The following is a 72089-nucleotide window of genomic DNA, read 5'->3' as shown; positions in this document are numbered from 1 at the left end:
TTTAACCAGCAACACATTTTCAGCTCATGGGCTTTACTGGCAAGGCCAGTGTTTATTGCCCGTCTCCAACTGCCCTTGAACTATAAATGGCATGTTAGAGCCAATTCAGAGGCAGTTAGGAGTAACTCACGTCGCTGAGGGTTTGGAGTCGCATGTACCCCAGGGCAGATAAGGATAACAAATTTGCTTCTTTAAGGGACACTAGTGAACCAGACAGGTTCTTAATAATAATCAGTAAGAGCTATATGATCACCATTAGTAGGCTACCTTTTAAGTTCAGATTTTTGGTTTAATTTAAATTTCACCATCTCTTGTGAGGTTTGAATCCCTGTCCTGACAGTATTAGCTTGGGTTCTGGATTAGTAGTTTAATGATTTTGTTATTGTGCTGCTGCTTGAACGTTCCAGTCAATATTAAATTTCTAGTTCATTTACCACAGACTCCAACACCACTTTTACCCCATTTCCTATATATATATGTATCACACCCAGTCAACTGCTCACCCCATTATCCCTTATTTAATGTCTAATAATCGCTAATGCCTAAGTTCCATTTGATCTCAGGCATCCCTGCCAGACCTAGATTGAGACATCAAGGACCTTTCTTCAGAATACTGAAGGAAAGTCTTTGATCTGAAAGGTTATCTGTGTTCCTCTCTCCACTAGATGCTGCCAGACCCACTGTTTATTCCAAGAAACATGCTGCTGTGGGGAAATTATTTTAATCTATAATCAATGAAAAAGTGAATGAGTCCAGAGCAACATAGTCAACATCATTGAATTGAGGGTTTGAGTATGGAATTGTATTGGATAGGTGATGGCTAATGAAACTAATTTAATATTTCAAGGAAGTAATGAAGGGAGAATCAATGCGTGTAGTTGATATGGATTTTCCAAAAAAAAGCATTCAATTACAGTTTTCTGTTTAATTTAAACTTTATGGAATCGAAAGGAAATGATTCACCTTGTTAGGAAATAGGTGAGGTAGGAGAAGACAGGGATATAATTAAATGGTAGTGACTAGTGATGTCCCACAGTGATCTGTGTTAGAGGTTTGATTATTCACTATATTTGTCAATGACTTAAATCTATAATAAAGAGTAATGCATGCAATTTTACTGATGACACAACGATAGGTGCCATAACAAGTACTGGAAATGAGAGCATAAAAGTACAAAGTGGCATTAAGAGATGAAGTGAGACGGCACATTTGGTAATTAAAATCTAAGCTAATACTTCCATGCAGTACTATTGGAATGCTGCACTCTCAGTGGAGCTGTCTTTCCAATGAGTTATCATCCAAGGCCCTATTGCCTCCCTTAGAATATTGCAAAAGATCCAATTGCACGACATTGAAGATAAGCAGGAGATTATCCCTGGATGTGCTGACCAATTCTTATCCCTCAATCAACACTACCAGAAGAGGATATCTGGTCATTTTTATTTGCTTTGTGTAACAGTTTGTTGCATTTCTGAAACTGTTTAACACAAGGCTCCTTTTTAATTGTAATTGGCTCTGGAAGTAATTTAGAAATAACCTCGACTGGGCCAAACCTCCTCTGTTGCATTGTATTTACACTTTAAATGGAAGAGGCTGAACCTAATTCTAAATGTCATGCATACTCTTCCTGAAGGGAGGTTGTTAGCATTCTCTGCCCAGGTCTCCTGGATGCTGGCAGAGTAGGGCATCTGAGTGAGAGCTCGTCCACTCTGACCCCGTTTCTTTCTTCCGTACTGGGTTCTCTTTCTTGTTTTTTTAGCTCACTTTTAGTTTTTTGTTCTGTTAGCATCCGAAGGAAGGTCAGTCGCGGAGGCAGCGATGACAGTGGCTGGGAGATCAGAGCAGGGGCGTTAGTGATCAGCCACACAGCAGTTGGTGTGTCCGGGCAGAACACAGGCAGCATAGTGGAAGCTGGGAGCCCAGAGCGGCTGGGGGGAACAGAGTAGCTGGGGGTATTGAGTGGCTTGGGGAACGGAGTGAATGGGGGGAACGGAGTGACTGCGGTGGGAGTGGAGCGACTGGGGGTGGAATGGAGCGACTGGGAGGGAGTGGAGCGACTGGGGGGAATGGAGCGATTGGGGGGGAATGGAGTTACTGGGGAGAAATGGAGCGGCTAGGGGGTAGTGGAGTGACTGGGTGGTAGTGGAGCGACTGGGGGAGGAGTGAAGCGACTGATGGGGGAATGGAGTGACTGGGGGGAGTGAAGCAACTGGGGGGGTGGAGCAACTGGGGGTTAGTGGAGCGACTGGGGGGGAGTGGAGTGACAGGAGGGCGAGTGAGTGACTGGGGAGGAACGGAGTGACTGGGGGAGAAGTGAGTGACTGGGGGGGAACGGAGTGACTGGGGGAGAAGTGAGTGACTGGGGGGGAGTGGAGCGACTGGGTGGGAATGGAGTTACTTGAGGGGTGTGGAGCGACAGGGGGGAAGTGAGTGACTGGGTGGGGAATGAGTGACTGGGGGGGACTGGCGCGACTGGGGGGGGAAGGGAGTGACTGGGGGGGTGTGGAGCGACTGGGGGGGGAATGGAGTGACTAGGTGGAGAGTGAGTGACTGGGGGGGAATGGAACGACTTGGGGGGGAGTGAGTGACTAGGGTGGAGTGGAGTGACTGAGGGGGAGTGAGTGACTGGGGGGGAACGGAGCAACTGGGGGGAAATGGAGCGACTCGGGGGGAAGTGGAGCGACTGGGGGAATGGAACGATTTGGGAGGGAGTGAGTGACTAGGGCGGAGTGGAGTGACTGAGGGGGAATGGAGTGACTGGGGGGGAATGGAGCGACTGGGGGGGAGTGGAGCAACTGAGGGGGAATGGAGTGATTGGGGGAGAGTAGAGCGACTGGGAGGGAGTGAAGCGACTGGGGTGGGAGTGGAGTGACTGGGGGGGGAGTGGAGCGACTGGGGGTGAGTCTGTGGCTGGGGGGAGAGTGGAGTGACTGGGGGGGGAGTGGAGTGACTGGTGTGGGGGAGTGGAGGACCTGGGGGGGAATGAAGCGACTGGGGGGTGTATGGAGTGACTGGGGGTGAGTGGAGTGACTGGGGGGAATGGAGTGACTGGGGGGGAATGTAGGAACTGGGGGGGAATGTAGGAACTGGGAGGGGGTGGAACAACTGGGGGGGAATGTAGGAACTGGGGGGGAATGTAGGAACTGGGGGGGAATGAAATGACTGAGGGGGAGTGGAACCACTGGGGAGGATTGGAGCGACTGGAAGGGAATGGAGTGACTGGGGGGGGGGATGGAGCAACTGGGGGGGATGGAGCAACTGGGGGGAAGTGGAACGACTGGGGTGGAGTGGAGCGACTTCAGGGGAATGGAGCGACTGGGGTGGAGTGGAGCGACTTGGGGGTCTTGGAGCGACTGGGGGGGGAAATGGAGCGACTGGGGCGGGGAGTGAGTGACTATGGGGAGTGGAGTGGCTGGGGGGGGAATGGAACGACTGGGGGGGGGTGTGGAGCGACTGGGGGTGAGTCGGTGACTGGGGGGAAGTGGAATGACTAGGGGCAAATGGAGTGACTGGGGGGGGAGTGGAGCGACTTGGGGGTCTTGGAGTGACTGGGGAGGAATGGAGCGACTGGGGGGGAATGGAGTGACTGGGGGGGAGTGGAGTGACTCGGAGGGAATGGAGTGACTGGGGGTGAGTTGGTGACTGAGGGGGGAGTGGAGTGACTTGGGGGGAGTGGAGCGACTGGGGGGGAGTGGCGCGACTGGGGGGAATGGAGTGACTGGTGGGGGAGTGGAGCGACTGGGAGGGGAGTGGAGCGACTGGGTGGGAATCGAGCGACTGGGGGGGAGTAAAGCGACTGGGGGGGAATGGAACGACTTGGGGGGGAATGGAGTGACTGTGCGGGATTGGAGCGACTGGGGGGAGCAGAGCAGCATCAGAGCGGGACAGTGGCTGTCTGTGGCGAGGTGGTGGGTGAGTCCAGATGACAGTCGGTGACGAGGTAACAGTGTGGAAGTGCAGTGGTTGAGAGATCAAACACACAGTTTTGGGGGACGGTGGGTAGGGACAGAAGAACAATTGAGTCCTTGTGGGGAAAGCCCAGTGTGGAGCAACTGAGGGCCCATGACTTAAGAAGCACAGTGAGTTGGAACATATAACTTTGATTTGTTATTTACAACCTTATACTGACACAAACTGTAATGTTGAACTTTTAACTTTTTCCTTTATTTTTATCTTTTTACCTAAGATTTCATACCTAGGTACCTAAGGTGGTGCTGGGAATGATGACATTGTAAACATTTCACTTTACTCCTGTACTTGAGTACATGTGCCCATAAGATCTAATAAAAACCTAATTCTATTCTAAAATCCAGAACCCCATCCATTCTAAATTCTATTCAGTGCTTCACCATGAGGTATTTCCCATGTTAGATTTTATTCAGCAGAGTTGTGCTGTTGCCTTCTATACCCAGGGACAAGATATGCAGGCAGGTCCCAAGTCCACCTCAGTCAGAACAGCGATCAAATTCACACTGTTGGCTTCTTGTGACCCACACAATAGCCCCTCTAGCTAACTGGTCCCACTGGTTCATGGGTAATCTTGAAACTTAATATGTTGTTCAGAAGATGCTATTCATGGATAGAGGGTGAAAGCCCATTCATCCTCCTGGAGCTATCCACAACTTTGCAAGTACTCAAATGTACAGCATTTAAAATGCAACTATTTTCATTTCTTGATATTTGGGGTTTCTGTACTTGGACTTATTACAAGTGTACACTCCATTATAGATGTTGCTGCTAAAACCCTGAAGGATTGGGAACTTGCTATCAATCTGAACTAATGTTCCTTCCATCAACTAAGTCTATCTGCACCAGTTGAATATTTGATAAGTGAATATTTAAAACTAAACTGAATGCACTGCTTTCATTTAGAAAAAAAAGCACAGATCCTCAACATGCAGATTTATGCTGAAAACTCGGTCCTTTCAGTGGTGAGATTAATGGATTGATTGCAGTGTGACAACAATAGATTCTACTAACACCTTTGTTAACACAATACCCAAAGGGATTTGATAGGAGCGCATTAACACATCAGTTATTAATATTGCAAAACGACAAGTCTTATCATATTGGCTCATAGCATCCCAGTTTCTCAATACTAAAGTACTCTAACCCCAAGTAAAAGGTGAGGTCTGCAGATGCTGGAGATCACAGCTGAAAATGTGTTGCTGGTTAAAGCACAGCAGGTTAGGCAGCATCTCAGGAATAGGGAATTCGACGTTTCGAGCATTCGATGCTCGAAACGTCGAATTCCCTATTCCTGAGATGCTGCCTAACCTACTCTAACCCCAACTCAAGATTACCACAGTAGATATAGAACCCTGAAGGTGCCTCATTTGAAATAAGCTGTCACGGACCAAGTGATTGATCAGCCCATATTTTCGATATGTCTAGTGCAGTACCATCCTGGTCACTGGGCTGTCAAGGAAACAGCAAAATCTTTTTTAAATATTATCTATAAACTGCAACCACCAGAATCATCTGAATATCAGGAGAAATCCTGGCATATTTAGGTGGAATGTTCTCTGAGGGACAGCTGCAGGGTTTATTGTTGCAAAACTGCTGTGGGTCAGAACTTTTTTTCCCTTGTATTCTTTCATGGGATGTGACATCACTGGTAGGTCCTGCATTGGTTGCCCATCCCTAATTGCCCTCAAGCTGATAAGCTCTCTGGGCCATAATGGTTAGTCCAACCTTTAGTGCCCAGCAGACAGTTAAGAGTCAACCACATTGTTGTTACTTACAGGTCAGATCAGATAAGAATGGCAAACTTCCTCCTGTACACGACATTAATGGACACGATGAAGTTGTACAAGATTCAACAGTGGTAATATGCATTAAGAAAGCTTCTCAATCCAGATCTTTACTGAAGATATTGAATTCAGATTTCACCACCTGCCATGGTGGGATTTGGACATTTGTCCAGACAGCATAAGCCTGGTGTTCAGGATTATTAGAGTCATAGTGATGTGCAGCACAGAAACAGACCCTTCGATCCAACTCGTCCATGCTGACCAGATATCTTAAATCAATCTAGTCTCATTTGCCAGTACTTGGCCTATATCCCTCTAAATCCTTCCTATTCATATACCCATCCAGGTGCCTCTGAAATGCTGTATTTGTACCAGCCTCCACCATTTCCTCTGGCAGCTCATTCCATACATGCTCTATCCTCCCCTTAGCCCCCTTTTTGAATTTTGCCCTCTCACCTTAAACCTATGTCCTCTAGATCTGGGAAAAGACATTGCCTATTTACCCTATCCATGCTCCTCATGATTTTATAAACTTCTATATGGTCACCCCTCAGCCTCCGACGCTCCAGGGAAAACAGCCACAACCTAATTAAGCCTCTTCCTGTAGATCAAACCCACCAGCCCTGGCAACATCCTTGGAAATCTTCTCTGAACCCTTTTGAGCATCACAACATTAGTCTAGTGACAATTCCACCGGGCACTTGAAGTTGCTGAAAAGAAATGAGAAATAGGGCCAGGAAAAGGTTATTCAGCCCATCTAGGCCACTTTACTATTTTACAAGATTGTAACCAATCTTCTACAGTACAGGTTGTAAAGCAAGGTCACATTCAACTTAAAAGAAGCTCACATTTAAAAGCAGAAGCTGCTTGTGATGAGCAATGTTCAGAAACTGGCCAAAATTTACCTTCCTGCTTTCCTCAGGACATCAAAAATCTGGCATACAAGCATCATGACTTCAATGCACATACCACACAATAAGTATACATCTGTAATCTGTACAACTGTAAATATACCAACGGCTCTGGAGCCTATGGGCTGAACTTTACCTCCTTTTGGCCAACTGCCAGTTGTGTCATGTTTTTTGGAGGGTTCTCTGCCTTGAGATTTCTCAATGTGTCTTACCAAACCCATCTCATTAGCTGCCTACCTCACCTCTCTGGTCTTCCTCTCATCCATTTCTATCCCCATCTCACCATGCATACTTTCCCCACTCACATATCTCGTACAACACGCCACTCACTGGACAACCAACTGTCGCTCGTGCCATCTTTGGACTGTTGTGCACCCAGTCAAACATTGACAATTTGACATTGCCTCTCAGCAGCAGCACAATAGCACAACAGCCACTTGACCACAACACTCAGGTCTGGAATTGTCCAATTGCTGGACTGTCTGTGATGTTGTCCAGCTACTCAGTGAAAAGATGTAGATCTCCAGTGGGCACTGAGGTAATTTAACGAGCAGTGTTTAGACGGGATGTAGCTGAGGACAGGCAAATTTTGAGGTGTGGTGGTTACACACGACTAGAGTGAGAGAATAGAGTTGTATGTGCGAGGGAGTGTCAGCCATTCTCTCACTCTCGTCGCTGTGTAATCACCACACTTCACAGTTTACCTGTCCTCAGTTACATCCATTCCAAACACTCCTCTCTAAATTACCATCACTCTGTCCTCAATGCCCACATCACAGACAGTCCAGCAATTGAACAATTCCAGACATGAGCTATTATTTACAGTCACATACGTAACATCACCCTCAGGATGCAAACCAAATTCTAGTTTGATGACCAACAGCTGTCTGGGGAGGAGAGGTTTAATCAGGTCCTGCCTGGCTTCCAGCACCCGCTGCAGCTGAACTCCCTGACACGTAAGGAGAGCTTTTTCTTCCTCATTACCTTGATCCTCCTCCTCACATGATGCTCCCACGCCCTCAGGTCCTCAGCATCCATGCCACAGCTTCTTTGTCTGCTCTGAATGTCCACAGTACAACAGGATGTTGTGGAAAATGGGATCATTTCCCACTTGGGTCCAAGCAGTGGATCCACATCTTCAGCAGTCCCATCATCTGCTCCTCCACGATCCTTGTCAAGCGCTCTATCTGCACTGTACAAGGGTTTGAGTTTACCTGCATACGCTATCTCAGTTACAGTCCCAGCCTCGATCCCCAAATTCCTTCATATCCAACAATCCGTCGGTCTCTATCTTGAAAATACTCAATGGCTGAACATTGGCTGCTTCTGGGGTAAAGAATTCCAAAGCTTCATGACCACTCGGTGAAGAAATGTCACCTTTTTTCAGCCTTCAATGGCATTATCCTGAAACTGTGACACTTAGTTCTAGGTCACACAGTCAGAAGAAATAGCTTCCCATAATCTGGGAGGATGTTTCTGAAAAAAATCCTCTTAACAACATCTCAATTTCAATGAAAACATTTCACATTGCACTACATTCTAACAAATACAGACCAACTTTACATAGTCCTATAGCTTATGAGGCACTATTCTCATTATTGCTCCCACTATTCACTCATATCTCATTTGCACAGCCACCAATTTCGGGCACCAACATTTTAAACTGAAGACAAAATCGAACAGACAGGGCATACCGAGAGATGCCAAACAACTGCAGCAAATCTCTGATCCGACGTTTCTCTCCAAACCTTCTTGCCAGTTAACTACGGCGTCATTTAATTAGGTGACAGTAAACAGGAAGGAGCATTTTTTTAATGAACACTTTTGCGATATGCCAATTGTGCAGATTATTTTGATGCACCAGATTTGGAGTAGAATGTGCTTTCTCAAAATTAGTCTGAAAATGAAAACATACCTCCTACTTCAGTGTTACCATTAAATTATAGGCCTCCTTTTTTTATCTTTCACCGGGTTAAATGTTGGATTTATTTTCAGCTCCTGTCTCTTAATCTCCTGGCTTCGCAGCCAGAACTATGAGACAGAACAATGAAACGGTGCTGGGACTGAATTTAATATCGAGAGGGTTACAATGCCTCTAATTATCCAAAAATGAGTCTGACTGTTACACATCAGGCTGCCAACCCTCTAGGATTGCCCTGGCGTTTCCAGGAATTAAAGATTTATCTCCAGGACTCTGCAGTGAACAACACACAGAAATATGTTTTAAAAATTGGAATAGTGAAAGGAAACAATTTACTTTTAACAATTTCATTTCTTTTGTAAATGTCAGAGATTTGTGGAAAAGGGACAATTTGACCGAGAGGATTGGCTGTTGATGAAAGGCCAATGTGATGAAACTTTCAGGATTATGTCCAACTAGAGTTGGCAACCAAGAGATATAATATTGCCCACTCTTGAATTCTAAATTACCAAATTGCATTCACTATCCTAGAAGTACGTACTGAAGTGCAGTTATGCTGTCAGTCTTGGTTGCGCCCTAATGATAAACAAAGATGGAGAGACTCTCCTATTAAGCTCAATGTAAATACTACAGAAGACAAGTGGTCTAAGACCATGCCCTGCTACACAAGTTGACTTGTCTTTGCCCGATCTTGTTATGACAGCTATCTAGCCGCTACTATATCGTCAGCCAATCAGTGCAGAGATTTTATATACTTTGAGGGCAACATTTTAAAGTTAGGGGAGAATTCTCACCCCACCCCCACTTGACACACCCTCAAAAATCTCATGAACCAAGAGTCTGCTCATATCTGCTTGGCTCTGAGTTCTCTCTGTAGATGCTGCCAAACCTGCTGAGCTTTTCCAGAAATTTCTATTTTTGAACCTGCTCATAAACTACAATTTCAGTCAGCACTTGTTGGCAATTCCTTTTCACCTGGTCTGGACTCATCTTTTATTACTCATATTGCCCCATTACCAATTCCTCTTACTTTGCACCAACGCTCCTTCTGTCATCTCTCCTGCCATTTCAGACCTCCTCTGTCATTCTTTCCTCTTCCCACCTATTGCACCTCCATTTCCCTTGCTCTGTTTGTGTGTGGAAGCTGTTACTTCTCTAAGCTTTTCCAGTTTTGGTTGGAAGTCATTGACTTAAAGCATTAACTCTGCTTCCCTCTCCACAGACGTTCGCCTGGTTTGCTGAACATTGGTGACACTTTCAGTTTTCTTCTGGCTTTTATTTTGACCCATTCTCTCTCCTCGGCTGTGCTCTCTGACCTACACTGGCTTCTGCAGTAGTAGCATAAAATTATATCTTCAAACCAGATCATTTAAGGTTAAATGGACATGACAACAAGCAATTGAAATTAAGTGGAAAAGTACATGGAAAACAGGCTGTTTTGACTGAGAGGGGATCACGTGATTTTAAACTTTCTGTGAGAATTGTCCACTTGGAATGTCACATATAGCCATTTGGAGACGTTTTTCTGTGTAACAGAATGTCTAGAAAAGTACTGAAAGTACCATGACATTGTGATACAGCAAGTAATTTTAGTTGAGGTATTGTACCAATATCAGGGACTTCGCCTGTTTCAATGGACTTCACTCAGGTTGGGATTTGCGACTATACAAAGACAGTGAGACTTGTTGCTAACTTAATGCATGTATTACTTGCTGTCTGACTTCATCTTGGATCAGGAGCATGAACAGTGCCAGGAACTCCGAGTTATCCAGTCCGGCCATCATACAGCAGGGTCCTCAATGGGCAGAAGGGCCTGAGACTTGTCAATCAACACTTACTGCTGTATACATTTACTGCTTATATATTGACTGCTTTACATGCATTTTCTGCTTTCTATATATTTATCACAGATTATATTCATCACCACTAATATTTTTGATTTTAAAAGGACAGGAGTACAATGAGAAGTGTACAGTGTTGCATTCACAGCACTACCTTAAGGTATGCAAGTATCTCGGTACAAATCTTAAATGCAGGAAGTATAGAGAAACATTACCACTGCTAATAAACATGTTAATCTGGATCACTTAACCCGTAGAGCTTCCTGTCCACTATTGGATCGAAGTTTAAAATTCTCATCCTCATGTTCAAAGCTCTCCACTGTTTTACCTAGTCCTCTGTCTATCTGGCTTTACGCCCTCTGAATTCCTCCCATTTGGCTAATTCTTTCTACAACAGTGACTACTATTCAAGAGGATGTCACTGGCTGGAAAGCACTTTGGGTTGTCAGAGATCATGACAGGTGCTTTAGAAATGCAAACTTTTCTTTCCTGGCCCACTCCAGATTTAATCGCTCTGTGCTTGGCATGTGACCCTAGGCTCTAAACTCCAGAACTTCCTCCCTAAACCCTCCCCCCAACTTTCTACCTCCATCTCTTCCATAGGAACTCAGAGCAAGAGTAGACCATTCATCCCCTCAAGTTTACGATACCCCACAACTTACTGCCTGTCACTTGGAAAAAACCTGTTTATTTCTAGTCTTTAGTTTTGATCTGTTGTGTATTCATGTCAATACAGCACACTCAATCCCATGCAGTTTAATTCTACAAGCTAATCTCTTTTGTCGGACCTTAACAAAAGCCTTTTGAAAGTCCAAGTAAACCATATCCACTGGCTACCCCTTATCAATTCTACTAGTTATATCTTCAACAGATGCAGTAGATGGGATGGGTGGATGTGCAGGAAAATCTCTGCTGGTTGTGAAAAGATCCTTTGCGGTCTTGGACGGAGGTGAGGGGGAGGTGTAGAGGCAGGTTTTACACCTCGTGTGACAAGGGAAGTTACCAGGTGTGGAGGGTGGGTTGGTGGGGGGTGTAGACCTAACAAGAGGACATCTGGTATGTCCTCCTGTTTCAGGGGCCAAAATTTTCCTTCCCACATGATCAACAATGCCCTCCCCTCCAGTGCATCTCCTCCACTTCCTGCACCTCTGGCCTTGAACCCCACCCCTCCAACCACAACAAGGATAGAACCACCATCCCGCCTCCCCAGTCCTTATCTTCCACCCCACTAATCTCTGGATATAGCACATTATCCTTTGCCATTTCTGCCAGTTTCAGTCAGACCCCACCACCAAAGATATATTTACCCTCCACCCAACCTGTGTTGTGCAGAGACCATTCCCTTTGAAGGATTTGTACCCAAAACATCGACTCTTCTGCTCCTTTAATGCTGCCTGACCTGTTGAGCTTTTCCTGCACCACCCTTTTCAATTCTTAGACTGTGTTTGAAGACAGTCAGTCCCAATATTTCTTTGAGTCTGAGCTTCTGTGAAGAGCCTTGGGGTATTTTGACTATGTACTTGGGGGGAGAGGGATTATATCATGAGGAAAGGTTAGGCTGGTTGGTCCAATGGACTTCAGAAGAATGAGGGGAGATCTTATTGAAATATATAAAATCTTCAGAGGAGTTGGGAGGGTGGGTGCTAAAAGGTTGTGGGAGAGATTGGCGTTGGGAGACACAGTTTAAAAGTAAGGGGTCTCCCATTTAAGAAGAGATGAGGAGGCTCTTTTTTCAGAAAGGGTCAGAAATGTGTGGAATTTTCTTCTCCAGAGAAGCTGAGATATTTGACATTTTTAAGGTAAAGGTACATCCACAGGTTTCATCAAATAGTGGAGCAGATGTGAGGAGCTGAGTGGCTTCAGAATTTGTATGTTCATACATGAAGGTACTGTATAATGCAGATTGTTGACATCACTGCAGTGCAGTGCCAATGCGTTGGGTCAGAAACAGATAAGAAAAAGCTCAAAATCAGACCTTCTGCGTGGTTTTCCTAGAAGTTGGGCAACTTTGTGTTGGCCACGTACACAGTTCAATTTCACGGGTAATCTTGTAATAATCCTGCACCGATAAACTCAGAGGCAGATCCAGTGCCATACAGCACAGAAATAGACCCTTCGATCCAACTCGTCCATGCTGACCAGGTAGATATCCTAACCTAATCTAGTCACATTTGCCAACACTTGGCCCATCTCCCTCTAAACCCTTCCTATTCATATATCCATCTACCTTTTAAATGTTGTAATTATAACTGCCTCCACCACTTCCTTTGGCAGCTCGTTCCATACACGCACCACCCGCTACACGATAAATCTGCACCTTAACCCCCCTTTAAATCTTGCCTTTCTCACCTTAAGCTTATGCCATCTAGTTTGGGACTCCCCTATCTTGAGAAAAAGACCGTGACTATTCATCCTATGTATGCCCCTCATGATTTTATAAACCTCTATGAGATCACCCCTCAGCCTCCAACACTCCATGGAAAACAGCCCCAGCCTATTCTGCCTCTTGCCATAGTTCAAACCCTCCAGCTCTGGCAACATCCTGTCGTGCAAACCCTTAAAGAATGTGAGCGGGTAAGTAAAAGGAAATATGTCCATTTCCCTTTGCTGATTATGATTTGCTCACTTGTTCTTCCTGCCTTTTATATGGTGACCCTAGGCCCCACGTTCAGCCAACTTTGCTAATCATACCCCATTCTCAATCCCCCATCCCCCTATATCAGAACCCCCCCCCTCCACTTAATACACACACACACACACATACTCAGCTGTTGAGGACTGCAATCCATTGTCCGTGCTGCAGTGAAGTGTAAAATTGGCGTATTGAGCGAATTCACTCCAGAGACCTGTCATCCTTTACCAAGAACAGATAGGTCCTGACAGCCCCAGTGTTAAAATTAACTGCTGAGATAGGACATGACTATTATGCTGTTCATCAAAAATATATTTTAAAAAATTGCAATGAGCACCATGCCAAGCGTGTCAGGAAACCACTGTTTGTCATTTATTACGAGGTGGTAGAATAGGCTGATAGACAGAACCTACCCAGGTCACAAAGAAATAAAAGCTTTAGGACGCTTCCGTCCAATGTCAGTGGAATTGTCACGCGGTCTGTATCCAGCTGCTGCCTTCGCCTTTTTATCTCCACAGAGAGAAAGGGAAAAAAATCAACAAATGCCTCTTTCCTTCTGATGCTGATGCTGTACAAGGATTCAAACAGGAAGCTATACTTTTCCATTGCTGAATGTAGCATCTAAGGTAAAACAAAGAACTTCAGATGTTAGAGATCTGGAACAAGCAAAAACAGAAATTGCTGGAGGAACTCAGCAGGTCTGGCAGCGACTGTGGAGAGAGAAGCAGAGTTAACATTTCGAGTCCTGTGGCCCTTTTTCAGAACCTATTGAACTGTGCCATTTCACATTACACAGAAATGACTGCTTTATCCTTCTTGTAGCAAGGGGCGAGCAGGGAGAATTTCATATGAATAGGTTTGGCAGGGAAATGTACTTCAGGGATGTGCATTAGGAGTCCAGGGACAGGAAAGACTAGCTGCCCTATTGTGGGAACAACATCAGAGAAAATTTCCAGCCATTGATCTCAATCCATTCCAGGAAAAAGCAAAAAAAATCTGCAATTGCCCCAGAATTTGTTGTGGCAACATATCCTGGTGAATCAGCTTTCTGATTGCCACAGGAGACTGGAAACCTATAAACTTCTAACAGGTATGACAAGGTAAGCACAGGAAGGATGTTCCTGATGACGAGGGAGTACAGAACCAGGGGTCACAGTCTTAGGATTCAGGGCAAGCCTTTTAGGATTGAGATGAGGAAAGATTTCTTCACCCAGACAGTGGTAAACTTGAGGAATTCTCTGCCACGGAAAGCAGTTGAGGCCCAAGCACTCAATGTTTTCAAGAAGGAGTTAGACATAGTTCTTGGGGTGAGAGGATTCAAAGAGTATAAGGGGAAAGCAGAAACAAAGTACTAAGTTGGATGATCAGCTGTGACCATATTAAATGGTGGAGCAGGTTCGATGGGCTGAATGGCCTCCTCCTTTTCTCTATGTTTCTATGTTTCTAATGTGATCTGAAAGGGGCAAAGGTGAATTTGCTGAAAAACTGAGCCAATAGTTTACTTGCTTGACCAATGAGCTTATATGATTAAGAGCCAGCAGAACAATGGAATCTAAAAGAGGGTGAAAATGTTTATTTTTATTTGAAAAATAAATAACAGAGGGTGAATTAGTGACAATAGAGACTTTAACAAAAGATGCCATTAGGAGAGAAGAACAAAATGACTGAAAGGAAAGGGATAACATATAAGATTTCAAAACTCATAAACTCATCACGAACCATGAAACTCCATAGTTTTCAATTTGCCTTTTCTGGGCCAGAGAGGTTGAGTGTTGTTGTAGAAAGTTATATTTCACCATTGACAGCTTCCATATGCTGATAAATGACATCAGTAAATTTCTGTGGAAAATTGAATTAGTAATGAAGATATAAATACTGTCACTTCCTGCAACATAGAGAGGCAAGCCCATGATTTGACAAAGTTAACGATAGAGGGACAGGAAATACTCAGCAGCTTGCGGTCCCATCTTGGAGTTGAAGGGGTCTTCCTTCCTCATCAAAAAAAATGCTACAAAGTGTAATTGGTGTGCCCAGTCTGGATAGGTTAGAGATCCAGTGGGTTTCAATTAATTGTGATTCCTTAAGTAAATTACAAAGTGTGAGCATGAGAACCAGAGTTTAAAACTCCTGGTACCTCCAAGAGTTGATGGAATCAGACTGTTTGTGACCTTGACATCCAATTTTATCCCCAGATGAGGGCCCAATTCCACATTAGCTCTATTCTAGCTGGTCCCTGTAGGAGCTTTGAATGATGGCGGATTTCCCACTATTCAGTCTTGTAGTGCCTTGGAGGAAGGCAGCTGTCCTTCAGGACTGGGCTTGGATCTTGATCGTATGTGGTGTGTTTCTGACTAATATCGGGAGTGTTAGCAAGCTGCGATAGAGTTGAAATGCTGAGCAGTGTTTTGGGGGTGTTGAAGGTATTGGGTGGGGGGGGGGTTGTGCTAGGCCTGAGTCTCACTATTCAGTCAGAGAAGAGGAGTTTGGAGAGAGGGTGAGATGTATACATGATGGCTAGATTAGGAGTGGAACACAATGGGTGTAGTTGTCAGATTTTCATTTGGAGACTCCAGTTCTACAAAACTTGCATCATTCAACCTTCAACTACATCTAAATCAATCTCCTAAAATGATTTGGATGAAATACATTATTGGAACTCCCTGACAACAGTGGCGTACATAATGAAGAAAGGTCCCGAGAACACATGTGATATGGGTAAAATGAATCAGAATTAATGTTCCTTTGGTCCATCCAATCTATGATCCACTAAAGTGCAGATGATCATGCAGAGAGTAGTCTTAGATTGGAGAGGCCACTGAAATGTGAAAGAGAAACCCCAATGAATGCTGGAGAGTATTAACTGCTTACATTGAATTTTTAAAATTTTTAATTTGCTTAGGGTAGGTGATGGCCTTGTGATAATGACACAAGACCATTAACCCTGCAATCCAGGTAATGTTCTGTTGGCCCAGATTTGAGTCCCACCATGGCAGATGGTGGAATTTGAACTTTAAAGATCTGGAATTAAGAGTTTAATGAAGACCATGAAGCGATTGTCAGAAAAACCCATCGGATTCACTGATGTCCTTTAGGAAGGGAAACTACCATCCCCTCCTGTCCTAACTTACATGTGACTCCAGACCCACAGCAATGTGATTGACTCCTCGTGTGATTCCAGACCCACAGCCAATGTGATTGGCTGGTTCGATTCCAGCATCGGGTAACTGTCTGTGTGGAGTTTGCAAATTCTCCCCGTGTCTGCATGGTTTCCTCCGGGTGCTCCGGTTTCCTCCCACAGTCCAAAGAGGAGCAGGTCAGGTAAATTGGCATGAGTCAGAGAGAAATGGGACTGGGTGGGTTACTCTTTGGAGGGTCAGTGTGGACTTGTTGGGCCGAAGGGCCTGTTTCTACACTAGGGAATCTAATCTAATCTAACCTAACCACCCTCTGGGTAATTAAGGATTGGCAATAAATTCTGGCCCAACCAATGTTTCATCCTATGAATGAAATTTTAAAAAGTGGTTGATTCTTAACACCCTCTGGCCAAATAGGGATGGGGAATAAATATTGGCTTAGCCAGCAAAACACATATCCCATGAACAAATAAAAAATGCTACTACAGATATGAGATTCCATTCCAATAATCTATCTTGTGCCTAATATTAGAATTTTAATTTTGGAAACAGAATATGGTGATGTATTCATAACATATTAACAAAAACATGTTATTTATAGGTTTCAAGATAAAAGACTTAATAATACCTATGTCATTGGTAATTGTGCTACCTTACCTATTTTGAAGAGAGAAAATAAAATAGAAATTCAACACAAATTATAGAAGGTAACGTTCCTGCATGACTCCATCACAGAATAAAGGACTTAGTGACAATGACAAAAAAAAAGCTCCAGAAAAATAAAACATAGCCCCCCTTAAAAGTAAAAAGTAACTCTTGAAAGAAATCTTTGGAAAAGCCCTTTAAGAAAGAATGTAATTTTGAACCCTGATCAAGAATTAGAATATCAAACTAACAGATCCCTAATGGTGAAAAGTAGGTGTGTCTGAAGAAACATTATACCAGACTCGAAATGTTAATTCTGTTTCTCTCTCCACAGAGGCTGCCAGACCTGCTGGGTTTTTTTCCCAGCATTCTCTATGTTTGTTTCAGATTTCTAGCAACCGCAAGATTCTGCTTTTATTGTGAGCGTGTCCAGATATTGGATGAAAACGGAATTGGTTGGCTGGGCTTGACTTAGTTTGTTCACGATACTCTGTCCGTGTAGTAACCCGTTCACTGATTCTTGCTGCCTAACCTCAGGTTGCGTCACCCAGGGAAATTAAGGGAAAAGAGAACTGTCAACGCCCATCAGTTACCTCAAGAGAACCAGTTTGTTTCGGAGTCAGTGGAGGGGGTGGGGAAACGAAATAAGCAAAAAAAGACCATGCCACTTTCAACTGAATTGCACGTAATGCTTAATCTCATGAATATTACGTCTGACTAAAAATCATTGACCTGAAGCATGAGTTCCGTTTCTTTCTCTAAAAGTGTTGCGGAGTCTGTCTGGCAGTTTCTGTTTCGACATTTTATTAGATTTGGTTTAACGTATACGTGTACAACGTATATGTCTGTATATGTTGGCATCCAGGTTGAGCAGACACCTGTGAACATGCTGTGACTCGCACTGAGTCATCTCTCAGTTGGACTGATTGCATTTCACCTCTCTATCAGGCGAAGAATTTCAAGCATATGCAGAATGTCATTCAGCGAAGAGCTGGGCAATGTCAATGAGAATTTATAGGCCAGAACCGTCCAGCAGGCATTTATGCCGAAATCTAAATGGAAGGTTTGAAGCCTGTGAAAGGGCTGAAGTTGTAGCCTTGGAGTAAATTACCCCGGAAGCTTAATTTTGATGCATGCCCTTTATTGCAGGGCACACTCCAAATGTGTAAGCGAGGTTAGGGGCCACCATCAACCTCTTCTCATTGCCAAAAGGTGGCTGCAGTGATGACACCAGATGCTTGAATAATGCATTTGAGGAATCTTGAAATTCAGGTCAGATTTAATTTGAATGAAGATTTCTGCTTGGCAGCCTCTGCGGGAAAATAAGAAATATCATTCATAATTTGTGCATTTACTGTCAGATACAAGCATACAAAGGTCATCCTACTGACCCGAAAATATTTTTTTTTCTCTGTTTCCCTGACTTTTAAAAAGGATGCATTTGAATTCAATGGGCATTTAATTCTGAATATTCTAAATTTAGATATCGGTATCGTTTTTGAGCTTAGGCTTGTATGAGAAAACAAAAAAAAATCAGGTGGGATGTAAATTAGGTTGTCACCTCGCATAGAGAGACAGAAATGGAAATACAGTCATGTAAATACTTCTGTAGTCATATTTTTAACCAACACGTTAGCCTTTCTTTAAACAAAAATCCAACAACAATTTTAAAATATTATACAACAGAATTTAAAGGAAAAATAATGCAAGGCTTCTATTTATATCAGCACCTTTCCTGCCCGCAGGATGATCCAAAGGTCCTTACAGTCACTGAAGTACCTTTTCAATTGTACTGGTGTTATACTGTAGGAAGCACAGTAGACAATTTGTACATAACAAGCTCCCACATTCAGCAATGTGACAGTCTATTTACGTGAAGCAGCTCAAATGATCACTGTAAGAGGTCGCTATTATTAAAACACCCATCCACTGAAATGCTCTTCGATTAATGCAAGCAGCCAATTTAATTTTCAAGCAGTTCCCTGTAATATCCTCCAGGTGGCCATTCCAAGATGGCCTCCAGCCTTAAATGCAGGCTGAACTCATATTGCAGTTTGGAGCTAAAGTGCATCTAAGGCAGAGTTTCCAAAATGAAGGGTCTGGACCTGAGGTGGGGTCACAGGTTGAAATTTTCAGATTGTGAGCTCCAAGGAAGAAATAGCCACCACAAACCCCTCCCCTCACTCTCAAAGATCTATACTCTCTCCCCTCATGCTCCCGTAGGTCATCGTTTTCCCTCTCCCCCTGCCCCACCTAAGATTTCATTACAGGTTCACAACAATTTTGAATTCACAGTGCGGTCACAGTGGGGTCACAATTTGGGAAACACTGGTAACTGGGAAGAATTGGCTGTTATGATACTAATAGCTCACAATGCCACCTTGGACAATGTGTGGTTGAGTGGACATCACATTTGTTCCTTTAGAAGGAGGTCATGAGTTCAAGTCTACTCCACAAAACTCTAGGCTGAAGCGCCACTGTAGTCCTGAGGTAGCACTGCACTGTCAGAGGCACCACATTTCAGAGGAGTGCTAACTTATTATCTTCCTCATCAGATGAATAAGAAGGATCCCACCTGTAAAGATTGTAATGAAGCCAGCCAGGTGGACATCATAGAATATGAGTTGCCTGATTGAGGCTGTTCATCTGGTCCAATCAGTGAGCCCTGGCTGACAGATATGAACCGGAGTTGTTCAGGGAGAGGTGGGCGCCGCAGGGAGTGGAGTGCATCATTTCCCCCTCCAACTCTATTTTGATTTAGTCCCTGCCCTCCCCTTCACTGTTTGTTCACACAGCATTGCCCTTTGATGTGAAGGGCACTGCTTGTCACAGGCCACTCGGGTGTTTTCCTACTTTTCCTGGTAAAAAAAAAGAAAAAAAAAATGAACCGGAGTGTCAGAGGTTCTGTTCATTCTGAGAGCTGGCTCTGAGGGAGCTGGATCATGTGTAAATAAAGGGGGAACTTAGTGGCAGGATACTGGTCTTTGTGGAGATATTTCATTGGAAACAAGAGTGGGATTAATGATGTAACCATGTAAAAGCACTTATTATCTTTAACCCAAGTGGACTTCAAACAGGCACTACACCTGGCTTTGGAAAATGCAGCAAATGGAGCATATGATTTGCAGGGTATTCCGATGGAAATGGACACCCTTGCCAGTCCGACTGAGTCTGGGGAACACCACTTGAGTGAAGGCAAATGCAGCACCTCGCTCAGGACATATCCTGAACAGAGGGCGTCTAGGTCAGACCATTGCAAAACCCCAAAACAGAAGTCATGCCTTAGCCAAACATTTAAAATTTTCTTCAGGATCCAGACCAGCAAGCCATTGTAGTTGCTGCTGGTATGTGGACCCAAGACAGAATTGTCTCATTGACCGAAACTGAGTAAGCTGCAAATGTGTTGCTGGTCAAAGCACAGCAGGCCAGGCAGCATCTCAGGAATAGAGAATTCGACGTTTCGAGCATAAGCCCTTCATTCCTGATGAAGGGCTTATGCTCGAAACGTCGAATTCTCTATTCCTGTGATGCTGCCTGGCCTGCTGTGCTTTGACCAGCAACACATTTGCAGCTGTGATCTCCAGCATCTGCAGACCTCATTTTTTACCGAAACTGAGTAAGAAAACTCAGGCCAGTATCCAGGAGAGTGCACACCCTAAAAAGTCTACCTATATGTGATTTGGAACAGTTAAATTGCTGAGTAACATCCAAATCAGAACCAATCAAAATAAACATCTGGTTAAAAGGTCACACAGTTCTAGTGGAGGTTGATACTGATATGGCCGGTTTAGTGATTGCAGAACCAGTCTTTAACAAAGTTTTCTCTGCTTCCCAACCTTTATAGTTTGCACAAGACCTTGGCTAGACTGAGAGGTTACATACCAGAGAACCTTTACAGATTAAAGGTACAACTTGGGTTCCATTCTCTTATGAGCTGGTTCTGAGATACCACAGCCACACGATGCGAGCTACAATGCATTGCACGCCACTCGTATCAGAGGGGAACCTGACCAGGTGTTAAAATGTCACTGGAGGAGCTACAAAAAAAAGCACCAGCCTATATCGTTGGACTCAGAGGGAGAGGGATGTAGTGATTATAACAAGGTCAGCCAAGTTGACTTCTTACATTATGAGTTCCCTGCTTGAAGCTGTTAATTTGGTCTAAACAGGGAGCCCTGGCTGACAGATATAATATGCAATATCAGACATCCTGTTCACTCAGAGAGAGCTGTATCGGTGTCGAGGGCTCTGTACATGTAATGCAGGGTAATTTGGTGATGAGATACTGACCTCTGTAGAGTTATGGCACCATTTTCTGATGATACTGTGCCTTTCTGAGAATAGTTCTGTGCCTGTTCTGTCCTGTTTCTCTTGCAGAGGGGTGATGTCACAGTGGCACCAAAATATGTCCCTGGGTGCTAAACGAATCATGAGTGGGCGGGGTCAGGCTCATACAGACCCAGGAAGACGTTAGTTTTGCTTTCAGTGAGTTGGTAAGTTTTGCTGGCTGCTGGAGCTGAAAGTATGCGTTCTCTGCTGCTAGACTGAAGTCTTAGACAGAGAGGCTTCCTCTTAAAAATAGAAAGGAGCAGATTGTTTCTTTCAGTGTTTTTCTCTACTGGACTGGAGAGACTCAGCACATGAGAATCATAACTGTGCTGCTGAATTGCCTTTGTCAAAGATGTGGTTATGGGATACTGCCTAAATTTGGAACAATTGATGATTAGTGATTAAATAATACACTACATTGTAAAGTATTTCAATTGAGTAAAGTTTTGCCAATTCTTCTTTTTGTTGTACTTTAACTCTGTCGCAAAAATAAAGTGTGCTTTGATTAAAGCTTAGTGATAGACCAATCAAATCATGTCTGGAACACTGCACCTTACACTTGGTCTTTTAAAACAAATATAAAACTTAAGGTCTAGGCTACTTCTATAGTATAACTTGGGGTGGTCTGGTCTGGTCCATAACAATCTTGAAGAGCTGTCCCAGGTACTATGGTGACTATCAATGTTTTTAAAACAACACATTGTCTGCTATTATCACCCTGCTATTTGTGGAACTTGTTATGCCTAGCTGACTGCTATATCTTCAAAATCACAACAGCGACTAATCATTTAAAAAATGCCATAAAGTCCTTTGGGACTTCCATCAGTCATGAAAGGTGCTACACAAATGCAAGTCTTTCTTCTCTTCATGGCAATGATTCACTTCCACATCTCAATCTGTTTTCCAGGGACTCAATGACTGTGAAATGATCCACTCTGTTTCTGCAAGCTGCCCATGTCGGGTAGGAGCTGAAAGTGTCGGGCCACAGTGAGTTAAATCTGTGAGCAGATGGAGGAGCTGCCCTTCTCCCAGAGTGTTCCTTGTGGCAGGGACAGAACTTGTACAAAGCAGTAAGATTGCCAGCTGGTGCTCGCACCTCCCAGCCAGCTGTACGGGACTGGCCATCTGACAGCACAGGACCGGACAGAACTGACTTTCTGCCTGCAATATTCTGCATGACAATGAATCCCAGGCCAAACCGGATTGTTCATTAACACCATCGCTCTTATATATCCCTCATCAACAATGAGTCTTCAAGTCACACCCACTTGTGACAGGGAAGATACAGGTTTGAGTGGGAAGCCATGAAACAAGAGAGAGGGGGAAGTAGAACAAGCATGACCAGAGGAGGTGAGAGATCTTGGTCATAGAGATGACGTGAGACACACAGTAGACGATGATGCATTCACAACTCAGTGACAACACAACAAAGAACAATGAAGTACTTGGACATTTAAACAGCTTTGAGAGAGAGAGACTGGGGTTTCCTTTTTGTACTAATCAGTGGAGCATGTTTTACCTCAGAGCTGAGTAAGAATATTAACATCAACGTTTCCATAAAATAGCATCAAGAAGTGTTCATGTCAAACACTAAGGAAGGGTTTGCATTTAGGTAACACCTTTCAGCACTTAAGAAGGCCTCAAAATGCTTCACACCTACAATGAAGTCATCTTGAAGGGTAGTCACAGTTACATTTCTGCCATGCAGAAATGCAGCAGTCACTTTGATCACAGCAAGATCCCATAAACCACCTCTTTTTTTGCCATAGGCAAATAATCTGTTTTAATTTGCATTTATTGTTGGTCAAATGGCCAGAATACTCGGGAATTCCTCTTACCCCAAATTAAAATATCATGGATGCTGCAAACTTGAAAGAAGAATAGAATATGCTAGTAATACTCAGTAGGTCAGTCTTCATCTGTGGAGAAAGGTTTGGAAATGCTGACAAACTTCCTTGTTGAAGAATAAACTTGGGATATTTTATGAGTGTGATGCTGGAAAAGCAACAGCAGGTCAGGCAGCATCCGAGGAGCAGTAGAATGGACGTTTCAAGTACAAGACCTTCATCAGGAATGAATCAGGTTTCGGGCTTATGCCTGAAACATCGACTCTCCTGCTCCTCGGATGCTGCCTGACCTGCTGTGCTTTTCCAGCACCACACTCTCGACTCTGATCTCCAGCATCTGCAGTCCTCACTATCCCGTTGGATAATTTATGCCCATTTAGAAAGTGAATGTGATCTCAGTCTAATATCCCATCCGAAAGTCAGCGCTGCAGCATTCGCCTGGTACTGTGATGGTATCACAAGGAAAGTTTCATTGGCTTCTCATGCTTCATAACCTCAGCAGAAGCTCCAGGAAAATTCCCTGGAATTTTCAGGAAGCGGGTGAGGCTTGACTCTGAGGTGAGTGTGCTATCACTGAGTCGCAGCTAATATTCAAAGCCACTGTCTCTGTTTGTTTCTTTGAATATTTTTTAGGTTAGATTCCCTACAGTGTGGAAACAGGCCCTTCAGCCCAACAAGTCTACACCGACCCTCCGGAGAGCAACCCACCCAGATCCAATCTGCTACATTTACCCCTGACTAATGCACCTAACACTACGGCCAATTTACCATGGCCAATTCATCTGGCCTGCACATCTTTGAACTGTGGGGGGAAACCCACGCAGACACAGGGAGAATGTGCAAACTCCACACATACAGTAGCCCGAGGTGGGAATTGAACCCAGGTCCCTGGCACTGTGCAGCAGCAGTGCTAACCACTGAGCCATCATGCCGCCCCTAAGTTACTGGAATCAAAGTTGACTGTTGCACAGAAAACAAACTAAAAACACTCAAATAATTGTAGATGCTGGACATCGGAAACAAAACCAAAAAAAAATGCCAGAGAAGCTCAGCAGGCCTGGCAGGTTGTCTGGAGAGAAAGCAGAGTTAACATTTTGGGTTGAGTCACTCTACTTCAGAACTGGAGAATTGTTCTGGACCATAAACGCTATCTCTGTTTTATCTTCACTGATGCTGCCAGACGTACTGAGTTTTTCCAGCATATTGGGTGGCGTGTCAAGTTGCCCAATGGCATATCAGACTGACATCAGGAGTAAGAATGCTGGATCATGTTGCATGTACCCAACCCACCCTACCTTTAATCTGCCCCGTCTAGCTCTGACACGCAACCCACCACATTCTACTCACTGCTGAGCCAGGAATCTATCCAATTGCCTTCTCATTATGCCAATGTTTACTGAGCTATGTAGCAGCCTGCTCCATAAATTAGCAACTTTAATAATGAAGAGTTTAGTCTTCTCACCCGTACAACTAGTGGAAGGAAAAAAAATACATTTCCGTAAATTTCATAACAGTATTGGTAAGGATGTGAGCCAAGAGCACTTGGAATGTACAAATCTAGCTTCCTGTCCCATCTGCTAATTCAGCATCTGAGCTATCAATGCCTTGACGTTTAAGTCTGTTGGAAGCAGAGCTGAGGATAAGCTGGGGTTGGAAGGGAAATCAATTTATTCATATTTATGAGTCTTGTTCCACTCACCCCAATAATTGATTCAAGATTTCATAAATGTCAGCTATTCCCAGCCCCATCCAATTGGGTTGGCACATTGGCTCAGTGGTTAGCACTGCTGCCTCCCGGAGATCTAGGTTCAATTCCAGCCTCGGGCGACTGTCTGTGTGGAGTTTGTACATTCTGCCTGTGTTTGTGGGAATTTACCCTGGTTTCTCCCATAGTCCAAACATGTGTAGCTGCGGTAAATCATCCATGGGAAATGCAGGGGTGGGGTAGGGTAGGAGATGGGATGCTTTTTTGAAGGTCGGTATGGGTTGAATGACCTGTTTCCACACTGTACTTCTCCCTCCCAGCTCTGTATGTTTGAGTCTAAGCAGAGTGGGGGTTGAAGGAAAGGGATGGAATGGGGACAGGTAGGGAATGGCGTAAGAAAAGGAAGCATAGGAAGGGAAATGTTATGGAGTGCAGGTAAGGATTGGATTGTATGGGGATAATGAAATAAGTGATGAGCTGTTAATGGAAGAAGGGATGAGATGGGAGGTAGGATGCAGATGTTATGAAGGAGAATGCCTTGAATTGGGGTGTTAAGAAGTACTGATGCAATTATGATTACTGATGTCATAGAGTCATACAGCAAGGAAACAGGCCCTTTGGTCCAACTCGCCCATGCCAACCAAGTTTCCTAAACTAAACTAGTCCCATTTCCCTGTGTTTGGCCCATGTCCCACTAGTTTTTCCTGTTTGTGTACCTGTCTAAATGTCTTTTCAATGGAACTGTAACTGCATCTATCACTTCCTCCGACAGTTCATTCCACACACAAACCACTACCTTTGTGAAAAAGTTTCCCCTCAGATCCCTTTTAAATCTTTCTCCTCTCATCTTAAAAATTTACCCTGTAGTTGTGAACTCCCCTACTTTGGGGAAAAGACCTTTGCTATTCACCTTATCTATGGACTTCATGATTTTATAAACCTGTATAAAGTCACCCCTCAGCCACCTACGGTCCAGTGAAAAAAAGTCCCAGCCTGTCCTGCCTCTCCTTATAACTCAAATCCTCCAGCCCCAGCAACATCTTGTAAATTTTTTCTAAACCTTCTTCAATTAAGTAACACAATTCCTATAACAGGGCAACCAAAACTGGACACAGTAAGACAAAAGTGGCCTCACCAATGTCCTATATAACCTCAACATGACATCTCAACTCCTATACTCAATGGTCTGAGCAATGAAGACAAGAATGCTAAACGCCTTCTTAACCACCCTGCATATCTACGATGTAACTATCAAAGAACTATGTACCTCATTGCAAATATTTTGTATTTGTCTAACCCCTATAAGACACTGTTCCTACATAACCTAAACCAACTATAATATGTAACACACTCATTTACACTTGTTAATCAACATTTTTAATGGCATCTTAACTGTATTATTATGGATGAGCACACACGGAAAAAGGACATTTCATGAAGTACAGGTACACAATCCTTTATCCGAAACCCTCGCAGCCAGCTGGGTTTTTAAAATTCCAGAATAAGTGACAGTTTAACGGTGAAATAAAAGAATCTTACCGAACAGCAGACAAACCTGTGAGTACTACAACGCTGTGACAGAATTGACGCCTGCCATCAGAGTGACATGGGTCAAGTGGGTGTGGAGTTGGGTTAATCGTTTGCATGCCAAACAACTTTGTTATGGAGAAACAAACTTCAAGAGGAAACCTTCGGATTTCGGAGCTTTTCGGATTTTGGGGTTTCAGATAAAGGATTGCACACCTGTCCCTTGAGCACAAATAACATGAGACTGCTGGAAAACTGGGATCATTTAGGTGCATTCTGTACATATATCTGATATTATATAAAAGATGGGTGTCTGGGTTCCTAGATCTGGCTTTGGAATGTGTTCACACCAGGTTCACTGGATTGCAATCTTGTCCTGGCTTATTATGGAACACGGATTGAGATCGAAACTTTTTACCCAATGTTAAAGTGAGTTGTATAACAACTGAATGATTAAGCTATTGAGAGGGGAAAAATGTAATGGGACATGTTTTTTAAGGACATTTTTCTACTGGTACCAAGAGGCTGAAGACTTTTTCAACATTAACAAAACTGTTATCTTCAGCATTTTACAGGAAGGTGGATAGCAATGAGTCAAATATGTTTAGCTTGTATATGATCAGAATGCCAAGTCTTCAAGCCTCTGTGCTACTTAGTTAATTGGTAGTTAATTATGATAACTGGGTAGCTTGATGAGAACCAACACTAGTGAAGTTGAAGTCATCTCTAAGACAAAGATGCACAGTTATAAGTTTGTATTAATCAGAAGAAGCATGCCCAATTTGATACTGCAACAAAAAAATGCAAGATTTATAGCAGAGAAGGTTCACCAGGATGTTGCCTGGGCTGGAGACTTTTAGTTATGAAGCGAATTTGGATAGACTGGGGTTGTTTTCCTTGAAGCGGAGACTAAGGAGGAACATGATTGAGATATATAAAATTATGAGTGGCATAGACAGGGTAGATGGGGAAAAAAACATTTCCCCATGGTGGAAGGAGCGTAGATTTAAGTTAAGAGGCAGGAGGTTGAGAGGGGATGTGAGGAAAACATTTTTCATGCAGAGGGTGGTGGAAATCTGAAAGTCACTGCCTGGAAGGATGGTAGAGGCAGAAATGTGCACTTCTGATACCCAGGTATACCAGGCTCTAAAACAAGTGCTGGAAAATAGGATTAGAATAATTAGGTGGTTATTTTTGACTAGCAAACACTTGATCAGCCAAAGGGCCTTTTTCAGTGTTGTACATATCTATGGCTCTATGACTCTTACCAAGTACGTTCACCTAATCGTGAAGCATAGAATTTGTGTGTGGGATCCTTATATGGTGAGAGATGTGAAAAGGGTTGAATTGATTCAAAGTCACTCAATTCTTCATGGATCAGTCTAGGCAATCCACCAATGTTACATCTTTGATCAAAGATTTGGAATTCAAATCACTGCAGCAGCAGAGGGAGAAACACATACTGACCATGTCCTGTTAAAGACGAGGATTGTTATCACTGGAAAGATGGCAGCTGAGAGGAGACCTGTTAGAGGCCTACAACATTATGAGAGGCATAGATAGGGTGCATGGTCAGAGGCTTTCTCGCAGGGTTGAAGCCTCAATGACGAAGGGACATAGGCTCAAGGTGAGAGGGGGAAAGTTTAAGGGAGATGTGCAAAGAAAATTTTCATACAGAGAGTGGTAGGAGCCTAAAACGCATTTCCAGAAGAGGTGGTGGAAGCAGGCATATTGGTGACATGTGAGAGGCACCCGGATGGTTAAGTGAATTGGGAGGGACTAGAGGGCTATGGACTGAATAAGGGTAGAAGGTTGCTTTTTTTAGTTTAGTTAAGGCATGATGATGGACACAAGCTTGGAGGGGCTGAAGGGTCAGTACTTGTGCTGTACTCCTCTTTTGTTCCTAAATTTGGAATGGATAGTGGGAATTGCTACAAACAGATCCTGCTGCTCCCAGCAATGACAAAACACAAGGCAGCCATCCACACACACTACAATGAGCATTTGTCTCCTGGACAATGTATTCACAATCTTTCTTCCCAAGGATAATCTCCAGGGGAACAAACAGCCAAAGGAAATGAGCACAGGCCCCACACGTGAAATCTTCAAGCCCATCTTTGGATTACATTCAGTAGGATATTTCCGTGATCACAATGGTCACCTCTGCATCAAATCTGGCTGAGCTAATGCTATCCATGTAAAAGCTCTTGGGTCACAGGGAGCCTGAACCAGGAGATCTGGGTTCAAATCCCACCTTCTCCAAGAGATGTGTCATAACATTTCAATTGAGTAAAATAAATATCCATATAAATCTTGGTAGAGCATGGAAATTTGTCTGTGATGCTGATGCAACTAAACTAGGAACCAATGAAACTATCTCTGCAGCCTCCTCCAGCCCATTAAATATCCATGGAGCCTCACATCAGTCTGACTCTTGTTCTCTCAGTAAAGACTGCAGATGCTGGAAGCCAAAATCAATAGATGTAGAGCTGGATAAGCACAACAGATCAGACAGCATTCAAGGAGCAGGAAAATCAAAGATGCGGGCTGAAACCCTTCATCATTCTGAAACAATAACTTTCCTGCTCCTCAGATACTGTCTGACCTGCTGTGTTTTTCCAGCTCCACATCTATGGACTCCGTCATAGGTAGTTGGCTCTGCCCCAAGATAATGGAATTCCTTCTTGAGGCACCCCTACCTCTCCACTCCCTTTGTCCCTCTCAGATTCTCGACAGAGTCCAAAATCACACAACACCAGGCTATAGTCCAACAGGTTTATTTGGAAGTATTAGCTTCTGGAGCACTGCTCCTTCATCACCCAATGAAAGAGCAGTGCTCTAAAAGCAAGTACTTCCAAAAAGATCTGTTGTTCTATAACCTGGTGTTGTGTGATTTTTAACTTTGTACACCCCAGTCCAACACCGGCATCTCCACATCAAAGATTCCCAATAGAACACTTTTCATCATCTGCCCTAATAGTTCTTGCTTTCACTCAGTATTCAATTTACTCCCTTCAGTCACTGAAGCACTTTATTTTGCTGTTTTACTGTGTTAAATTCCCAATATAACTCTATAACTGTTATTGTTGAACCCATAAAATTAACATTTTAATTCAGAGGATGGAGTACCAACAACTGAATTCAGTGGACTCTGTTGAAAAACCCTGTGAGAAGATAGCATGCTAAATTGAAAATATATTCCTGTCACTGTTCTCCTTTAGTCGATTCATAATATGAAGGATGTCAATGAATAAGGGAAAAAGTCATATTTACACCAAATAATCTCAATGATTTATTAGCCACATTCCGCCACATTAATCTTTTCTTTCCTCTTGAATTCGATTTCCAATACCCAGGAGTTGCAGTTAAATGAGTCATCTGTTTGGAAAGTCTTAAAGGACTGGCATTTTCTTTTGGCTGTAACAGATTCCATGCTAATTTTACCCAGTGCCAAAAGTCCATTTCAGGAAGTAATTACTGTTCCATGCCTTGGTTTTGCACATTCTGTTGGTGTTGCAATGTATTTTTATCTTAATGCAATCACCTTGATGTGTAGGCTACTTGTCATTATGTTTCACAACCTCCACCTCCATCCTTAAGCAGCTGAAGGACATAACAACCCCCCACCTCACCCCAACTGGTTACACATTTATCCAGGCATGTAGCTAACAATTCCGCGAAAGTTAGGACTGCCGATGCTGGAGGTCAGAGTTGAGAGTGTGGTGCTGGAAAAGCGCAGCCGGTCAGACAGCATCCGAGGAGCAGGAGAATCAACGTTTCGGGCATAAGTCCTTGATCAGGATCATATTCCTGATCAAGGGCTTATGCCCGAAACATCGATTCTCCTGCTCCTTGAGTGCTGCCTGAGCTGCTGTGCTTTTCCAGCACCACACTCTAAACAACGTAGCTAACAATTATCTTACTCTAGCTGCTGAGTAACATGACCTCACTCAGCACTGCCAGTAGCTCAGTTAGCAACAAGTGTCATAAGGTTCTGAGTTCAAGACCCCCTCCCACACTTGGGCTGAAAAGAAATGTCCATTGTCATTCCAGCTGCAGTGTTAGAGGTGGTGGTTTTCTCGTTAGATCAGGATTTGCCTACGTGAGGGGCTGTGGTTCCCCAGTTGGGGTGGCCTCCTGACATTTTGGCTCCGATACTCCCCCAGGTTCTCGCAACCCCATAATCCCATTCCCTCTGAGGGATCATGGGAAATGTCAAGCCTTGAAATGGGGCTGCAGTGGGAGAAAGTTTGGGTAGCACTGGATTGGCCATCAAACTGAGGTCCCAAACAACTGCTCAGGAGGTTGTAAAAGATTCCATGGCTGCTATTTTGAAGAAGAGCCCTGGCCAATATTTATCTGTTAACCAACATCCTCTGAGCAGATTATGACATCTGGTTGTGGGATCTTGCTGTGCGCCATTTGGCAGCTACGGTTCCTCCATCACAGCAGTGTCCCCACTCCATTGGCTTTAAAGTACTCCCATAAACAGTCAAGAACAGAGCAAAAGTAAGTCTTTCTTTCTCCCATCTCCACTTTCTTACATTGAGGCACCTACCTTGCTCCCTATCCGTGCTCCACCCCTCAGTATCAGTCCCATCATCTCTCCTCCAGTGCAGAGGCAGACCCTAGCTGAGGTACGCAGAAAGTCAGCATTGCCTCTTTAAACTTCAAGGAGCAGCATTATTGACTTTCGAAATGCGAAGGAACTCTAGTCTGAGCAAATTAAAGCTGGACTCGGCAATAACTGCGTATTGATTTACCAAGTCGTTTACAATCCTCCCTGGACCAGAAGAGTACTCCTGGCCCCTCATCAATAACCATAACAAGGTTACTGTTTTCCAGTTTATTCACTGGATACTAGTCCATCTGTTGCATTCACAGTCCCTTCTAAAGATACCTGGATTGATGTTCTGTGAGAAACTCACTAGAAAGAAATACCTCAGCATCTTTCCTACAGCTTATCAAATTGAGGAGGATGAATGAAATGCGATGGGTTTTCTGCACTGTCAGCTCTACACTCCTCCATTCAGCTATTGGGCAAGTCAAGTATAAAGGTGAGCACACTCTATTATTTCTTTACACAAGATACTTCCAGGAGGTTACAACCACTGACCCTAATTACACAAAGTCACGCAAACCAACCAATCTGAAAATAATCAACAAAAAAAGAATAATTTCTGAATCAACGCCGTTTCTGTGCGTTTTATTTCCAACTTTACACTAATGCATGGATCTAATCGGAATATTTACCAGCTCCATAACATTTTGATTTGTTTTTTATGCTTGAAATGAAGATTAGAGGATATCAGCTCTAAGGAGAGGCTAGACAGATTAGGGTTGTTTTCTCTCGTGTGGCGGAGGCTGAGGGGAGACTTGACTGAAGTCTATAAAATTATGAGATGCATCGATAGGGTTAACGGTCAGAATCTGTTTCTGAGAGTTGAAAAGTCTAAAACAAAAGGGTATACATTTAAGGTGAGGGGGAAAGTTCAAAGGAGATGAGAGATTAGATTCCCAACAGTATGGAAACAGACCCTCCAGCCCAACCATTCCACAATAACCCTCCGAAGAGTAACTCACCCAGGCCCATTCCCCTGCCCAATATTTACTCCTGACTAATGCATCTAACACCATGAGTAATTTGGCATGGCCAATTCACCTCACCTGCACATCTTTGGATTGGGGGAGGAAACCAATGCAGACACTGGGAGAATGTGCAGACTCCACACAGACAGTTACCTAAGGCTGGAATCAAACCCAGGTCCCTGGCACTGTGAGGCAGCAGTGCTAACCACTGAGCCACTGTGCCACCCAGGGGCCAGCTTTGTACACAAAATGGTAGGAGTCTGGAACATGCTGCCAAGGGTGGTGGTCGTGAAGATATGATTGTGGTATTTAAGGGACTTTAAGATAACCACTTGAATATACAAGGAATGGAAGAATATGGACCAAGGGCAGGCAGAAGGAATTAATTTAATTTGGCGTCATGTTTGGCACAACATCGTGGGCCAAAGGGCCCGTTCCTCTGCTGTACTGTTCAATGTTCTACGTTCCAGGAAACGGGATTTTAACAACCAGGACCTATCCCCGAAACAGCCCACCATCAGTTTACCAGCTGGTTGCTACAATACTGTTGCACCCGCCAAACAGAGGCAGCCATTTTGTAATTCTGAACAATGAGCTTCCAGAATTTTAGTTTGACCAAATTAAATGCACTCCATAAGGAGGAATACTAGCTTTTACAGCTACCCTACTGACACAGCATTGATGGGATGATGAAAGTGTTGGTGCTGGGAGGTGATGCGTGTTAACAATGGGGTTTTAAGGCAGTCCTAAGGCTGGGTACTTCAGCTTCATAACAAAATTACTTGTCAGCGCGTCCCTCACTGGAGGAAGCCTCCCATTATGTGGACAGCACTGTCAATTTGTTCTTTGACTTTAAGCTCTGGATGTCTGGTCCATGGAGTTATATTTGTGATGCCTGATGAAGATTTTTCTCTAACCACTGCTCAGCATCTGAATAACTGGAACTGCCGCACTCGTATCTAATTTAAAGCATATGTGTCCACTTAGATCGGAACTCTCCAATAAACTTGACCCAATCTTCTGACATTGCCCAGAAATGGCATCTCTATGTCATTGACGTTTTTTTTTATTTCTTAGGGTCTTACATTTTGGGGGGCTTTATCCTTTTGCTTATGCAATATAGGCATGTTCTTATCAATCTGTTTGGAGATATTGCTATACATCTGAGAAACAGGGGGGACCTGAGCTTGGGCCTCCTGGCTCAGAGGCAGGGACACCACAAGCTTCTTGCTGCAACATCTTACTTTAAAGTGACTCATCTTCACAAAAGAAAAGGCATTTAGTTGGATAATTTAGCAGAAAGTCAGAATGGTTGATCTCTAGGCCTCCTCTCTTCCTGCCACAACCGGGCTTTCATTCTTAAGTTTAAAAAATTGCTCAGTCAGCTTTTGTGTCTGTAATTGATTCTCCCTATCACCCCGAATGACTGAATTATTCTCTTCCTAACCTCAGCCTGCCTGCTCCAATGAGCGGCTTTTGTTAATGCCAAGTCATCCCTCACCTGTAAGACATTCAACAATATTTGATCTGAGACTTTGATTCCAATTCGGTCCTTGATTAATTCTTCTTTTGAGCTGCTACATTCCAATTTTCTGTCAGCACGTGTGGATTGTTGATAAATAAGTGGGTGTTTTCTCCCAGTCACTCAGTGTGTTGATTAAATTTCACCCGCTCGGCAATGGTATTTTTCTGGGGACTCAAGCAGGCATTCAATGCTTTTATCTGTATGTCATTTGTCTTATCCTGGTCAGCACACCCACTGGTTGTGTGCAGATGTGTCCTGCTCAGTTCAGTGAGACCCATTCCATTTCTGCTCTCTGCACAACGTTTCAGATAACGGCAATGGTATTTCCATTCTGATCTGTTCCTTCAATATGTTGTTTGTTCACCTGTTTTCCTTCCACCCACTGCCACTGTCAGGTTTTCCTTTTTTTTCAGTCACAGAATGTAGGCATCGCTGGTTTGGCCCAGTTTTTATTGCCGGTCCCTAGTTACCCTTGAGAAGTGGTGGTGAGCTGTCTTCTTGAAGCACTGCAGCCCATGTGCTGTAGGTAAACCCATAATACCCTTAGGGAGGAAATTCCAGGACCTTGACCCAGTGACACTGAAGGAGCAGTGATATATTTCTAAGTCAGGATGGTGAGTGTCTTGGAGGGGAACCAGCCCCTATAGGATCATTCTTACTCTTATTGTGTTGCCGAGGATTAACAATGGAGTCTGCTGAGGTAGGCGTAAAAATAATGAACTGAAACAGAAATAGCTGGAGAAACTCAGCAGGTCTGGGAGCATCTATAGAGAGAAAGCAGAGTCAAAGTTTTGAGTCCAGTGACACGTCTTCAGAAGAAGGATCACTGCATCCGAAATGTTGATGTCGCGCTCTCTCCATAGATGCTGCCAGACCTGCTGAGTTTCTCCAGCAATTTCTGTTTCTGTTTCAGATTTCCAGCAATTCTTTGTGTTTTATTTTTAAATCATGAATTTTTATTTACAAACATCACTAACTGAAACAACATCAAATGAGGAACTCAACTTGTCATAAAGCTGATGGACACTGTGATTATAATTGTGGTGATTGTATTGAGGTCAGCCAAGTGGACCTCCTAGAATATGAGTTCCCTGATTGGGGTTGTTAGCCTTGTCCCATCAGGGAGTCCTAGCTGATAGATTTTATCAGGGGTGTCAGGGGTTCTGTTCACTCTGAGAGCTGGCACTGTCCTCTGAACTGCCCCCTCTGACCTATCACCTTCGCCCTCACTTCCATCCATCACTTTCCCAGGTACCACCCCCTCCCATTTATCTCTCAGCTCCAACCCACTAGCCTCATTCCTGAAGGCCTTATGCCTGAAACGTCGATTCCCCTGCTCATTGGATGCTGCCTGACCAGCTATGCTTTTCCAGCACTGCACTCTCGACTCTGAGCTAGCTGGGTCAGTGTCATGTACCATGCAGATGTAAATTAAGGGTGACTTGGTGACAGGAAACCGGCCTCAGTGGAGTTGTCCCAATAATCGTGTCAGGTGACACTACATCACTTCTTGTCTTGACACTTATACACTTAATGGTAAGGTCCTAGGGAGTGTTTCTGAACAAAGAGACCTTGGAGTGCAAGTTCATAGCTCCTTGAAAGTGGAGTCGCAGGTAGATAGGATAGTGAAGAAGGTGTTTGGTATGCTTTCCTTTATTGGTCAGAGTACTGAGTACAGGAATTGGGAGGTCATGCAGGACATTGGTTAGGCCATTGTTGGAATATTGTGTGCAATTCTGGTCTCCTTCCTGTCGGAAAGATGTTGTGAAACTTGAAAGGGTTCTGAAAAGATTTACAAGGATGTTGCCATGGTTTGGAGGATTTGAGCTATAGGGAGAGGCTGAACAGGCTGGGGCTGGTTTCCCTGGAGCATCGGAGGCTGAGGGGTGACCTTATAGAGGTTTACAAAATTATGAGGGGCATGGATAGGTTAAATAGAGAAAGTCTTTACCCTGGGATCGGGGGGTCCAGAACTAGAGGGCATAGGTTTAGGGTGAGAGGGGAAAGATATAAAAGAGACCTATGAGGCAACTTTTTCACACAGAGGGTGGTACGTGTATGGAATGAGCTGCCAGAGGAAGTGGTGGAGGCTGGTGCAATTGCAACATTTAAGAGGCATTTGGATGCATATATGAATAGGAAGGGTTTGGAGGGATATGGGCTGGGTGCTGGCAGTGGGACTAGATTGGGTTGGGATATCTGGTCAGCATGGACGGGTTGGACCGAAGGGTCTATTTCCGTGCTGTACATCTCTATGACTCTATGACATACAAGTCTCATTGGGTATATCACACAGAAATTGTTTGTACGATAGTACCGCAGAAGAATGAACCCGACTGTATTCATCTCTTCACTTTGACTTTTTCCTGCTACAATTAAACTGCTTCAACAACTACTGCCTCTGGCTCAACTTTAATTTCCACGAATTTCAGACCAACCCGAACAGACCATGTTCGAAGGGTGAAAGAATAAGGTCACACTGAGTTGGGGACCTGGAAAGAGAGGTGGGAACAGGGGCTGTTGTGAAGACACAATATGATAACCTTCCCAGGTTATTTCATGGTGTTTGTGTGAGCCAGACTATGGTGCCATTTCCTCATCACCTCAAGATGGCAAGAGAGGTAGAGAGAAGGAAAATCACTGGATGAGTGTAGAGACAGAGAGTAAATTTTATTTGTCATTTCTGCCATCTACAACTGACAGAGTAAAAAAAACGAGACAGCGTTCCTCCAGGACCAAGGTCCTACACGGACACCACAATTCACACGATAATACATAGGGCGACACAAGGGGCATAAGAAGTGAAAAATACACAAATTACTGTGTAATAAAGGAATAATAATTAAAAGACATTGTTCTAGCAGAATTCAAAGTTGTGCAAAGAATTTCAGAGGGGAAAAGAGTCCGATCATACAGTGTTAAGGACCCTGGTGGCTTGGGGAAAGAAACTGTTGCACAGTCTGGCCGTGAGAGACCGAAGGCCCTGGCATCTTCCACCGGATGGCGGGTGGGAGAAGAGTTTGAGTAAGAGGTGTGTGGGGTCTTCCACAATGCGCTTAGCCTTTCAGATGCTGCATGTGGTGTAAATGTCTGTAATGGAGGGAGGAGAGACCCCAATGATCTTCTCAGCTGTCCTCACTATCCGTTGTAGGATCTTACGATCCGAGACAGTGCAATTCCCGAACCCGGCAGTGATGCAGCAGCTCAGAGTACTCTCAATGAATCCTCTTTAGAATGTAGTGAGGATGGGGAGGTGGGCTTTCTTCAGTCTGCCTAGAAGGTAGAGCCGCTGCTGGGCTTTATTGGTTATGGAGCTGGTGTTGAGGGACCAAATAGATGCCCAAGAAATTTGGTGCTCTTCAAGATGTCCACTGGGGAGCCATCAATGTCCAGCAGAGAGTGGTCACTCCATGCCCTCCTGAAGTCAACAACTATCTCTTTCATTTTGTCCACATTCAGAGACAGGTTGTTGGCTCTGCACCAGTCCATTAGCCACTGTGTTGGCATTGGAGAGAAACTTACTGCCTTCTCACTACCTCAACCACTTAGTCTCTGGATGAAAAGGTCCATGAGAAACCTCCAATTACAGCCCCAAAGTGTCCAGTAGTGGCCCATTAAAGGCCAAGTAACTGCCATGCCATTGGCTAATTTCCTGACTGGGAAGCCAAAGTGATCTTCCTGCCAGGTTAAAGTTAGGGCATCCAATTGGCCCCAGTCTGGGTGCATTTGGAAGTATATATAAGGGAGCAAGGAGTGGCCTCTGACCTAGGCCCTGACACCCTCTCCCTGCGACCTCTACCCTTCAGATGTGCATTCTCGCTGCTGGATTCTCCAAGGAATAGGCCTCAACCTGATGTCTATAGGGTGACCCAGGATGTCAGTGTCAAGTCCTGTCATATTCTTGATTTTCTCTGTTTACTACACACCTCAGGTCATTTTATTTCACTACCACCCAATCACCATGTTCCTAATTAAATGAACGATTATCAAGCATTGTCCATCAGGAGCACTATAACTGCAGTAAATACAAGGACGAGTAGGGTTAGAGGAAGAGGGTTAGATCGAAATGGTGAGGGAAATAATGCATCCAGACTCTGAGGCGCCCACATCTCTCTAAAGGCTTCAAGGGTGTTGTATGCCCCCATGTGCTCCCTCTAAGGACTCCTAGATGTGAACATAACCTGGAAGAGAGGCTCCTAATCCTGTAATAAGCTGAGAATCTCACTCACATGCACATGCCAGCTCTTAATAAGCTGATTGGTTTGCGATAGGTGTTATGACCCCAGCAACTTATGATAATACTGGAAACATCAGATCCCAAGGTCTCCACTTTAAATTTCCTTGTTCTGTTGACAAGACTATAATTGATTTCTGGAACTTTCTTCTTACTAACTTGTAAACAGTTTCAGAGCAAATACATTGGGTTCTCATACCTTCAGATTCAAGTAGCTTCTATAGTTCTCTCCTCAGGACAATTTACCCAGCTCTGACTTTTTGTAGACATCACTTTTTCACTCTGACTGAACCTGAACACTTTGTCTGACCTTCAGATGGCTCTTTCCTTCCTATAATAGTTCCTGGAATCTCTTTGGGAGAACTGCCAATAGGTAACAGCAGTTTTTCTCCTCTTTTACTCATTTCTTTTCCTAATGCACTGAACTGTTCACCTCATGTTCTACTCCAAGGCTGTTAACGCTCAGTAAAAATGCACATATCCAAACACTGGAGACACCCCAGTACCACTCACGGAATAAATCTAAAATGAAGTTGGAACTGTGGTTCTCCTTCTTAACACATACAATTTAGAAGTACAAGCCAAGCTTTGAACTATACAAGAAGAAAAAATAAAAAAAACCTAATCTCTTCCTAGTATGCCCACCTTGAAGAAATTCTGCTCATCTCTCCCATAATTTCATTCTCTGGGTCATAACTGTGGCGTATCTGGATCTGAAAGGGTTAATACTGAGTAATCCCTAAAGTCCAATCAACAACAATGAAATCACAGTGGGCAGAAGAGGTTAGAAGCCCTGAGGAAAAAGATCTAACATCCAGGTACTCCTGACAGTCTCTATAATAATATCCATTAAGTGTATCATAGGAAAATAGGAACAGGAGTAGACTATTCAGTTTCTTGGACACTTGTAACTGATTACTGACAGGCAATAAACTACTTCTAGCTCAATACAAGAGCCTCATCTAGTTAGACGATATGATATGGGATAAGGAGTAGGCCATTCAGCCCATCTCATTCAATGAGATCATGGCTGATCTGATAATCCTCAATTCTACTTTCCTGCCTTTCCCCAAAACCCTTGGTCTCCTTATTGATTAAAATTCAGCCTTGAGTATACGTAATGATCAAGAGTCAACAGCCCTCTGCAATAAATCATTTATTTACCTCAACAAACCTGCCTCCACCATTTATCCAGACAGCACATTCCATACATTAAATACTCGCTGTGTGAAAACGATTTTCCTCTGATTATACTTGCTCCGTTTCCAAATCACTTTAAATCTGTGTCCTCTGGTTCTTAATCTGTTTATGAAAAGGCATAGTTCCCTTCTTAGCCACTGTCTTTCCAAAGGGAACAGTTGTAACTTCTTCACACTACCCTCAGCGTTTAAGTTTCTCATCCCTGGAACTATTCCTGCAAATGCCTCTGAACTCTCTCCAATGTCTTCACATCCTTCCTAAAATGTGGCGCCCAGAACTGTACACAGGTTCTGATCATGATCTTAATGAATGGCAAAGCGGTCTCAAAGAGCTACATGTTCCTTTTCCATCTGTTCACTGTCCAGGCTTACTCATGAATAGTGCTTCTTGGGCAAAGTACCAGTGGAGGAGGTGGGAGATGAGAGAAAAATTGGGAAGAAAAGAGAAACAGGCACTGAAATTGGTTCTTCACCAGGTTTTGAGTTGGTTTTAATAAGCAACACTGGCCCACGTTGAAATCTATCTTCCAGCAGCGTGTGGGCGCCCTCTTTTGGTCATCCATTCAACTGCAATGCCAGGTCACTGAGTGCAATTTTAGGCCAAGCCGGAGAGGAACAGTATAGTGGGGTGAGAGTAAGTGGTCTTGAATCAGTGCTTAAATCCTCACTCCCTCCACGCCATTGACATATACAATCTACAAGATGCACTGCAGCAAAACTACCTCAGTAGTGCCTTCCAACCTGCAGCCCCTACCACACCAGAACAAAAAGGAACATCACCACTTCTAACCATTTAGTTCTTTAGGTGGAGTTTCATAGAATCATATAATCATACAGTACAGAGAGGCCCTTTGACCCATCAAGTCTGCAATGTTAAAGCTACATGAGATCTATAATAAGCCCATCTTCCATCACTAGGCCCATAGCCTTGAATGTTGAGACATTTCAAGTGTATATCCAAGTATTATTTTAAATGTTGTGAAGTCTCTGGCCTCAACAACCTTCTCCGGCAGTTCATTCCAGACTCCCAGCATTCTCTTGGTGATAAAACCTTTCCTCAAATCTCATTTAAGTCTTTTGCCTTTCCCCTTAAAATTATGCCACCTTGTTATTGGCCATTTAACTAAGAGGAACAGCTCCTGTCCATGCCCCTCATAATCATATACACCTCTATCAAGTCCTTTCCTCAATTTTTTCTGTTCCAAAGAAAACAACCTGAGCTTATCCAGCCTCTCTTCATCACTAAAGTGCTCCATCCAACAGTTTCTTCCCAATGTACTTTGCAGCTGTATATTTCAATAATTTCTACATTTGTCCTCACCTTTAATTTGAAGAAGTGCATTGAGTGGATTCTAAAATACTTCCCCCATTAAAGCCTGAATGTTTTGTATCTGGAAGTTTACTCCCCACTGCTGTAAGCCACCAACCCTCCAGGATTGCCTTGGACTCTCCAGTAAGTCAAGCGTCCTGCCCAGAGCACGTGGTGTAGGATCGATGTTGGCCAGAAATGTGTTGCACGAGTGAAGAGTGAAGGAATTCAAAAACAGACCGCCTTTGGCAGACATGATGTTATGAGGGACAGTGTATTCAGTCATGTTGTGGATAGAGTCATAGAGCCATTCCACACGGAAACAGACTCTTCAGTCCAGCTCATCCACGTTGATCATGTTTTCAAAACTAAACTAGTCTCGCTTGCCTGTGTTTGGCCCATATCCCTCTAAACCTTTCCTATTCACACATCTGTTCTTTGGAAATTCATAGAATCCTTACAGTGTTGAAGCAGCCCATCACGTCCACACTGCTCCTCCAAACAGCATCCCACCCAATTCCTGTAACCCACATTCCCCATGGCTAATCCACATAGCCCACACATCCATGGACTCTATGGAAATTTTAGAATGGCCCATCCATCTAACCTGCACATCGTTAGACTGTGGGAGGAAACTGGAGCACCCGAAGGAAACCCACGCAGACACGGGGAGAATGTGCAAATGCCCGAGGCTGGAATAAAACCTGGATCCCTGGTGCTGTGAGGCAGCCGTGCTAACCACTGAGCCACCATGTCACCCTTGAATAAATTCAATTGATCAATAAAATAAATCTGGAATTCAAATCTAGTCTTACTGCTGGGAACCATGATATTATCATTGAGTGCCATAAAAACCATCTAATTCACCGAAAACCATCTAATTCACCGATGTCCTTTGGAGAAGAAAATCTACATCATTTCCTGCTCCAGCCCACATGTGACCCCAGGCCCACAATAATATAGTTGATTCTTAACCACCCTCAGGAATATTCAATATGGGCAATAAATGTTGGCCTATTCAGCAACCCCTACATCTCGTAAACAAATGATAAAAAGGGCTATAAATGTGAGACTCATTTCCAATAACCTGATTTGTGCCAAGTTGTTTGAATTTTGATTTAGGAAATGGAATATGAGAGATTTATTCATAATAAATTAACAAAAACATTTTATTCATAGATTTCAAAATAAAAGATTTAATAATATGCACGATTGGTAATTTTGCTACCTTACCTATTTAGAAAAGAAAAACAAATAAAAATTCAACACAAGTATTGAAGGCCTGACTGTGTCACCAAATAAAGGAGTTAGTGAGAATGAAAAATAAGCCCTGAAAACCAAAACGTAGCCACCCAAAGTTGTCAAAAATAAAAGCCCTTTGAAAAGAAATCTCAGAATAAACCCTGTAAAAAACAACCTTATTTTGAATAAAACCCAAAATGACAATTAGAAACAGAAACAGAAATTGCTGGAAAAGCTCAGCGAGTCTGGCGGCATCTGCTGAGGGAAATCGGAGTTAACGTTTCAGGTCCAGTGACCTTTCCTCACAACCTCATTCTGAATCTTGATCAAGTGTCAGAATAGTCAGCTGACATATCCCAAATGATGAAAAGCAAGCGTGTCTGAAGAAGTTATACCAGACTCAAAATCTGTTTCTCTGATGGGGACCATGACACTATTATCATTTTTCATAAAAACCCATCTGCTTCATGAATGCCCTTCAGGGAAGGAGATATTCTGTCCTTACCTGGTCTAGCCAAATGTGACTTCACAGTAACGTGGTTGACGATAAATTGCTCTCTGAGATGGCTGAGTTATGCCAATCAGTTCAAGGGCGATTAGGAATGGGGCGAAAATCATAGAATCCCCACAGAGTGAAAAAAGGACATTTGATCCAGTAAGTCCACACTAACTCTCCCAAAGAGTATCCACCAAGATCCACCTAACCCCCCATACCTACATAACTCTGGACAATCCACCTAACATGCATAGCTTTGGATAGGAAGCAAAAACACCAACTCTCCCAAAGAGCATCCCACCCCCAACCTACATATCTCTAGACTGTGGGAGGAAACCAGAGCATCTCCACACAGATAGTCACTCAAGGATGGGATTGAACCCAGGTCCCTGTTGGTGTGAGTCAGCAGTGCTAACCACTGAGCCACTGTACCACCCTATACTAGTTTTGCCACTAATTCTCAAATCCCATGAAGGAATTTTTAAAAAGTGGAAGAAAAATAGTCATTCTCACTATTTAATGGTCAATAAAATGTTAATGCCTGTTCCATTTAATTGTTATTTTACTGTTTGTGTCGAAGTAACTGACAGACAGTGAACAATGTGTTTTCCTGGGCTCACTCCCTCATTCACAGGAAATTTGTTCACAGCAACAGATATTCCCAGAACCAAAGACACAGACATTCTTAAATTCTTAAGTTTTTAACAGAACTGTAGGGCTGAATAAGTGAAAGATCTTGCAGGCTTTTCTAATAGTAAACAGTCAGTTCTATGGTTGAGTTATAATTGTTTTTAATGTGTTATGTTACATTGTGTTATAAATGTTATCTTTGTGTACAAATATCTAACCAACCCCATAGCACTTCCTAATTTCAATCAATCACCTCTTTCATCTGTCCTTTTTTCTCTTAAATGTCAACATGATCTCAATGTATATCAGTATCTTTGGGAGTGCAGTAACACCGTCACAACTCTCTGTAGGAAAATATATCTGCTGGTCTCAAGCCTAAATCGTTTGCGCTTAATCTTATCTTTATTTACATATACCAGATCAGTGTCAAGTCATAGAGTCATAGAGATGTATACTGGATACAGCCTATTTCTAGGCTGAGCTCAGCAAATTGTATGCATTAAACAGGAAATACACTTAAAAGGGGGAAAACCCTCAAGGCTTAATCCAAAATGTTAAAAAGTTACAGATTTAAATGTACGTTTTTGTGATCAGTGAATTAACATGTGAATTGATGCTTGGAAACTGTGCAATGATACAGTAAGAATGAGATTGGTCATTCAGTATAAAGTGTGGTATTACTTTGCTTCCTTGTTGCCTTTTTTTAAATCCCCATATTAATTTCTTTTGGGGAGGGTTTAGAGGGGGCAATTCATGTTACAGCTGCCCCCTGCAGTGAAAATGTCATACACATTTACAAGTGGGAACATACTCAATGCTCCAATCATTGATCCTAGTTGCACTGCTGCTCCACACCACACCAAGGCGCTGTGACTCTCATCACGAAAAATGACTCCAATCATCACCTTGACATATGACAAGGTGCCAGAAAACAAAATCCACGAAAGAACCTGCACGATTAGGAAAGAAACAAGTTGTCAAATAAAGGAACAATAATTCAAACAGCTTAATAAGATAATGGCTATATTTATTCATTCAACAACATAACGTTGACTTGATACCCAAAACAGGAATTGTATTTATGTAGCACCTTTCACGACTATGGAATTTCCCAAAGTGCTTTGCAACCACTGAAACAGAGGTGGAGATGCCACAATCACAGTCTCTCAGGGAGACAGCCATAGGATCATCAGATGTAGGAGCAAAATTAGACCATTTAGAGTCATGATTTGGAAATGCCGGTGTTGGACTGGGGTGTACAAAGTTAAAAATCACACAACACCACGTTATAGTCCAACAGTTTAATTGGAAGCACACTAGCTTTCGGAGCGACTCTCCTTCATCAGGTGATGAATCAGGTGATGAATCACCTGATGAAGAAGCGTCGCTCCGAAAGCTAGTGTGCTTCCAATTAAACCTGTTGGACTATAACCTGGTGTTGTGTGATTTTTAACCATTTAGAGTCATAGAGTCATAGAGGTGTACAGCACGGAAACAGACCCTTTGGTCCAACTTGTCTATGCCAACCAGGTATCCTAAACTAATCTAGTCCCATTTGCCAGCACTTGGCCCATATCCCTCTAAACCATTCCTCATCATATACCCATCCAAACGTCTTTTAAATATTGTAATTGTACCAGCCTCCACCACTTCCTCTGGCAGCTCATTCCATACACGTACCACCCTCTGCATGAAAGAGTTGCCCCCTAGGTCCCTTTTAAATTTTTTCCCTCTCACTCTGAACCTATGGCCTCTAGTTCTGGACAACCCCACTCCAGGGAAAATACCTTGTCTATTTACCCTATCCATGCCCCCCATGATTTTATAAACCTCTGTAAGGTCACCCTTCAGCCTCCGACGCTTCAGGGAAAAATGTCCCAGCCTATTCAGCTTCTCCCTGTAGATCAAACTCTCCAACTCTGGCAACATCCTTGTAGATCTTTTCTGAACCCTTTCAAGTTTCACAATATCCTTCCTATTACAGGGAGACCAGAATTGCACGCAGTATTTCAAAAGTGTCCTAACCATAGAGTCTGCTCCAACATTCAATCTTGGATGATATGTTTCTCAATCCCATTCTCCTGCCTTCTTCCCATAACCCTTGATCTGCTAACCAATCAAGAACTGCAATATTCATTTTCTCCTAGATCCTATCTATAGCTGTCTTAAAATACCTCAATGAGTTGGCCTCCCCAGCCCTCTGCAGTAATGAGTTCCCTAAATTTCTCACTCTCTGGCTGAAGAAATTCCTCCTCATCTCAGTGTGAAAGAGTTGTCCCTTCACTCTGAGGCTGAGCCATGGGTTCTCATCTCTCCTAATAATGGAGACATCTTCTCCATGTCCAGGCCTCTCAGTATTCTATAAATTTCAATCAGATTCCCCCAAATCCTACTAAACTCCATTGAGTACAGACCCAGAGTCTTCAACTGCTCCTCATAGGACCAGCCTTTTATTCCCCAGGATCATTCTTATAAACTTCCTCTGGACCCCCTCCAATGCCAGCACTTCTTTCTGTAGATGTGGGTCCCAAATGTGCTCACAATCCTCTATCCATGCCATTATCTTGCCCCTAACACCATGGCTCTTATGCCTTTCTTAGAGCTTTGTTTTATGATTTTTTAAAATTGCCATGTTTGACAGAGCATAGCCATAAATTCTGATGGTGCAGCACTCCCTCACTGTTATATTGGAGTGTCAGCCTGGATTTGGCACTCAGATCTCTGGAATGGGACATGAACCTGTGACGTTCTGCCTCTAACAGCTCATTGTGTTGGGGCATTTCCCGCTTTGATCTTTACAGCAGCTGTTAGAGTGAGCAAGGTATAAACGATGATTCAGGAGCTGATTTCAGTGGGTGGGTTGAGCCTGCGGCAAGGGGCAAAGTTGAGAACCTTCCTGGTGACCTTAGCAAGTGCAGGAACCGAGGCCGTGCTCTCAGTGTCACAGGGCATTGCAAGCCAGCTATCCAGCCAACTGAGCTAATTGACCTCCAGTTCCTTGAGTACCGTTGAAATTAGGGATTGCTGAAAAATAGGAAATGCAGCGGGCAATTTTCACATAGCAGGTTCCCAAAGACAGTAACATGATAGCAATCAAGTGATATATTATGAGTAATGTTAGCATAAGCAAAGTTGTATTTCACTGATATCAATGAAATTTTTGAGATTGCTCAACTCTCATCTGTGTGGCATGGTAGCACAGTGCACTGCTGCCTCACAGCGCCAGAGACCCAGGTTCAAGTCCTGCCTCAGGCGACTGACTGTGTGGAGTTTGCACATTCTCCCCGTGTCTGCGTGGGTTTCCTCCCACAGTCCAAAAATGTGCGGGTTGGGTGAATTGGCCATGCTAAATTGCCCATAGTGTTAGGTGAAGGGATAAATGTAGGGGAATGGGTCTGGGTGGGTTGCGCTTTGGAGGGTCGGTGTGGACTTGTTAGGCCGAAGGGCCTGTTTCCACACCGTAAGTAATCTAATCTAATCACCTCATCTCTTCCACATGTCGATCCCCCCAAAGTGGCCAAATCTAATATGTTGGCATCCAGAGTTGGAGGCCCATACGTTGCTCCGTTACACCAGTTTATGTGATGCCTTTTGACATTTATCATTTTTATACTTTGCTCACTCCATCAACAGCCCCAAATATCAAGGTGAGAAGTGCCCCAACCCAGTGCGCTGTTTATTGTAGGTTCATGTCCCATTCCAGAGATCTGAGGTGCCAAAACCAGGCTGACACTCCAGTATAGCAGTGAGGGAGTGCTGCACTGTCAGAATTGATGGCTAGGAGCCCAGCTGCCCTGTCAATCATTGCAATGAAATGAAAAATTCATAAACAAAGCTCTAAGAAAGCATAAGAGCATTGTTGCATCAAATGGGAAAATGTAAAGACAGTGGCTGGCTTGAAGAAACTTAACTCATATTAAAAAATGAATATTACAAAGTTAACCTGTACACAACATAGACTCATGAAAATTATGATTATATAATTAGTATTTTATGGCCAGAAGTAATAACTCTTCAAATCACAAAAGTGCTGATGTATAAATGCATTAAGTGAAGACTAATTGGAATAACGTTTTTAAATTGAACAATTGTGGCCACAGGGGACCAGGCTAGTTCTCAACTTCAGAGTATGTTGATTTAAAAGCTTATTAATCTTGGAAGGCTTGTAATGTGGCATCAGGCAATTTTTTTTATATAAAAAGGGAGTGAGAATAGTATTCTCCCAACACCTCCTCTTAAAGAAGCATTAACTGATTAAGCACAAAAGCATTTCAACTCATTGTATCTATTTTGGCCATTTGCAAGATCCACCCAGTTAGTTCCATATGTTTCACCTCTCCCATCAGGCCTGCAATTTTTCCTGTTTTTAAATATTTATCAAATTCCCTTTTGAAAGTTATGATTGAATCTGCTTCTCGGATCCTTTTAGGCAGCTCATTCCAGATCATAACAATTTGCTGTGTCTAAACTTTCTCTCATTCCGCCCTCCCCCCAAACCCACAACTATATTCTTTAGGAAGTAACTTTAAACCTCTCTCACCTTCCACTGGAAACATCTTTTCAGATATTCGACCAAAGCTTCATGATTGTGAACAACTTTGTTAAATCTTAAGTTCATCTTCTCTGCTCTAGGAAGATTTGTGCACATCAAAGTCCCCTTCCACCTTCAGGAACACAGGACCAGGAGTATCTAAGGGTGAAAGTGAAGACTGCAGATGCTGGAGATCAGAGTCAAGATTAGAGTGGTGCTGGAAAAGCACAGCAGGTCAGGCAGCGTCCGAGGAGCAGGAGAATCAACATTTCAGGCAGGAGCCCTTCATCAGGAATCAGCTTGATAAAGGACTCCTGCTCAAAACATTGATTTTCCTGCTCCTCGGATGCTGCCTGACCTGCTATGCTTTTCCAGCACCACTCTAATCTTGACCCACGAGTATCTAAGTCAGCCCCCAAGTCTGTTCTGCCGTTTAATAAGAAATTAGATGATGTGCAACTTGTCTAACCTTCTCCATCCCATTAATATCCTTGACAATCAAAATTTTTCTTAACAATGAATATCTCCTGGTTCTTACAGGAGAACATGCCAATTGTTGATCTTTGCTTGAAGAAGTGGTTCCTCATTGACTCCTCCATGGCCTGGCTCTACATTTAAGGTTATGTCTCCTTGTCCTTGTCATCTCCACTAGACAGAAACATTTCTTTCTGTCCGTCCTGTCAATTCCTTCCATAAAAACCACAAAAAAAACTTCAGAGAACCAACCTGGATGGTGCATTAAATTAAACCAGGGGGCACCCTCATGACTCAGTGATTAGCACTGCTGCCTCACAGTACCAGGGACCTGGGTTCAATTCCAGTCTCAGGTAACTGTCTGTATGAAGTTTGCACATTCTCCCGGTGTCTGTGCAGGTTTCCTCCGGGTGCTCCTGTTTCCTCCCACAGTCGAAAGATGTGCAGGTTGGGTGGATTGGCCATGGGAAATGCAGGGATAGGGTTGGGGGCTGTGGATTTGGGTGGGATGCTCTTCAGAGGGTTGGTATAGACTCAATAAGCTGAATGGCCTGCTTCCACATTGTAGGTATTCTATGATCTTTGTTTGTGGGTGTGGGCAGCCCGTTTTTCTCATCCTGAAAGTAGCCAAGAGTCAACCATGTTGCTGTGGGTCTGGCATCATGTGAAGGCTAGACAAGGATAACAGGTTTCCTTCCCTGAAACATTAGTGAACCAGATGGATTTTTATGACAACAACTGGTGGTTATATGGCCTTCACTAGACCAACTTTTTAATAAAAGTCAAGTATGCCACAGTGGGATTTGAACCCAAGTCTTCAAAAACATCCATGTCGGGTTTACTGGATTGCGAGATACCACTTTTGCTACAGCTTCCCCAGTTCCACTTGATCACTCCTCTAAACTCTAGAGTCTGCAGACCCAGTCTCCTCAATTTACCTCATACATCAATCCTGTCATCCCAAGGATCAGTCCACTGTGCCTTCATTGCACTCCATCTCTAGCAAATATTTTCTTCCTTCAGTAAGGAGATCAAAACTGTCCCCAGTACTCCAGATGCTGTCTAACCAAGGTGTCTTATAATTGCAGCAAGATGTCCTTATGCCTGTTTTCAAATCATCTTATGGTAAAGGCCAACATGTTGTTTGCCATAGCTGTACACAATCCTCCAGGTGCTGTTAAGCAAGACATCTTTTACTCCATTTGAGATAAAGGCCAATGTACCACTTGCCTCCCAAATGACTTGAGTAAAAAATGAGGTCTGCAGATGCTGGAGATCACAGCTGCAAATGTGTTGCTGGTCAAAGCACAGCAGGTTAGGCAGCATCTCAGGAATAGAGAATTCGACGTTTCGAGCATAAGCCCTTCATCAGCCACACCTGATGTTAGCCTTCTGTGACTCATAAACAAGAACACTCAAGTCCTTTTGGAGAGCATCAGTTCCTCACATCTCATCATTTAGAGTATGTCCTGTATTTCTGTACTTCTGACCAATTGACATTTCCATGAGCTTTAATTTTCACTGACAGTCATTTATCCAGAACCATATCTGAAAGTCCACATAAACTGCATCCATAAACAATCCTTGGTCCACCACTTTAGTTATATGGTCAAAAGAATCAAACCTTGAATCTATTTGCCTAGATTGTCAGGGATATTCTGCCTCGAGTGAGGCTGCCGTCAAGTAATTGTTCAATGCTGCCATTTCTTTACTTCCATATTAGCCAGATCTATTTCATAGGTCCCTTTAAATTTTATTTATTAACACTGTAATGGTAGAACTTTGTGTACGTCTTGACACCCCACAAACATTTCTTTTCATCTTCCCTTTTTTAAAATCTATGCCTCCAAGAGATGTGGACATTGCTGGCTGGGTCAATAACTGTTACCAATCCCAAACCCTAAATAGATTCAAAACTTGATTCTTTTGAGAGTGTAACTAAAGTTTATGGATGCAGTTTATGTGGACTTTCAGATATGGTTCCGGATAAATGACTATCAGCGGAAAACCACCTAAGCCTTCAACATATACAATTATCCGGCCTGCACTACTCTCTGTGGGAGAGAATTCAAAACAGAGAGAAGAAATTCCTCCTCATTTCTGTCTTAAATGGGAGATTCCTTATTTTGGCCCTACATCCATAGTGTTAGATTCCCCCACAAGCGGTGACATCCTCTGCCCTATCCAAAAACCCTCAGAATCTTATATGCTTCATTACGATCTCCTATTCTTCTAAATGCTTAACCCATTTAACCCACTGTTCTCATAAGATAAGCCCCTTCATCCTCGGGTTCATGTTGGTGAATCTTTTCTGAACTGCTTCCAATGCACTTAAGTCCCTCATCTTCACGTGGCCAATATTAATACTTCATCCTTTGCAAAAAAAGGCTGCCTCATTTCCTGTATTGAAACAATAACACATCAAGGAATCCTTCATTGATTGTACAGTGCTTTGGGCTGTCCTGAGATCTTGGGGGAGGCTTTATGAATGCAAATTAGTTACTTTTGTTCTTCTGCAGCTGGACCTACATTTGACCACAGTCCTGAAAGAAATGAACGCATTACAGTATTTGAACAGCAAATAAGTAGTTAGCTGTGCTGACTAGGCTCATTATGCTGGTGCACATATTTGCCAGTAATGCTCAGAGAGATTCCAAAACAATTAATTCACAATGTAAATACAGGTCAAATCTCTCAACCTACAGCCCACAGGAATTTAGCAAACAGTGGGAGCTTTCAGGTTTCTCATAGTCACCTGACAATGCACAGGAATTATGAGTGAGTCGGAGGGAACAAAAATAGAGCAGGGCTTTAACGGAAAGGAAGGACTCTGAAAAATTGTTAGCATGCGGCGGCAATTAAAAATTGTTGTTAGATTTGGATCCCCCACAGGGATTAATTCATACACGGATTGGGCTGAAGCTCCACCCAGTAATTAGGAAACCAGTGAGAAGTCCATATCATTTCCATTGGATCAAATAGTCTTTATTAATCCCCCAAAAACATAACAAATGTAACATGTTGGAAAGTTGAACCAAGGTTGGAGTTTCATAGTGAATGGTAGGGCCATAAGGAGTGTAGTGGAACAGAGGGGCCTTGGAGTTCAGGTGCATGGTTCTCTGAAAGTGGAGTCCCAGATAGACAGGGCAGTGAGGAAGGCTTTTGGCACACTGGCCTTCATCAGTCAGGGCACAGAGTGTAGAAGTTGGAAAGTTATGTTGCAGTAGTATAGGACATTGGTGAGGTCGCACGTGGTGTATTGTGCTCAGATTTGGTCATCTTGTTGCAGGAGGATGCTATTAAACTGGACAGAGTGCATGAGAAATTTACACAAATGTTGCCAGGACTTAACAGTCTGAGTTATAGGGAGATGTTGGACAAACTAGGACATTTTTCTTTAGAGTGTAGGAGACTGAGGGGGGATCTTGTGGAAGTGTATCAGATCATGAGAGGCATGGAGAGGGTGAATGCGCTCAGTCCTTTTCCCAAGGTTGGGGAATCAATGACTAGAGAGCATCAATATAAGGTTAGAGGGGAAAGAATAAATGGGAACCTAAGGGGCAACGTTTTTACACAGATGGTGATATGCATATGGAATGAGCTGCCAGCGGAAGTGGTTGAGGCGGGTACATTAACAACATTTAAAAGGCATTTGGACAAATACATGAATAGGAAAGATTTAGAAGGAAATGGGCCAAGTGCAGGGAAATGGGGTTAGCGTGGATGGACGCTTTGGTCAGCATGGACCAGTTTGGGCCAAAGGGCCTGTCTCTGTGCTGTAACACTCTGACTCTATGCCTCTAAAACATTAGCCGCTCAGTCACAAAATTCCACTGTAATAGTTACAGCGTTTTTACATAGTCAGCAGGAAAGCAGATCTACAAAGAGAGGGTTAAATGAAATAGTTGCCCTTAGTTCCCTATTTTAAAACTGAATGAGGACAAGACCATTGTACACGTTAAAGGAAATGGAACTACGAGGAAAATGCTAAGGTGAGAGATTAAGTTGGGGTTAGTTTAGATGGTTGAGTTGTAATGCAAAGTGACACCAATGGAACAGATTCAATTCCTATCCTGGCTGAGGTCACCATGAAGATCCTGCCTTCTCAGCATTGTCCCTCACTAGAGGCACGGTGACCCTGAGGTTCAACTCATCACCAGTCATCACTCTCTCATGGGCAAGCCATTTTCTGGGGCTATGACATCTTTATCTCAGAACTCTTTCTTGCCTTGACTAGTATTATTTTAGAAATAAGATTATAGGCTCCTTTGAGAAAACTCTTAAGTTCACAACGTTATTTCCAAATGCCTCCAAGCTGCCTGAGGGGGAATACAGAAATCCAATTGAGATATTCCTGAGAGTCAACACTTGGAAGTTTTCCATTTGCCAACAATGACATCTTTCGCTCTGCTAAAGAAAAATTTGCTAAACAATCTATTGAATTAAGGAGACATGCATGGTAACACAGTTTTGCTGCCATTGGGAATTGTGAAGGTAACTCCAATGATGAGAATCCCCTTTTAATGCTCACACATGACCTAATATTCCATTTTCTGATAGCACATATTGTGTACTCACAATCAAGATGGCTCCAACCTCAGAGTGTTGTAACAGAGGACATGGGCTCAGGGCAGCCATTGCCATGTTATAGGCACCAAACACTGTGCCGACCAGAGACAGGAATCCCAGCAGCACCAAGGATCTGAAACATTATTGGGAGGAAAAAAATTTAATCAGCTTGAAGTTTATCCACTTTTCATTCCCCAACCAACTGCTGCTTCAAATCTAATAATTGCACAAGGCAGACTACTTTGGAAAATTATTGCTCAAGGTGTCACTGGCAAAGCCAAAACATTTTACTCATCATTAATTGCCCTGAGATGAAGAGAAATCTTTTGAGGTACTGCAGTCTATCTGCTGGGGATGCACATGTTGCTGTTGAGTTGAAAATTCCAGAATTTTGACCCATCATGTTCTGACTTATAGTTCTGATTGGATATGAATCTAGAACTTTCTTAGGTATCTGGACCACATGGACTGCAGCAGTTCACAAAGGCATCTCACGACTATCTCTTGCTAGGCCATGAACACCCACATCCCATGAATGAACTTGTTTAAAGAATGACTCAACCTTTGGATGTACAAGTTACATTTGATGAATGAAACATGTTTATTTTGTATGTATGTTACAGAGTTGTAGAGTCATATAGCATGGAAACAGACCATTCAGTCCAACTCATCCATGCCGATCAGGTATCCTAAAGTGAACTGGTCCCATTCACCTGCATTTGGCCCATATCCCTCCAAACCTTTCCTATTCATATACCTGTCCAAATGTCTTTTAAGTGTTGTCATTGTGCCTGCCTCCTCTGGCAGCTCCTTCCACACCCACACCACCCTCTTTATTTTGTTATTTCAATATTATCTGACCATGGAATTTAATGGTCATCCCCAGGTTCAAGCTGGGCGATGATGTGCATATGCCAACATTGGGGTGTGGGGGCAACCTGCCCAACTTTGAGCCACTGAAGACATGGTGGGCAATTAGTGGCTGCTTGATAAATTCAGCAGGTGAAACCTGTGGATGGGATTCCTTCCTGTCTGGGCATCCAATAGAGGTCCTCCCCATGGTTCACTATTTCCTTCCCCAAGTTCCTCTGTATCTTTTCCCAATCAGGGTCATGATCACTCCTGTTGTAATTTACTGCCAAAAGATTGAAATAAACAACTGGGGGTGTCTTGCTACCGTCGTATACAGCATTAGTGAGATGGCATCTAGATGCTGGGTACAGTTTGGGGCAGTTTATTTTAGAACAGATATTATTTTAGAAACAGTTCAGTGAAGGTTCATTCAGCTGAAATCTGAGTGGACAGGGCATTGTCTTAAGAGGAAATATTGGGCAGGTTGAACCTGTGTCAAATGGAGGTTAGAAGAATGAGAGGTGACCTGATTGAAACTGATAACACCCTGAGGAGACTTGACAGAGTGGATGCTTAAAGGATGTTTCCTCTTGGAGAAGATACAAGAACTAGGGGACACTGTTTAAAAACAACGGGTGTCCCTTTGAAGATGGACATGAGGAACTCTCTCAGAGTGGAACTCCCTTCCCACAACAGCAATGGAGTCAGTGTTATTGAATATTTCTAATACAGGCGTAGACAGATTCATGACTAACAAGGGAATCAAAGGGCATTGGGTCTCGAGAAAAGTGGAGTTGAGGTCACAATCAGATCAGCAACGATCCTGTCAAATAGAGCAACAGGCGTGAACAGCCAATTGGCTCACTCTTGTTCCTAATTCATGTTTGCACGTTCATAGGTAAACCATTGCCCCATGATCTAGATGTCCAATATTTTGTCAAACATTAGCGTGAGGCATTAATCATACCCAAGATGAAGAACTGAAAAACAACTCGTAAGACAAGTTGTAAACCTCCCAGCTTTTTTCACATCGAATATTTGAATCAATACAATATTGTTTCATTGTAAGGTCTATTTTTTTTCCTTGCCTTCCTCATACAATGAGAATGAGAGATAACTTTTCCAGCTAGAACCCACATAAAAACCAATTGTCCCTGGTCTAGTTTGACTGATTATTACATTTTGTTAAATAAATTCAGCCTGCACTCCCCTCGTCTCAGAGTTCCCTAGGAGAAAGGGAGACGGAGATTGAAAAGAAAGGAAGAGAGAAAGAATAAAAAGGCAGAGGGGGAAAGAGAGACAGAGAAAGAGAGAAAAAAATGAAGGTTCTGACTCTGATTTTCTCTATGTACTGAGATTTGGTCTACTGAGCTGTGAATCAAAGTTAATATCCTGAATGTAAAAAAAGTCCCTTGGCATGAAAGCCTACTGCACCTATTTCTGCTTCCTTGTGCATAGAAGGCTTGGGGCATGATGACCTTCCATAATAGACACTCCTTCTGCCAAGCTCAATAGAGAAACATGTTGTTTATAATACACTTCTCGTTAGAATTGTTTGTTGGCACACCAGCCAAGAAAGTTCTATAGAGAGTATCAATTGCAAATTCCTTTGGTACCGCAGCCATTGTCAATAGACATGTATATGCCCAGCAGACAATCTATTCACTAAACTTGATTTAGCTCCCTTAGTAATATCACCAATTGGCTCAGCCTCTGGCTTGATCACTTGAGATGTTTAGAGAGAAATTTTGCAGAGTTCCTGTTTCCCTTCTAGACTCTAGTTTTTCTTTTCTCTTTTTTTTCTTTTGCTCTTCTGCAAAGCAGTGCATTGGGTGGAGGGAGGGTGAAGTAATTAAGAATTTAGATGTAACACGGAAGGGTGGCCTATTAAGGTATTTACAACTGTGAAAAGATATAATAGGACAGATGCAAAGAAGATATTTCTGCTCGTAGGGACAGGTCAATCTAATGGCATATAATTTTGTGGTTGTGTAACAGTAAGGGCACTGGCCAAGAAGCCCAGAACCTCAAGTTAATGTTAGAGACATGGTTAAATCCCACCACAGCAAATGGTGAAATTACAATTAAGTAAAACATTGAAATTACAACCCAGTCTAAAGGCATCCATGTAACCACTATCTGTTCTTGTCTAAACCCATCTGGTTAACTAATGCTCTTAAGGGAAGTAAATCTGCCATCCTTACCTAGTCCAGCCTACATGTGATTTTTTAAATATAAATTGGTTCAGGGAGTATGGGCAGCACTGGCCAGCATTTATTACCCATTCCTAATTTCCCTAATTTCCTAAGACCACATAGGTCTTAGGAAACCACATTGTCATAGGTCTGGAGACCTAACCAGGTAAGGATGGCAGATTCCTTCACTAAAGGACATTAGTGAACCAAATGATTTTTTGCAACAATCAATAATGGTTACATGGTCTTCAGTATTCAAATTCACCACCTGCTATATTGGGATTCAGAAACACATCCACAGAATATTAACCTGGAATTACTTGCCCAATGATATTACCACTAACATCCACTGAAGTCAGACTCTCTGGGCAATTAGAAATGGAAAGTAAAACAAAGGCCTAACCAGCAATGCCTACATCCCATAAATATATAGAGGAAAAAAAAACTACCAGGCTTGATGCCCATCAGTGTCATTTGTACCTAAGATGACTGGGACATTCCAGATCCTTCTATGAAAGCATTCCTGCCATTGACCAGCCTAATAGTTAACAACCCTGCTAATTCAGAGTGGACAATTCACTTTTACAACTTTTATCTGCTGCATTCATGTAACCACATTTCTGAATTTATTTGACCCTTCCACACAACCTGCAACCTCCACAAGAGGTAAGCCACTATGCTGGCAGAGAGCACCATGAATGCGTGTCAGCAGATGCATCCCTTATTCAGATGTTTGTATGGACAGGGTGAAAATAATTGAATTAGGGATGCAGAACTAAGAAGGAGCAGTATATCATTTGCCCCTTCAAAGCTGCTCCACCATTCAATAAGTTCATAGCTGATCAGGTTGTGGTCTCAGCTCAATTTTAACTGGGAAATATGTTTTGAGGGAGAATGGGAAATGTGAGGCTTCTGACATAGAAACATCCCTATGTCCAGTAATCAGTCAAAGCAGTACTTCATCGAGGCGGACTCCATCTTAATGTAACTTAACCAGGAACTGCCTCGAGATCTTTTAATATGTTAAATGTGCTACATAAATACAAGTTGTTGTTGCTTGTTCTGAAGAGAGGTCACTAGACCCGAAACATTAATTCTGCTTTCTCTCCATAGATACTGCCAGACCTGCTGAGTTTCTCCAGCAATTTTTGTTGTTTTTTTTCTCTCTCATTGCTAGTGGTTGTTAATTGAACTTTTTAAACCTCTTTCACGCTGTGATAACGGATTTTCCCACCAGAGTTAGGGCCTGGCTATAGGATGTATGTATTCAAAAGAGTAAAAGCAAATGAAAAGTGGAATTGACACCGAGTAGGCAATGGAAAAGCAAGCAAGAGAGATTAAACTAAGAGACCGAAGGTGACACAAGGAAACTCTTTCAACAAACTTGTGTTGTCTGTTTGCATGACTCCTGATTTCATCCACACTTGGACACTGAATGTTCTGGGGACATGGTTGTGAATTCTGATGTGGCAGATAGTAAAAGTTGAATTCAATAAAAAGCTTCCTGATGAAGGGCTTATGCCCGAAACGTCGAATTTCCTATTCCTTGGATGCTGCCTGACCTGCTGTGCTTTAACCAGCAACACATTTTCAACTGTGATCTCCAGCATCTGCAGACCTCATTTTTTACCCACTTCAATAAAAAGCTAACCTAATGGTGAACATGAAATCATTATATCACACTATGTACCAGTCAATTGCCACAATCTTCCACAAGTTCTGAACTGCTGGTTATGCATTGCTATTTTCAAATAATATCAATAAGCAGAAATGTATTTAGTTCTCTGCTTGATTTCAATTTGAGTTTTCATTCTTAATTTAAACTGGCATTTTGCATTGGAAAAATTAAACTCTGGTATCAGAGTTGCTACACTGTCCATACTGCTGACTTGACACTAGTTTCTGATTCCCAACAGGATAAGGGAAGCAGATGGCCATTACCCAGTGACGTTCAGTAATAGAAGGGTTGTATCTTTCAAAAGTTCTTGCTATGCTTCATTTTCTTTGTGTCTTTTCCAATCTAGGAATGCACAGATGTAATGTGCAGCAGGTGTATAAGCTTATGCCAACACAGTAAAAAGTATGCACACTGTGCCATGATTTCAGATGATATTTCTGCCTCTCTGTTAAACACTATGACATCCACATTGACATTGATAAGAGCTCCACAAGTAGCAATTCTCATCCATTACTCATAAGTGCACAGTTCGCTCAGTCATAAATCAAAGAATAAGATGAATACACCATTGGCAGGATTCCACAAGCCTAATGTCCTTTGTTGCTACCAAGGTTACCATGATATAGATTTGGCAACTTGTATGAATTATACCAGGCTGAATAATCTCGTTTTTAAAATCCATTTATAGAATGTGAGTGTCACTGGCAAGACCAACGTTTGTAGCCCAACCCTAATTATTTTTGAGAAGATGTGGAGGTGCAGGTATTGGACTGGGGTGAACAAAGTTAAAAATCACACAATACCAGGTAAATAGTGACCTGATGAAGGAGCAGCACTCTGAAAGCTGGTACTTCCAAAAAAACCTGTTGGACTATAACCTGGTGTTATGTGAATTTTAACTTTGAGATGAGCCACCTTTTCGAACAGCTGCAATCAGTGGGTTGCCTATCTCCCATCTCCACTTTCACCTCAACTCATTGCTAATGAAGGCTTTACCCATGGTTTTGTTACCTCTAGTCTCAGCTATTCCACTGCACTCTCCCAGTTTCCATGCTGAATAAGCGGCAAATCTATGGCACTCTACCAAAACTCTAACCCACAAACCCGAACTCGTGCCAAGTGCTGTTCATCTATTGACCATACCTTTACTGATCTACATTTGCACCTGGTCTAAACATGCATCCATTTTAAAATTCTCAAGTCATTCTATGGTCTCACCCAACCTTCTCCAGGCCTGCAGCACTCCAGGATTTCAGCATTCCTCCAATTCTGTTAACACTGTGACCTAACATTTGCAGACTACCTTCAGTAATGCAAACCCTCAGTTGCCCCAAAACCTATTGTTATGATCTTTTACCTCTCCTTTACAAGGTTCTTAAAGCTTTCTCTTCCATGCAACTCCAATTACTTGTTCCAGCATCACTGTACTTGGCTTGATTTCAGTTCTTGCCTGATCTTGCCTTTTTGAAATGCATTGGAATATTCTTCCATTTTAAAAGTTCTATCAATTGCAAGTTTTTGGAGAAACAGTCCATTTGACCACAATTTAAATCAGATTTCAGTTTCTTCACAATGCATTATGTCTTATCTCTTCTCTGCACTTTTAACATTTCAGTGCTGAAGAGGAAACAAAATTCTTTTGTTGCTTATTTTGAGAATCAATAAACAAATAAAGAGTAAACTTGTGACCTTAATTTGTCTCGAAGCCAAAGCATAAACTATTTTGAGTCTGGCTCAATTTATAGAACATAGAACATAACAGCACAGTACAGGCCCTTTGGCCCTCGATGTTGCGCCGCCCTGTCATACTAATCTGAAGCCTATCCCACCTACACTATTCCATGTACATCCATATGCCTGAGCAATGACAACTTAAATGCACTTAAATTTGGTGAATCTACTACCATTGCAGGCAAAGCATTCCATACCCTTACTACTCTCTGAGTAAAGAAAGTACCTCTGACATCGGTCTTATACCTATCTCCCCTCACTTTAAAGTTGTGTCCCCTCGTGTTTGCCGTCCCCATAGTTGGAAAAAGGCTTTCCCTGTCCACCCTATCTAACCCTCTGATTATCTTGTATGTCTCTATTAAGTCACCCCTCAACCTTCTCTCTAACGAGAACAGCCTCAACGCCCTCAGCCTTGCCTCGTAAGACATTCCTTCCATACCAGGCAACATCCTCATAACTCTCCCCTGCACCCTATCCAAAGCTTCCACATCCTTCTTATAATGCAGTGACCAGAACTGTACACAATACTCCAAGTGTGGCTGTACCAGAGCTTTGTACAGCTGCAGCGTAACCTCCTGGTTCCAGAACTCAATCCCTCTATTAATAAAGGCCAAAACACTGTAAGCCTTCTTAACAATCCTGTCAATCTGGGTGGCAACTTTCAGGGATCTGTCTACATGGACACCGAGTTCTCTCTGCTCAACTGGACTCCCAAGAATCTTACCATTAGCCCAATACTTTGCATTCCGATTACTCCAGCCAAAGTGTATCACCTCACACTTATCCACATTAAACTCCATTTGCCACTTCTCAGCCCAGCTCTGCATCCTATCTATGGCTCTCTGCAACCTACTACATCCTTCGTCACGATCCACAACTCCACAACTCCACCAACCTTAGTGTTATCCGCAAATTTACTAACCCACCCTTCTAAGCCCTCATCCAGTTCATTTATAAAAATGACAAACAGCAGTGATCCAGCACCGACCCTTGCGGTACGCCGCTAGTAACTGGACACCAAGATGAACATGATCCATCAACTACAACCCTCTGTTTTCTTTCAGCAAGCCAAATACTGATCCAAGCTGCTATGTCTCCCACAATCCTACTCCTCCACATTTTGTATAATAGCCTACTGTGGGGAACCTTATCGAATGCCTGGCTGAAATCCATATGCACCACATCAACCGATTTACTCTCATCTACCTGTTTGGTCACTTTTTCAGAAAACTCAGTAAGATTCGTTAGGCACAACCTACCCTTCACAAAACCGTGTTGACTGTCCCTGATCAGATTATTTTTTTCTAGATGGTTATAAATCCTATCTCTTATAACCTTTACCAACACTTTTCCAACAACTGAAGTGTGACTCACTGGTCTGTAATTACCAGTATTGTCTCTACTATCCTTTTTGAACAAGGGAACCACATTTGCTATCCTCCAGTCCTCAGGCAGTATTCCTGTAGACAATGATGATTTGAAGATCAATGCCAAAGGCTCGGCAATCTCTTCCCTTGCTTCCCAGAGGATCCTAGGATAGATCCCATCCGGCCCAGGGGACTTGTCTATTTTCACACTCTGCTGTATTTCTAATACCTCTTCCTTGTGTGAACCTCTTCTAGTCTAGATGCAAGTATCTCAGTATTTTCCTCGCCAACATTTTCATTTTCTATAGTGAACACTGTCGAAAAATATTTATTCAGTGCTTCCCCTATCTCCTCTGACTCCACACACAACTTCCCACTATTATCCTTGATTGGCCCTAATTTAACTCTCGTCATTCTTTTATTCCTGACATACCTATGGAAAGCCTTAGGGTTAACCCTGATCCTATCCGCCAACAATTTCTCATGTCTCCTCCTGGCTCTCCTGAGCTCTCATTTTAGGTCTTTCCTGACTTCCTTCTAACCCTCAAGCACCCTGAGTTTTCATATTTTGTCCTAACATAAGCCTTCTTCTTCTTCTTGACCAGGGATTCCACTTCCTTAGTAAACCACGGCTCATGCGTTGTATATCTTCCTCCCTGCCTGACAAGTACATACTTATCTAGGACACACAGGAGCTGTCTCACAGGGAAAGCCACAAATGCAATATTTGAGTGAAACCAGGAGTGTGATGGAATATTATCCACTAGCATGTTACTCCAGATTCTTGTGTATAGTATGCTGCTGGCTCAGTGATGGAGAGAGAGCAAATGTTTAACATGCTTGGATGGGTGCAGTTCCATCAACAATGAGAAGCTTGACACTATCTGGGACAAAGCAGTCCATTTGATCAGTGCCCTAACCATCACCTTCAGTATTCACTCCCTCCACCATAATCACACAATCGCAGCAGTACGCACTATTCACAGCATGCACTACTCAACTGAGAGGTCCCCTCCAAGCCATACAACACACTGATTTGAAACTATATTACCATCCATTCATCATTGTTGGGTCATAGTCCATGGAGTCTCTTCCTAACCACACTGAGTGCACCCCTGCACCAATATAAGTAGCAGGAACACATCTCACACACAGAGAGGCACCCAGCTCACAAATTGGGCCAAACCGATCATGAGGGCTTAAGATTAGAGTGGTGCTGGAAATGCACAGCAGGTCAGGCAGCATCCGAGGAGCAGGAAGATCGACATTTTGGGCAGGAGCCCTTCATCAGGATTCCTTCATCATTCCTGATGAAGGGCTCCTGCCCAAAACATCGATTTTCCTGCTCCTCAGATGCTGCCTGACCTGTTGTGCATTTCCAGCACCACTCTAATCTTGACTCTGATCTCCAGCATCTGCAGTACCCACTTTCACCTGATCATGAGGGCTTGGCAGATGTCAGATGTCAGAATGTCCATAGACATGGTGTCCGTGAATCATGCACTGGGCTTGAGTTTGGTCGCACACAACATGAATGTCTTTCAGAAGAAGTGGCGAACAGAATCAGCCAGTACCCACTCTGGTTTCTATATCAAGTTCTCTAAATGTCTAGCTCGTTTGGTGAGCTTGGTAGGATAGAAAACTGACTATTAATGAGGCAGGTTGTGCTGCTAACAAGATATTTCACAAGCAATAATCATTCTTAAATGGTGAATCACTACTGCCCAGCAAGAACCACACCACCCTGCTGGTGAAAAGCTTGTAAGGTGGAGCAAGCTGCTCTTGCCATTGAGATGCACTCCTTCCTTCAATGCTGCCTCACAATTGCACATAGCTCACTTTACTCAGACCCCTGCGAGATGGCGTCCCATGTATCTGATCCAAAACTGGTCTTAAAAATAAATTACATCTATTTATTTTGATTATTCAGAGGAGGTTCAACTTAACTTGAGAAAAGGCAGCCCACGTAATTGCCACCCTATCCACCACCATTCACTCCACCTGTGCAGAGTTGCAGCTAAGTATATTGACTATAAGATGCACAGCAGCATTCCCTTTCTTTCCACTGTCACTAATTCAAAACCCTCTCTAATAGCACCTTGGGCATGCCTACACCAGAAGGACTCTAGTGGGTCAAGGTGGCTACTCACCAGCATCTTCTCAAGGGCAATTAGGGACAAGCAACAAATGCTGGCCCACCCAGCGATGGCCTTATCTCAAGAACAAATTATAAAAACAGTTGGATCTGACATTTCAAATGGTTCAGCAGTACGAACCCATCAAATTATATGGAATATTTGATTAGATTTGTCTATTATTACTAATAAAGCCTCCAATTATATTCCCAAGCAGATATGCATTGATCCATAAACTACACTGCATGGTACCCTAAGGATTCAACAAAGGCAAGTCAGCACTTCTCTTTCAGAATAATGGGTCAATTATTAAACTTCCTGCAAAGCAGAACAATTTATTCTGATTAAAAATGTGCATTTTGCTAGCAGGCAAATTCCATTGCTTGATATTTCTGGCTGACCTAATAGATTATCGAATAAAATTTAAATGTCTGTGTTCAGTGGATGTGTTCTAGCATATTGTGTTCAACTGTTCAGAATAGAAATGAAGAATGTAGGAACAGGTGGAGGCCATTCAGCCCTTCGAAACTGTTCTAATCAGTTAGACCATGAGTTAGTTCTATAATTCCTTGATACACATATCTGTCTTGAAAACTACAAACATCCCACTAACCATTCATTGATCTTTGACAAAAGAATTACACCTTCTATGGAAAAGGTGCTTCCTGTGTCATAGAATCCCGACAGTATGGAAGCAGGTCATTCAGCCCGTCGAATCCACATGAACCCTTTGAAGAGCATCCCACCCAGACTCACCCCCTATTTCCCATGGCTAATCCACCTATCCTGCATATCCCTGGACACCATGGGCAATCTAGTATGGCCAATCCAGCTAACCAGCACATCTTTGGAGTATGGGAGGAAACCTGGGCAGACATGGAGTGAATATGCAAACTCCACACAGATAGTCACCCAAGGGTGGAATCGATCCTGGGTCCGTGGCGCTGTGAGGCAGCAGTGCTAACCACTGAGCTACCTGCTGCCCAAGCTGTATGGTTCAGCTCTACTTTTACAGTAGTGCCTTCTCAGTAATTCTTCCACTGATTCTCTGAGTTCTTGCAAGGCAAAACTGTCCTCAATCAACTTGGGCGGCACGGTGGTTAGCACTGCTGCCTCACAGCGCCACAGACTCGGGTTCAATTCCCGCCTCAGGCGACTGACTGTGTGGAGTTTGCACGTTCTCCCCGTGTCTGCGTGGGTTTCCTCCAGGTGCTCTGGTTTCTTCCCACAGTCCAAAGATGTGCGGATCAGGTGAATTGGCCATGCTAAATTGCCCCTAGTGTTAGGTAAGGGGTAAATGTAGGGGTATGGGTGGGTTGCGCTTCGGTGGGTCGGTGTGGACTTGTTGGGCCGAAGGGCCTGTTTCCACACTGTAAGTAATCTAATCAAAAGAGTGAATGCTTCAAGGACTTATCAGGAGCCACATGATCATCTCATGAAGGTTGAATTTCCTCTGTTGATTGGCAAAGCATTGCCAAGATTTTTTTTTCCCATCTCATTTTAGAATGTTGTCATTTTCTTGCCTTTTCGGCAGATCACATCCTTGGGGAAAGGCTGAGGATCATGCACATTGTAAGCCTCCAGGCTGTCCCATTGTGTGGGACATGCTAGTTCGAGGAGAGAGTTTTTATTTGTCTGTCATTGTTTGTAGGATTGTATGGAACTTGTCCATGTAACGTAAACCTTTAAACCTCTATAGCCAGGGTGAGAAGACAGAAAATAAACATGGAGAAATAGATATTACTAAAGTCAGACAGAGAGTCATACAGATGTATAGCACAGAAACAGACCCTTTGGTCTGACTCGTCCATGCCGACCAGATATCCTAAATAAATCTAGTCTCACTTGCCAACATTTGGCCCGTATCCCTTGAAACCGTTCCTATTCATATACCCATCCCAATACCTGTTAAATGTTGTAATTAGCACTGGCCTCCAACACTTCATCAGGCATTTCATCCAATTGAGGCACCACCCTCTGCATGAAAGCATTGCCCCTTGGATCCCTTTCAAATCTTTCCCCTCTCACCCTAAACCTATGCCCTCTAGCTTTAGATTCCCCACCCTGAGGAAAAGACCTTGTTTATTTATCCTATCCATGCTCCTCATAATTTTATAAACCACTATAACTTCACCCTTCAGCCTCCGATGCTCCAGGGAAAACAGCCCCGGCCTTTTCAACCTTTCCTTATAGCGCAAACCTTCCAACCCTGGCAACATCTTTGTAAATCTTTTCTGAACCCTTTCCTGTTTCACAACATCCTTCCTATAGTAGGGGAACCAGAATTGTACGCAGTATTCCAAGTCAGATCAGTTCCATCAACTCCACACACATTCTGTTCTCGGGGTGAAATGTTGTTTTGGTTTTGCTGCAAGTGAGTAAGACATGCATTATTTACTGCCATGGAATTACTTGCATTAATTCTAAAGCACAGAAAACAGACCTGGTTCATACCCTCATTGTGCTCCTCTCAAGCCTCCTCCTCATTTCACCATGTGATCTCAACAGCACATCTCTCAAAGGGAAGGCTGGTAGTTATAGGGACTGCTGGATGACTAAAGTAATTGAGGGTTTGGTTAAGAAAAAGAAGGAAGCATATGTCAGGTATAGACAGGATAGATCAAGTGAATCCTTAGAAGAGTATAAAGGAAGTAGGAGTATACTTAAGAGGGAAATCAGGGGGGCAAAACAGGGACATGAGATAGCTTTGGCAAATAGAATTAAGAAGAATTAACATACAAATATATCAAGGACAAAAGGGTAACCAGGGAGAGAATAGGGCCCCTCAAATATCAGCAAGGTGGCCTTTGTGTGGAGCCACAAAAAATGGGGGAGATACTAAATGAATATTTTGCCTCAGTATTTACTGTGGAAAAGGATATGGAAGATATAGACTGTAGGGAAATAGATGGTGACATCTTGCAAAGTGTCCAGATTACAGAGGAGGAAGTGCTGGATGTCTTGAAATGGTTAAAGGTGGATAAATCCCCAGGGCCTGATCAGGTGTACCCGAGAACTCTGTGGGAAGCTAGGGAAGTGATTGCCGGGCCTCTTGCTGAGATATTTGTATCATTGATAGTCACAGGTGAGGTGCTGGAAGATTGGAGATTGGCAAACGTGGTGCCACTGTTTAAGAAGGGTGGTAAGGACAAGCCAGGGAACTATAGACCAGTGAGCCAGACCTCAGTGGTGGGCAAGTTGTTGGAGGGAATCCTGAGGGACAGGATGGACATGTATTTGGAAAGGCAAGTACTGATTAGGGATAGTCAACATGGCTTTGTGCATGGGAAATCATGTCTCTCAAACTTGGTTGAGTTTTTTGAAGAAGTAACAAAGAAGATTGATGAGGGCAGAGCAGTAGATGTGATCTATATGGACTTCAGTAAGGCATTCGACAAGGTTCCCCATGGGAGACTGATGAGAAAGGTTAGATCTCATGCAATACAGGGAGAACTAACCATTTGGATACAGAACTGGCTCAAAGGGAGAAGACAGAGGGTGGTGGTGGAGGGTTGTTTTTCAGACTGGAGGCCTGTGACCAGTGGAGTGCCACAAGGATTGGTGCTGGGCCCTCTACTTTTTGTCATTTACATAAATGATTTGGATGCGAGCATAAGACGTACAGTTAGTAAGTTTGCAGATGACACCAAAATTGGAGGTGTAGTGGACAGCACAGGGTTACCACAGATTACAACAGGATCTGGACCAGATGGGCCAATGGGCTGAGAAGTGACAGATGGAGTTTAATTCAGATAAATGCAAGGTGCTGCATTTTAGGAAAGCAAATCTTAGCAGGACTTATATACTTAATGGTAAGGTCCTAGGGAGTGTTGCTGAACAAAGAGACCTTGGAGTGCAGGTTCATAGCTCCTCGAAAGTGGTGTCGCAGGTAGATACAATATTGAAAAAGGCGTTTTGTATGCTTTCATTTATTGGTCAGAGTATTGAGTACAGGAATTGGGAGGTCATGTTGCGGCTGTACAGGATATTGGTTAGGCCACTGTTGGAATATTGTGTGCAATTCTGGTCTCCTTCCTATCGGAAAGATGTTGTGAAACTTGAAAGGGTTCAGAAAAAATTTACAAGGATGTTGCCAGGGTTGGAGGATTCGAGCTATAGGGAGAGGCTGAATAGGCTGGAGCTGTTTTCCCTGGAGTGTCGGAGACTGAGGGGTGACCTTATAGAGGTTTACAAAATTATGAGAGGCATGGATAGGATAAATAGGCAAAGTCTTTTCCCTGGGGTCGGGGAGTCCAGAACTAGAAGGCATAGGTTTAGGGTGAGAGGGGAAAGATATAAAAGAGACCTAAGGGGCAACGTTTTCACGCAGAGGGTGGTATGTGTATAGAATGAGCTGCCAGAGGAAGTAGTGGAGGCTGGTACAATTGCAACATTTAAGAGGCATTTGGATGGGTATATGAATAGGAAGGGTTTGGATGGATATGGGCCGGGTGCTGGCAGGTGGGATTAGATTGGGTTGGGATATCTGGTCGGCATGGATGAGTTGGACCGAAGGGTCTGTTTCCATGCTGTACATCTCTATGACTCTATGACTCTCTATCCTTTTGTCCCTCATTGCCTAACTAGCTGCTCCATAAGTTTATCTTCCATATTCACCTCAATGAATCCTTATGGTCACGAGATTCATTGCGTTACACCTCACAGCAGATGGTTGGTATACCATTAAGGAACATGTTCATGATAGCATGTGATCATTAAGCTGTGTACAGTCAGGAAGGAGAGATCCCATCCATAGTGAGACATACCCCCAGTGAGTCTGTAGCTTACGGACTTTGGAGGCAGTGTGGGAGTTCAGTGCTGAGGGGAAGGAGAGCTTTGTGCTTATTTTTGTTTTGCTCATAGTTTGTAAGGTCTTTTTTTTAACAGGGTAAATTAAAGCCCAGAACACAGAGTCCAGCACAAACCACTGACACCACAGGTAAACCGTAAGATCACTGGTTGGTAATAGCTACTAATTGTAGGTTACTTTCAGATTGAACGTTAATGGGGAAATATTTACAGGCAACATACTAAAAGTCCAGTATTAAATTTGTAAAAATCATATTAACAAATATGTAATTAAAATAGAGATGCCAGCCCAAATGATGTGTTGTAACGACATCGTGGGAGCAGGTGGACCCCATGTGGTTCATAGTGATCATATCTGTAGCAAGTGTTGGTTGCTTGAGGAACTCTGGTTCTGAGTTGAGAAGGAATAGAGGCAGAAGACAGGAAATAATAGGCCAATTAGCTTAACCTTGGTCATTGGTAAGATTTTAGCATCTGAATAGGCTGGGGCTATTTCCCTGGAGTATAGGAAGCTGAGGATGACCTTATAGAGGTTTATAAAATCATGAGGGGCATGGATAGGATAAATAGACAAAGTCTTTTTCCTGGGTTGGGGGAGCCCAGAATGAGAGAGCATAAATTTAGGGTGAGAGGCAAAGATTTAAAAAGGACCTAAGGGGCAACTTTTTCACACAAAGAATATTGCGTGTATGGAATGAGCTGGCAGAGGAAGTGGTGGAGGCTAGTACAATGACAACGTTTAAAAGATGCAAATGTGTTGCTGGTCAAAGCACAGCAGGTTAGGCAGCATCTCAGGAATAGAGAATTCGACGTTTCGAGCATAAGCCCTTCATGAAGGGCTTATGCTCGAAACGTTGAATTCTCTATTCCTGAGATGCTGCCTAACCTGCTGTGCTTTGACCAGCAACACATTTGCAGCTGTGATCTCCAGCATCTGCAGACCTCATTTTTTACTCGAACGTTTAAAAGATATCTGGATGAATACATGAATAGGAAGAGCTTTGAGGGACATGGGCCAAGTGCTGGCAAATGGCACTAGATTAATTTAGGATATCTGGTCGGCATGGACAAGCTAGACCGAAGGGTCTGTTTCCGTGCTGTACATCTCCATGACTGTATTATTAAGGATGAGGTTGTGGAGTACTTGAAAGTGCATGGTAAAATAGGGCTGAGTCAGCATCTTCAACAAGGGCATCGTACCTGACAAGTCTGTTAGATTCCTTTGAGGAAGTAACAAACAAGTTAGACAAAGGAGAGCCAGGTATGCTCAATTTGAATTTCCAGACAGCCTTTGACAAGGTGCCACACGGGAGGCCACAAAATTAGATAAGAGCCCATGGTGTCAGGGGCAGGGTAGTTGAATGGATAAAGGATTGACTGACTGGCAGAAGGCAGAGAGCAGGAATAAAGGGATCTTTCTCAGGAAGGCAATGGTGAGTAGTAGAGTTCTGCAGGGACCACTGTTGGAACCACAACTACTTATGTAATACATTAATGCTCTGGATTAATAATCTGAGGGCAGACTATTTTCTACATGGGGAAAGGATTCAGAAATCTGAAGCACAAAGAGACTTGGGAGCCCTAGTTCAGGGTTCTCTTCAGGCTAACATGCAGGTTCACTTGGAAGTCAAGAAGGCAAATGCAATGTTAGCAGTCATTTCAAGAGGGCTTGAATACAAGCACAGGGATGTACTGGCAAGGCTGCATAAGGCTCTAAGCAGACTGTATTTGGAACATGGTGAGCAGTTTTGGGCCCGAAGGAAGGATGTGCTGTCTATGGAGGAAATAGACAAGAATTACCCCAGGAATGATGCAACAGTTGAGGACTCTGGGTCTGTACTCGATGGAGTTTAAAAAGTTGAAGGGATTATCTGTGAACCTTACAGAATACTGATGGGCCTGCATTGAGCAGACATTTCCATTAGTGTGGAGAGACTAGGGCCTGAGGGCACAGCCTCAGAGTGAAGGGATGACCTTTTAGGACTGAGGTGAGGGTGTTTCTTCAGACAGAGGGTGGTGAATACGTGGAACTCATTACCACAGAAGGCTGTGAAGGCCAAGTCATTAAGTATATTTGAGACAGACGTAGATAGGTTCTTGATTGATTAGATTGGATAAGATTCCCTACAGTATGGAAACAGGCCATTTGGCCCAACATGTCCACACTGACCCTCTGAAGAGTAGCCCATCCAGACCCATTCCCCTACCCTACATTTACCTCTGACTAATGCACCTAAACACTATGGTCAATTTAGCATGACCAATTTACCTGACCTGCATATTTCTGGACAGTGGGAGGAAACCAGAGCACCTGGAGGAAACCCACGCAGACACAGGGAGAATGTGTGAACTCCACACAGAGAGTCGCTCGAGGCTGGAATCAAACTCGGGTCCCTGGCACTGTCAGGCAGCAGTGCTAACCACTGAGCCTCTGTGCTGCATCATGCTGATTGGTAAGGGGATCAAGGGTTACAGGAAAAAGGCAGGAGAATGAGGTTGAGAAATATATCAGCCATGATCAAATAGAGGAGAAGAAATGATGGACTGAATGGCCTAAGTTTGCTCCTATCTTCTTATGTTATAAAGCACCTGTCTCCATCTTACTGAGTTTTGTCCCCTTGGAGCATGGCATGCAATGGGAAGGTTGCGGCAATATATCCAAGCTGCTTAGCTTCATCTGAGACTCACAAATACCTTTGAATGCGGAGTAACGTGGAGGTACCAAGAGCTGGAGTAAAAATTCATTGAATTCTTGTGGATTAAGAACCTATGTCTCATCCGCATGTTACAGATGCTATTCACAGCATGATGGTGGTTGGTCATCAGCATATGCCACCTCACATCACCATGGTTTTTATATCAAGATCTACACCCACAATGATGCAGCACTCTACAGAGGTTTGTCATGCTTTTATTTTTAAAAATGTACTTTTTCAATGACAGCTTGTCAGGACCTTGGTGACAACTCCAGGTGACAATTTAGGGAACACTTACAATTGCTTCTCAGTCATTGCTGACCCAACTGCCCACGTGGAACTCAATCTCCTGATTTCCCTGCTACTGGTTCACTACTTGATTCCTGATGCAGTGCCTGCTTCTTCTAACTGGGCTTGTATGCAGGCTCACCATCTCAATTAACAATGCTCTGCCTGCCTTCACCTGACTGCACACCCACCCAATTACTAAACCCCCTTCTGTAAAAATCAATATACATTGCATCCATTTTTCAGGCAAGAAATGGACACAACTCCCATCAATTTAGTCCTGGGACAGTCTAAGCTAATCTTTATAGGTGTCAGAAGAATCTGAATCTGTGGGGAACATTAACAATGCTGCAAACCAGAACAGTGATAATGGTTTTGGTTTAACATAGCAACCAGCAATGACCAATATAATGGGCTGAATGCTTTCCTTACATGCTACAAAGTTTTCCAGTTCTATAGCTGCCATCGAGTTGTTTTTTTGTGATGATACTGTGGCTTTAAGTGGTTATTTTGTCCTGTCTTGTTTCTAAAAGAGAGATTGAACAAAAAGGATTGAGCTGTCTGTAAGAAACTGCTCATATCTTTGATTTGTTTAATCAGTAAATCATTTGTTAAAGCACGAAAATTTACACTTATGTGGAGTTTTTTTATTTCCCCAGGAATGCTAGGTATCGGCTCCTACTCAGAGTCATTTCCCAGGAAGTTTTTGAAAATTACACCAAGTGGGCATCACATCACAATTCATGGTTTGATTGAGCTCATTCTGTTATACTTAAGAACACATTAGAATGGACCCACTAGGACAGTCTAACCACATCCAAATTCCACAACGTTTGGCATTGCCTACCTGTTGGGTACAAACAGAGCAATAACGCAGGCACCAGGATTGGCCATGGAACCCAGAGCAGCAGACAAGTGGTAAGCAATGTTTCCATAGGGTAGGCATGAATACGTCTGCACTGATGGTAGGAAACCGTTGGTCAATGAATTCACCCAGACAACAAGAAGATAAATGAAGAGAAGCTGCTGCTTGGAATACTTAGAGAATGTACTGACCAACACACTTTGTGCTTCGGACGCAAGCTTAGCTTTGTCCATTGCCTTCCTCGGATCGTGAAGACTGAAGCTCTGTGTATCTGCTGATTGCTCAGGGATGTATTTATTCAGTTCTAGTTCAGTGGTTGAGACATGCAACACTTCATTCGACACTTGCACTTCACGAAACATCTTGTGAGGAACCCGTGTGAGGAAAATGAAGGCCAGCAAGCAGAAAATCATCATAACCGTGAGGAAAGCCAGGAATGTCTCTGTGGAGAAGTTGGCAGACAAGTAATGAGTTTCAATCTGGTGAACAATTGTCCCCTCTGTGAAGTTACCAGTGGTCACGTTGACTGGCTTTGAAGTGTTCACACACTTGATCATCCCAGAACCTTGACCCAGTGCCACAAGGCCAGGAATGAAGCCACTCAGACCCTCTCCAATGAAGTAGGTGGTCATGTACTTGGTCGGGAGTCTCATCATGAAGGGAAGGAAGGTCACGGAGGATGTGCAGTCCACTAGTGACAAGAAGAAGGTGAGTGTCAGAAAGGCTGTACTGTGAGGTGTGCCCACCAGCAACGTAGTTTCCTTCCAGAAGAACACCATCAGCAAGCTGGCCAAGATCCCGATGCTGATAATAACATAGATAGCAACAATCTCCTTCATCTTCCCTGGAGCAAACTTGTGCATGAGAGTGACAAACAGGGGTCCTACGTTAGCTAGTTGAATGATGACAGTGAGATAAGAGGGCAAGTCCCATCCTTCAGGCAAAACATTCACAATAAGCGGAAGCTCCACCCAAAGGCCATTGATGGCAACCCATGAGCCTGTGCCGAATACACAAGCCAGTATGTGGATGGCAAGGGACATGGTGCTATGGTACAGGCCCGTCTATGTTACGTTGCTCATTTGTTCATAGGCAGTAGAACACTGGTAGGCATTAGCGACGTCTCCTGAAATACAAAGCAACAATCAAATAATCTTGTGTTTAATCAAATACCATGCTCCCAAATCGGTGTGTATCCAGTACAATTTGGGTAAAAGCATATCCTATTCCCAGAATGCAGAATTTAGGTTTACAAAAGAAATCAATTGTTCAGTTGATCTGTGTTTGATTATGCGACACTGTTTATTATTGGTGTTCGCTTGGGTTGATTGGTTAGGCCTGACTAAAGATTCAAAGGAAAGTCATCGGGCTCACATCTTTAATAATTGAACAATACACTCTCACCTGATGAAAGTAGGACAGTGGTATTT

The 72089-nt window shown here is 43.2% G+C and overlaps 1 protein-coding gene across 1 annotated transcript; it reads right to left on the bottom strand.

The window, feature by feature from the left end:
* Nucleotides 1-43155: 43155 nt before the first annotated feature.
* On the bottom strand, nt 43156-71702 carry slc52a3 (solute carrier family 52 member 3). The gene is made up of 3 exons (XM_060836159.1): nt 70642-71702; nt 52053-52176; nt 43156-43419 (listed from the first exon to the last, which is right to left on the bottom strand). Exons 1-3 carry the CDS (start codon nt 71700-71702, stop codon nt 43207-43209), a joined length of 1398 nt encoding a protein of 465 aa, XP_060692142.1. The 3' UTR covers nt 43156-43206.
* Between the last annotated feature and the right edge of the window lie 387 nt (nt 71703-72089).

Source organism: Hemiscyllium ocellatum, chromosome 15, assembly GCF_020745735.1.
Source record: "Hemiscyllium ocellatum isolate sHemOce1 chromosome 15, sHemOce1.pat.X.cur, whole genome shotgun sequence".
Taxonomy (NCBI): Eukaryota; Metazoa; Chordata; class Chondrichthyes; order Orectolobiformes; family Hemiscylliidae; genus Hemiscyllium; species Hemiscyllium ocellatum.
Note: the sequence above shows the minus strand (reverse complement) of the source record. Positions and strands in the feature narration are given on the sequence as shown.

Coding starts and splice junctions, on each gene's coding strand:
- slc52a3 (XM_060836159.1), bottom strand. CDS start 71,702: ATGTCCCTTGCCATCCACATACTGGCTTGTGTATTCGGCACAGGCTCA. Junction 52,177..70,641: donor GCTCTGTTTGTACCCAACAG/GTAGGCAATGCC, acceptor ATAATGTTTCAG/ATCCTTGGTGCTGCTGGGAT. Junction 43,420..52,052: donor AGGTTGGAGCCATCTTGATT/GTGAGTACACAA, acceptor CTAATCGTGCAG/GTTCTTTCGTGGATTTTGTT.